This window comes from Oreochromis aureus, linkage group 14 (assembly GCF_013358895.1).
Source record: "Oreochromis aureus strain Israel breed Guangdong linkage group 14, ZZ_aureus, whole genome shotgun sequence".
NCBI classification, from domain to species: domain Eukaryota; kingdom Metazoa; phylum Chordata; class Actinopteri; order Cichliformes; family Cichlidae; genus Oreochromis; species Oreochromis aureus.
In genome coordinates, this window is record NC_052955.1 from 32,372,836 (window position 1) to 32,444,924 (window position 72,089).

Below are 72,089 nucleotides of genomic sequence, written 5' to 3' on the forward strand. Positions count from 1 at the left end.
GTGCTGGGTCTCAACAGAGCACAGGTAGAGCAAATCAAGTGTCTTTTAAACTCTTATTTGTTTTACATCAATCATCATCAGAAAACTCGTGACTGAGTTTGCTGTGATCACATGATTTAGCAACTATCTCATTCCATGTTCTTTGGTGCAGGCTCATGACGATTTACCTTTAGCAAACCGAAAGAGTCGAGTAGAGGAGTACATCAAGGGAGGAAGGAAACTCAGTGACTGGAGTGTGTGGGTTGCCTTGGAAACATATCTGCAGGTGAGAGAATTATACAGAAATTTTGCTTGGTCCACAGTGAAGAAGATACACAATATGAATAAGACTGAAAGTCTCTAACTCCATTTGATCCAGTCACACTTAAAATCAACCAAATCACCAACATATCACTTAGGGCAGGGGTGGGCAATTCCAGGCCTCGAGGGCCGGTGCCCTGCAGGTTTTAGATCTCACCTTGGGTCAACACACCTGAATCACATGATTAGTTCATGACCAGGCCTCTGGAGAACTTGTTAAGGAGCTAATTTAGCCATTTAAATCAGCTGTGTTGGTTCAAGGACACATCTAAAACCTGCAGGGACACCAGCCCTCGAGGCCTGGAGTCGCCCACCCCTGACTTAGGGGTAGAGTTGAATTTTAGCCACATGCTAAACAAGCATAATGTCAGAAATTGCAAGATGATACCTTTCAAATGAAATCAAATCTCTTACATGCACTTTGCCTTCTATTAAAAGAGTTTGATTTGGGTGTATAGGTGACAATTCCATGTAGACTTGTACACTTATAGTGAAGCTAACATTAAATCATAACAGGTTATGATGCTTTGGTCAAGAGATTATTGCTCCTAACATAAAAGACAGCAAATAGTTTGAGTTGTTGTCATATCTACCTTCTCTGTAGCTCCAGGAAAGGTTTGGCTGGGATGCCTTTAAGGAGGTTTTTGCTGTATACCACCACATGAGCAACTTTCCTGAGGACAATGACACAAAGATGAACCTGTATGCTGAGACGTTCTCCCAGACTGTGGGGATGAACCTAACCGGCTTCTTCAAGGCCTGGGGCTGGCCCATCGAAACAGCCACTGAGGAAAAATTGTCCCAGCTGCCTCCCTGGAATGACCACCCCATGGCCCAGTACAAATGAACTGAACAGAACTGCAGAATAACAAAAATCATTTTAGTTCTCTGCAGTGAAACTTCAGTTCATTAAGTTAATCTTTTTTAAATCAGTCTTTTCATGGCAATGGGATACAAGTTGCATTGTATCCCATTTGAAAAGTGAATGTAGCAGCTTCTTTCACAGTACATGATGGAATCATTTACTTAAAATTAGTGACCTTCCAAATTAACTAGAAGATTTCTTTCTAAACAGTCTCTTCTTGTCCTTAGCGGGCGACCAGCGGCGGTGGTCTGCCGCGCAACCAGTACGCTGCTGTAGGTGCCGCAGGTTCTCTTGCTTGACCAACGATTATCTTCCATGCTTTTCGATCTAAGGCGATGGTTCTTGCCTGCTCGAGGTCAAGTCGAAGGGCCTTCAAATCATCCTGGATTTGTTTCATCCATGTCTTCTTTGGTGCATTTCGATGCACCCTCCAATCGGTGGGGCGGGTCAACCAGAGTAGGCCATGAGGGTAGCGGCTCGGGTCCATTCGACAAATGTGGCCAAACCAACGGAGTCGGTGGTGCTGGATTAGGTCGCAGATCGTCGGTTGGCTGCCACAGCTGGTGAGGATGGTGTCATTCGAATGACGGTCGCGAAGGGAAATGCCGAGAACGCATCTAAGGCAACGCATTTGGAAAACTTCGAGCTTGCTCAGGTCGTGTTTGAGCATTGTCCACGTCTCCGTGCCGTAAAGTAGAATGGACAGGATCAGGGTTCGGAAAAGGCGGATCTTTGTCTAAACAGTATTCATCATATTATTTACAAATGATCAAACCAATGATCTGTTTCCATAAATGTCAAAGTCATGTAATTATTTAGCATGCATTTGGCAGTTAAATTCAATGTGTTTTAGTGTAATCATTAATCATGTCAATCAATCATCAAGTAGGCTGTAAAATTCTGTGCATCATCCTGAAATATCCATGTAATACTTTCACTGAACTTTACGGGATTTTCTTTGTTTCATGTCTGTGTTACATGACTGTACCTGCAGCACTGGATAGAATACTCAATTTTTGCATCTTGGCTGGGAATTGGTGCATACAATAAATGACCCAAGTGTAGTAATGCAAGTAATCTTGTTTGCTGTTGTAATTAGGTTTTGTTATGCTCATGTTATTTTGGCTGCAAAGGAGAGCAAAGATATAACAATCAAAGAGCTGAAATGAAGCTGAGTGTTAAAAACAAGGAAAAGTGTCACTGCAGCCACTGTCTGTTATTTTCAAGCTTTATTTTGTGGCCTTGGATGTTTTTCCCAAACTGGTAAATCACATCAGTCTTTCTTGAATGGTGGAATCTTTTTGTTCTTTGCATTTTCAAATGCAGTGCTTGCCTCATCAAATCTAGAAATAAACATAAATTACAATGTACCGTAAAGCTTTCTGTCCTTTCAACAGTAGTGTCATAAAGCTACTTGCATCCATCCTTTACATTATTTTACATTGGTCGCAGCTAATCTCATATTCATAAGTCACTGTAGTTGTCGCTGTTTTACAGGCATGTGCCATTAACAGTGACTGGATCCTCTGGTCTTTCGCAGTAAACTAGTAGAAGAGCAGTGTGTAAGGAAAACTGCCACTGGAAAGGAAAGCTCAGCTTTCACTGGTCTAAGATCAATTACAATCTGCACTATGTGTGGATAGACAGTTAGCCAGACAGTGACCTTGGTACCAACTCACAACTCATGTGTTAGGAAGTCTAATATATCTGCTTTAATCATTATTAGTACTCCAAAAACACTTTAGGAGAAAGCTGTGTGATTTTAAATAATTTTTAGAAATGTTATTCATACACTGAAAACATTGTGGACTAATTCATATATAGTGCTTTTATACTCTACTGCAGCAATCACTTTATACAACATACCTCATTCACGCAAAAACATTTCCCTGTGATTAACTGATTTGCATTTAACACTCACACACACTCCGATGAATGCATCGGAGAGCAACATGGGTAATTGTCTTTCCTAAAGATTTAAATATTGTATTGGATCCTGAGAATGTTGTTGGGTCTGCCGTGGTCATTCACAATGAACTGAGCACGTAGGAGCAGTATGTGTCACATGCTGTGGTGTGCAAGACCTGTTGACAGTCTGGAGTTACTTCTCACTGAAAGCATTTGGAGCCTCGCTATGTGCTTCCAAACCAGCATTTAATCTCTGAGCAAGCTATCCCAGAGAAGTAAAGAAAGTGTGTAAGTTCATCTCTGAATGTTTGTAAAGTATTCCTGGTTGTTAAGCTTAACAATCGATATATGGAACTCCAACAACTGTGAGTTGTCATTCCTAACTCAGACAGTACAATGGATAGACTCAAGATTTACTCTGCAAAATGCAGTGTTGTAGGCTACACAGTTCTGTGGTTCAAAACTTGTGTTAAGTTTTGAATAGAAATTACACAAAATTCAATCTCACAGCACAACACCAGAACAACTGCAGGTGTCCACCAGTCACAATTGCAGTACTTTGGCATCAAGCTAGCCCTACTGAAGACATGCAAACATAAAGGGAGATACTTTATGCTTGCATGAACTGTTTGTGTGTTTGTTGCAGTTTGTCAAAAGCTAAAGGTCCAGCTGCTGTATTTCACAAGCAGAGAAAAGAAAGAAAGCTAACTTCCCTCAGAGCTGGAGAAAGATAAGGAAGACAAGACACACAGCACAGGACAGATAACAATAAACTGAGCAGATGAGGTTAACATTGTTAACACACTTTACAGAATAAACTATATAAACTTATAATGTACTGTTGGGCCCCTTTCTCCCTCTTTTTTTAAATCAGGGTCCTCTTCTTTATGCAGTTTGTACAGTAACTTATTTACATCCTACTCCCAGTTGTCCTCTGTACAAAAAGACTGTGTATAATAAAACAAATGTGCCCCATCTAAACACTACACTACAATCAACACACATTTATCTGAACACTCATGGCTGGATTTGGACTCATAACCACTTCACGTCATGTGAACTCTTAGCCTTACCAGAATTCGCTGAATAAGTATAAGATTTCTCAGTATTGGGGGTGTTGAATTAAGTAACAACTATACTTCCTTTTTATTTTGTACAGAAAGACGTGACCATTTGTTGCAAAGCATTAGACTGAGCAACATGTCTCTGTATGTCTCAGTCATTCAGGTCATGGTATTTAGAGGAGCTTCTTTACGTTTCTTAAAGACATTTTACCTCTCATCAGAGAAACTGTGGAGAGTCGTAGGTATTTAATCCTTAGTGGGAGTTGTTCTTTAAGAGGGCTGTTGACTGACTTTTGACCACATTTGAATGGCTTCAGTCAGGTTTCAGAGCTCATCACAGCACAGAAACACTTTAGTGAAAGTTACAGATGATCTTCTTATGGCCTCTGACAGCAGAATCATCTCTGTGCTTGTCCTGCTAGACCTCAGTGCAGTGTTTGATACTGTTAACCATAATCATATTTTATTACAGCAAATAGAGCATGCTGTAGATATTAAAGGTAGGTATTAAATGTGTTGCACTGCAGTGATTTAAATCATATTTATCCAATAGACTCCAATTTATTCATAAATGGAGAGTCCTCTTCACACTTAGGTTATTTATAGTTCCACGGGGTTCAGTGCTACGGCCTGTTTGCGTTATACGTGCTTCCCTTAGCAGGCATAGCATACATTTTCATTGCTATACAGATGATACCCAACTTTATCTATCCATGAAGCCAGATAACACACACCAATTAGTTAAACTGCAGGAATGTGATAAAGACCTGGATGATGTTTAATTTTCTGCTTCTAAATTCAGATAAAATTGAATTTAAAAGCCCTAAAATACTGAAATATGGTATCTAATCAGATGCTTACTCTTGTTGGCAATACCTTGGCCTCCAGTAACAATGTGAGAAATTTTGGAGTCATTTTTGACCAGGATATGTCCTTCAATGCACATATTAAACAAATATGTAGGACTGCTTTCTTCCATTTGCGCAATCTCTAAAATTAGAAATATCCTGTCTCAGAGTGAGGCTGAAAAACAAGTTCAATCATTTATTACTTCTAGGATGGACTACTGTAATTCGTTATTATCAGGATGTCCTAACAATGCCTTGAAAAGCCTTCAGTTGATCCAAAAGTCTGCAGCATAAGTCCTGACAGGGACTAGAAAGAGAGAGCATATTTCTCCTATGTTGGCTTCCCTTCATTGGCTCCCTGTTAATTCCGCACTTAAATTTCAAATCCTGCTCCTCACTTATAAGGTTGCGAATAATCTAAGGAGCTTGGAAAGTAAAGTGTCTGGACTTCTTTAAGTTTCCTTGAAGACGCTACTGGTGGAGAGTCCCAGATTTTAAGCCCTATGGGAGTGCCCCCAAGACACTACACAACAACCTTCCAGTCTCCTCTACCTAATCACATGCCAGGAACGTCCCTAAATTGTATGTGTGTGTTTCTGTCCTTCTGCATGTGTAGTTTTGTGTCTATTCCATTTATGTTTGAGACAACAGGAAAAATGTCAATTAAGCTTAGAACATTAACCTAGTTCAGGGGATAGTGTACCGTCTTCCATGGAAAACTGAAAAGTATATGTGTGTTTGGAAATCTGTGGTTTGACTATATGAAAACTTCAGCTAACATGAATTTCGAATGATGGTGTTTATGAGTACTTGAGCCAAGAAGTAATAGCAGAAAAGACAACTAGTAAAATTAGATTTGATTTATTTATATATTTTTTATGTTTAATTCATTAAATTCATTACTTTAGGTGGCGAATTTCCAAAATGTATCTAAATGCAGTTTGTACAATAACATATTTACATCCTGGTCCCAGCTGTCCTCTGTTCATAAATAGAAGAATTTGCATTTGCAATAAATGCCATTTAAACACATTATGAGTTTTACAAATAAATCTAAACCTAAATCTTCTCTAAGAGATGTGATTTATTGTGCAAATAATTTATTTCCAGTATCTCATTGTTTTATTCGTCATACGCTGCCGTCAACACCAACACCCATGTGAACACTCATAGCTAGAACTGGAAACCGTGGGTTGAGTTATTGGTCTGATAACTGCCTTCGTGTGACCTCTTAGTCTGACTAATATTTGCTCAATTGATGATTTTCATGTCACTTTTCTCAGCATTGTCTTTACTTATATTTTTTTTGCACAGAAAGATTTGACCTTTAGTTGTTAAACAGATGGACGACATACACATTTGTACACAGACACACACACACAGACAACAACTGTTATGTGTGTGTGTCTGATGTTGATGTTGTAACTGTGATGCTTACAGGGAAATAGTTTAAAGGGGCATTTTCAAGGCTACTCATAAATCTTCAGTAAATAACAACCTACCAGGCTGTGCAGTGAGGTAGCAGTGACAATCAGAACACCTGAGCCTGAAGAGGTAGTACTTGTTGTTTCTGTGAAAAAGCTCCAAGCCAGAAGGACTCTGTCTTAACTTGCTTTGGTTGTGTTATATTTTTTAAAAACATCTGGACTGCTGTTTTAAATGACATAAAGTACAGTCTTCCATGGAAAATTGAACAGTAGTATGTGTGTGTTTGGAAATCTGTGGTTTGACTATATGAAAACTGAAGCTAACGTGAATTTCGAATGATGATGTTTATTTGGTGAATTAAACTGTTTAACTCTTCCTCACTCTGTAGGTGATTCTCCTGAGACGATTACCAATGTTATTCGGTTCCCTCCCAGACCGTGCAATATTACCCAAGAGTACTTATTGAATATTTGTTTTCATCCCCCCATCATATGCTGCTACTCCCTTTATTCTATTGCACAATACTTTGTCACTTTCTAGAACCGCCTGCACTGATAGTTAAGTTATTTATTCACCAGGATATAGTTATATATATTACTTTGTTAGAGTTATCCAATACTATGTCTTGCACTATCTATATTACTGTACACTATTCTTATTGTATATATTGTATATCTTATATCTATTTCATCTGTTCCTCTGTCTCTCCTGCTGCTTTGAGCATGTACATGACAAAAGAATTTCCCTCGGGATAAATAAAGTTGTTCTTATTCTTATTCTTAAAGATTGTCTTTGCTCTGTGTTAAGAACTGGGAACTACCTCCATCAAAATTTTGGTGGATGTGTGTAATAAAGTTTCTGGCCACACTCTTTGCTTTCTCATCTAAAATTGGATGCTGGCCTTAAAGAAAGAAGTCAGACACAAGTTGGAATGTTCTGTCACATTCTGATTAAACATTGATTTATGGCCACATTTTGTCCCTGTGGTGATAAAACGAGCTGTCTCTTATCATTGGTCCTTCCTTAATCACATCTCCTTATATAAACAGCACCATTCTCTGCTTTTATTTTTATGCTTTCTCCTCTCCTGTCACATAGAGCGTGGTTGTCTTTAAAAATGTTGTGCTACAGAGTAATACCACAGAAGGAAAACTTCCAGGTAAAAATGCTTTGTGTTTTTAAGTTGTGTTTGGTTGTAATGAGATCAGTGGAGAACAGCATTTTATTTTTTCACCAGCTACAGTTTGACAATTTGCTGAGTCTTGACTTGTAACACACTAGTAACAGTTCAAATGTTATGTTTACTGTGTGTTTTTATTCCATCAACTCCGGATACATATGTAAGAAAAACTATTAAACCTGATGTGTTAACAACTTCTTCTTTCCGCATCGTAACCTTCACCTTCTTCATCAGTCTACAGAGTATAATTCCTCTACACTATGTCATCTAACCAATCATTCAAAAACGAAAATGAAGAGGCCTACGCCTCCTTGACGAAAGGCCTGAAGGAGCTGGACCTACAGGGACCCTATGTTCCCAGTGACCTGGTGCTGATTGGAGACCATGCCTTTCCTTTAGCGATGAACAGCCGAGGTCAGGTCCTGATGGCTGCCTCTCTGTATGGCAGTGGAAGGATTGTGGTCCTGGGTCATGAGGGCTACTTGACAGCCTTTCCTGCTCTGGTAGAAAATGCTGTGACCTGGCTGAGAGGTGATGGATCTGATAACCTCTCTGTAGGGGTGCAGAGAAATGTATGTGCAGTTGCTGATAGCCTCCAATGATCCAGCTTCCAAGTAGAAGTTGTGGGCACTTTCAGTGACAAACTGGGAGTTGGTGTTTATGTGACCGATGCCTACAGCGTGGGCTCAGACCCAACAGAGCTGGTGGCGTTTCTGAAAGCTGGAGGAGGGGTGCTGATAGCTGGGCAGGCGTGGAGCTGGGCTGCAACTCACCCCAAAGAGAACACACTGCATCAGTTTGATGGGAATAAAGTGTTGGGAGTGGCAGGGATCTACTTCACTGAGCGTTATGGTGAGGTGGAGAACCTGCCTGTCTGCCCTGAGATCCCGTCCTCCTGGAAGTCGTTAGAGTGAGTGTTTAATATAATTCGGTTTTACTGCACGTTTACAAAATTTTCCACTTTCCAAAAAAATTAAACAAATCAACTTTTAATGTGAAATATTTTTTCTCTCTTGTTTGAAACAGTATTACTGAAGTGTGTTATTGGTATTGAACCTGTTATTGAGACTATTTCTTATCTGTTAGCTATTTAAAACTTAACATAACACTTTTCATTTTAAAAATGTACACTTTAGCATTTTTGTTCTTTTTCTCCCCACTTATATTTTATTGCTATAATATCAGTGTACTATCCATTTTCTAAGCTGCTTGTCAAACCAGGGTTGATGGGAGGAGCAGATCCTAGGCCACAAGTCAATCACAGCACTTGCACATAATTATAATGATGTGATCCATTTGATCTATTACATTACATTTGTCTGTTTAACAAATGTAATGTAAATTGGACTATTATCTTTATGCAGATTTTTTTAAATGCTAATTTACAATGAATAAATCATTGTACAAGAACATATCTGTGGAATCTAAAATAGTAGCAAAAGAGTTATTTTACAAGATGACAATATATTTACAGGGTATTGATAGTAAAAATACTTTAAGATAATACAATTTACACTCAAATTTCCTAATGAAAAACAGGCATTTTATTTAAAACAACACATTTCTAGTAAAAAGAATTTCATCCCTTTATTCTGAATTTACTTCTGTACACTATATCTCTAATTTTTGATTTCTCTTTCATATTCTTCTTTCACCTTTCAATTACAGGACAGGAAAGGACTTCAAGGATGACTTGGAGTTATTACTCAAGGGGGTTTCAGAGTTCAACCTCCCGTCTGATTCTGTATTTTCTGAGGTTCTAGTCCACGGACCGCTAGCCTTTCCCATCGGGACTACAGAAGATGGATGTCCATTCCTGGCAGGAGCCTACTATGGGCGAGGACGGGTCATTGTGGTTACACATGAAAGTTCTCTAGCAGTGGAGGTAGAGTATTAATTTTTTAAAAGTTAAAATCCAGCCTTTCTGTGTGGAGTTTGCATGTCCTCCCCGTGTTTGAGTGGGCTCTCTCCAGGTACTCCGGCCTCCTCCCACAGTTCAAAGACCTACAGTTAGTGGTGTCAGTTTGATTGGTAAATTGAAATTGTCCATATGTGTGAATGTGGGTGTGAATGGTTGTCTCTCTGTATGTGTTAGCCCTTTGACAGACGGGCAACCTGTCCAGGGTGTAACCTACTTCTTACCCCTTTAACTTCCATTCAAGGATGAATGGAAGTTAAAATCAATACATAAGAATTTTCTAGTGCTGCATATTTTCAAGTTTATTTTTCCACATTACATTTGTTTCCACCAGTACAGGGAGAAAAACTTTCAGATGCCAAAAGTGACTTACTTTAATAGGGTTAGGTAGTAGACCTCTGATTTTCTTAAAATGAATTGTGTGCTGTTCTGACAAATATTTTATATATCACAAGTATACACGACTGCCTGTCTTCCTACTGTCTTTCTTTTATTTTAGAGCATGGCTCCATTTTGGAGAAACGCCATTCACTGGTTGGATGAAGGGCGCAGAGGGGTTGTTGGTGTCATGGTGAATCCTGCACTCAAAGTTCTGAGTGAGTCAGGGCTGAAGTGTGAGAAGACAAACTTCAGGAAAGACCTCAGCGTGTTTGTGTGTAAAGCGTATATCACTGAGCATTTGGAGGAAATCCAAAACTTTGTGGCAGAGGGAGGAGGCCTGCTGATTGGAGGACATGCCTGGCACTGGGCGCAGACACATGCTGGGCAAAATCCACTTACAGATTTCTCAGGTATGAAGATGCACCACAAAGGTTTTACAATAGACAGAAAAGAAGTATTGGTAGTGTTCTTATTTTCCACCTAAAAAACCAAAAGTGCACTGAATTGATAAAGAGCTCTTCTTGTCTAATCAACCACCCTAAAAACCTATTGTATTTGTTGTGCTAACAGATTCACAATGGTGTAGTATCTTATCCAAAGACACCTTGATTGAAGGGGTTGGGCATCAAATAACCAACCTCCTGATGAGTGTAAAACCAAAGTTATGACATTTCCAACAATACAACTCAGTAAATTAAGTCACACTTGTTTTAATTTCTTTCAGTGAACAAAATGCTGAACCAAATGGGATTGAGCCTTTTGGGAGCAACAATCCGTTCAGGAACATACAAAGCTCTTGTACCCAGCTGGCCGATTAAAGATACTTACCATTTCCGCCACCTTCTATACCGCTTCGTTGCCCATGTGACTACAGGTGAAGAACTTAGCAAGCATGAGGAGGGATGTCTTCAAAAGCTGGGCAGTGACTGTGATGCTTACTTGCACACAAAGGCACATGGCTCCTTCTATTACACTCAAGTGTTGGCTGCTCTCACTGACATGTTAAAGAAGTCAGACCTGGCACAGGTGAGTAGAGAAAAAATATAAACACTTTCTAACACATAGCAACACAGAGGCTGGTGCCACTGATACCACAACTATCAGCCACTGAGATGTTAGATTAATGTCTTCTTCTTTCAAGGTGAGTGACAGCTGCCCTGCAAAGACACCAAAAGACAAGCTACTCCTCAGTGTGGGATCACCTGTATACAAGTTTTGCCCAAATCCTGAGGCCCTCCTGCCCTACCTCATCAAGGATAATCCACTGATGCCAGACGTCCATAACCACAGGCTCAAGATCGATGTTAACACAGAAGGTCAGATTTCATGTTTTTGGACAAATATGTCAGCTGTGAATATATCAATATATGACTGCAACCTGCCCACAGTTTATTCACAATACTCACACACAATACTTCAATTTGGACTCAACTCAAATGTACTTTATCACAGACATCCAAAGAAAAAATGAAATACGTGCATATTTCATACATGTATATGTCACCAACTGTAACCTCTGATGCTGTATCCTGGGGTTTCACAATATACTTAGATTTTTTTTTTAATTTTGTTTGAAATTCACATAATATCATAAACAATCCAGTGAAAGTGCACTTAAGGTTACAGACTTACTTGCTATTTACAAATAGGACATATCAGTGACGTTTTTTCATAAACATAGAAAACTGATTTGTTTCTATTTTCCTCAGTGTCAACAGTTCAGTAAATGAAATCAACAAAGTTTAGGAGAATTTTGACTGATATTTGACTGTACTGTGTGTGTGTGTGTGTGTGTGTGTGTGTGTGTGTGTGTGTGTGTGTGTGTGTGTGTGTGTGTATCTGTATGTTAGATGGGAAAGAGTGGATCAGCACTGGTCTCTACCTCTCTCCTGGTATGAGTACCTACATGGTCATGCCAGCTGAGACTGTCAACAAGCACTGGAAGGTGAAGCACACAAAATCATCCACTAAGTTCACTTAGAAACACTATATCACACCTGGTTCATTTATACAAAGAAAAGAAAAATAACAATAAACACCCCTTTACATCTGCAAAGTAACTATTGAGACCAAAATGTGGTTATTTGTTATGGTTTTATCATGAGCTGTGTGAAGTGGGCAGGATTGGACGACTCAAAATGTAGAACAAAAAAAGTAGAGTCAAAAATAAAAAACTAGGAATAGGAGTCCAGAACACAAAGAGGAAACAGTTCTGGGGCCCGACCGTGGAGCCAGCATCTGCGACGTAGCAGGTCTGGCTAGAAAATTAACAATAAACATCCCTTAACACTCCATAACACATCTGCAAAGTAGCTATTGAGACCAAAACGTTGTGATTTGGTAGAAACAGTTCTGGGGCCTGAACGTGGGGTCAATGGTGGTGACAGAACAGTTCTTGAGGCCGACTGTTGAGCCAGCGCCTGCGACGGAGCAGGTCTGGAGGCTGACTGCGTAGCCAGCGGTAGCGACGAAGCAGGTCTGCTGGACGGCCGTCCGTGGCACCAGTGGCGTCAAAGACCTCTGGCTGAGCTGTAGCAGGACCAGATGCAGCGACAACCTGTAGCTGAGACAAAGCAGAATTAGATAGTGTGATGACCTCTAGCTGAGACCAGACTGTGCAATGACCTCTGGCAGGCAGTTGAGCAGGTCGCGGTGTGGAAGTCGCAGGTGGTTAAGCAGGTGCCTGAGCAGGCTCTACAGAACCCCTAGCCCACAAAGGGGGAGGCTGGATGGGCTCGTCTGAGCCCTCAGTGGAGATAGAATTTGGTTATTTGGTTATTTGGTTTGCTTATGCTCCCTGCGGAGAAAAGAGCGGCCTGGGATGGCCTGACTGAGCCCCTCCTGTGGATGCAGGGCTCGCAGCAGGCTCCACTTGTGACCGAGGACCGTGTGCTGAAACTTGGATACTCTGGTCCAGGGAGCAGGTATGGGTGCCAGGAGTGGCCAAACACCAGCTGTCCCCACCCGAGGAACAGCTAACGGTGCAGGGACAGATTTGGTCTTGGCTACCCTCCCCCTAGGAACTGGTAAGGGTGCAGCTGAGTCCTGGCTCCCCTGGGAACCAGGCTTGGCCTCAATCACCCTCACCTGTGGAACAGGTACAGGCATGGGGGAAGGCTGGGCTTTAGCTGCCCTGGGAACAGGAACACGCAGAGGAGAGAAATGCTCTCAGCTCTCAAAGAGGCAGTCACAGGAGTGGGTGGAATAGAACAAACAGTCCTTTGAGATGCAGCCTGCGGAGCAGCACAATTCGGAGGTGAAACAACACCAAAAACTGTCTGTAATGGGGCCCTGGACAGAGTAACATGCTTAGGAGGCGCTAACTGTGTTTCAACAACAGTTTTTAAACTAGGAACACAAACAGCCCCAAAATAAACAGGCCAGGGAGCAATATGGCCGACAGTCTCTAAATAAACTGGCTGGGAAGGGTTTGAAAAACACTGACGGTCTCTGGAGGGCCAGCTCAGTGGCACTCCTCACAGTCCCAATCTTAATTTTTCCCACTGACATATGTGGGGTTTGTGGTGTTTAAACAGGCAGATATAGAAATTACAGGCTGCGACGAGGCAGTGATAGTTACAGCTGAGCCGGTTTAGCTCAGTGGGATGAGCAGGGGACCATATGCTGTATGGCCTATGGGTTTGAATCCGACCCGCGGCCCTTCGTCGCATGTCTTCCCTCTGCTGTCCTGTCAGTCTTCACTATATCTATCTAATAAAGCCAGAAAAAGTTTTAAAAAATATATTTAAAAAAAACCCCTTCCAGCCCCTCTTCCCGGGGCAACAGAGGAAGAGAACTAGCAGATAGAGAGGCTGGAGAGTGATTGGCCGGCGTGAGCGAGAACCTGCCCAACGTTATCACTGAAGGAATAAGCAAAGTAACATTGGTAGCATTTGCAGTTGGGAAGCGGCACAGCCCTCATAGAGCCAAATGAGGGTATGCTGAGCATAATGTCTCACCTTCTCATTCAGGAAGGCAGATACTGCACTGGGTCCATGACTGGTTACAATCTTCTGTCATGAGCTGTGTGAAGTGGGCAGGATTGGATGACCCAAAATGCAGACTCTTGGAGACAAAACTAAACTAGAAAACCGCTTTATTGCTGGATTCTAGAAATACAAAAAAACAAACTGGAACTGAACAAGCAGGAAAAACACATAGCTGGAGAATGAGGGAGATCGTGACACAGGACAGAGGGAGACACGGACATGAAATACATGAGGGAATCAAGGTAAAAAGGGAACACTGCTGGCAACAATCTAACAGATGGCACGGGGTAAGCAAAACGGATCATGATGCACACTATACAGGAGCATATCGCAGTAAAACAGGAAGTGCAGGGAACACACACACTGAGATGCAGACTGACGGAACCCAGGGAACAGAGGGAGGAGAGAGAGGGCGAGAAAGCCAGGGATGAGAGAGCGGGGGACGAGAGAGGGCAAGAGAGCGAGGGATGAGAGAGGGTGAGAGTGCAAGGGATGAGAAAGGGCAACAGAGCAAGAGGACACACAGGGGCATGACCAAGACAAAACAGGACAGGGCACAGAGACAAGACCAGGACATAAAAAGGGACCAAATAAGAAACCAGAAACCTAAACTAGAAATACACATTACTCAACAAGGAAACAAGGTCACACAGAGAAAACGATAATGAATAAACAAGACTCAAAAAGCCATAAACACAAATGACTGAGTTAACGACCCAGGTACCCCTAACAGTTTTGGTTTGGTTGAGGTTTTATTTTTTGTACCAGTCTGTACCAGCATCCATTTTTCTTCTGAAGCATCTGTGGAGATTGACTCACAGATGGGTGCCAGCCTCCATTGGCCTCCATTGGCCAAGTCACTCCCTTGAAACCTGTCTCACTTAACTGGAGAACACTGACAGAAGAAATTCAGTCACATCTCTGAACATCTGTTTCAGCATCAGCCCTTCAGCCAATAGAAATTGTCAAACAGAACTGTGCCCTCTGTTCCCTGCCTGTATTAGTTCAACTAAATCCAATAACATGCCCCCGTCATCTATAGTAACAGTGTTAGACCTGTCCATACTTTTTAATAGCACACCACTAGAAAGAAAATTTGATCATGACATCTGTAAACTGCTTTGTAAATCATTCCTGAGTGCACAGGTGTCTCTGTCTTCAGCAATGGGGCTGTTTGCAAAGGTGACTGGTGTTGTAATATATAAAAAAAAATGAACTGATTTTCCATTTCATCTACAGATTCAGATAGGCTGTCAAACTGATGACCTACATAGAAAGGATGAGCTGAAGAGGCCACCACGTGTTTGTGAGCGATTTCCTGTCACTTCAGAGATGATGCATGTGTCCAACCTGTGGGGGGGACTTATTTACCTGGTGGCCCCACCCAACACACAAGTGAAAGGGTTGGAGATCACAGTGCAGAAAGCTGTAACTGCTCCATATTACAAGTCTGGTAAGTCTGTGGTTTATAACAAGACGTAAACACAAATCGCGGACCCGACGCATCAGACGCATTTGTGAGCTGTCGGCTTTCAGCCCCAACGGCGTGTCTGTATACGTGCCGTCGGGTGACGAAGCTGACATCTCACTGATTCTGATGCGTCAGGTCCGCGCTTTGTGTTTACGTCTTTGTGCGGAATACGTTTACTTGCTCTCATTTGCTGTTTTAGCTGTTTAGTGGTTCTTGAAATAGTTTTGTGAGCTTTAACCTGAGCGTTTCTGGCAAAATACATTTATATTTAAAAGTTGATTTAGGATTTAATGAATCGATATCACTTTATTCAAGCTACTCACCTCTCTCTACCCACCTGCACTTTCAAACGTGCATGCATAGGACTACAGGAATATTTGGACCACGGCCAGTCAGAGAGGTCCCGCCCCTTACTATCGCTGATTGGTTTAAACCACAATATGGGCATAATGTGTGTCTGTTGTTGACCACACAGAGACTTTCCGAGTTGCTAACACTTTTGTTTTGTAATCTGACAGCTGGTTGTATTGGTGCAACCAAGGATTTTTTTAGTTGCACCACTGAGAAATTAGGTCGCACATACGACCAAATTGGTCGCGCTCTAGAGCCCTGGTGCTATAATGAAATGCATATGTGGAATTGGATAAAGCAAAACTTTTTTTATTTAAATAATTTACTCATATCAGGTGCATCTGAAGTTTTTTATCCATCTGTGCTACACGCCCTTTAAAAATTATGGAAATGCCAGATCCCTTACTTTGTAATCCAATATATATATACAGTTAAGCCCAAAATTATTCATAACCCTGGCAAATTTTGACTTAAAGTTACTTTTATTCAACTAGCAAGTTATTTTTTGACTGGAAATGACACAGGCGTCTCACAAAAGATAATAAGATGATGTACAAGACGCATCATTGTGGAAAAAAAATATTTCTCAGCTTTTATTTACATTTGAGCAAAAAGTATCATGTCCAGAATTATTCATACCCTTTACAAACTGTCACAGTCTCTGGGAAAATCCAAAGTTCCATACCATTCCAAATAGTCAAAGCTGTTCTAAAGCATCCTAATTACCCTGATTAATTGGAAATAGCTGTTTTAATCAACTCAACAGGTGAAAAACAGCAGCTCTCTGCAGGTGGTCTGTGGACATTCATGGCTAAGACAAAGGAACTCAGTGAGGACCTGCAGCTGTGCATTGTGGCTGCTCACAAGTGAGGAATGGGCTACAAGGCCATATCCAAATGTTTTCAAGTTCCAGTGGCCACAGTGCAAAGTATTATTAAAAATACAAGATGTTCCGCACTGTGGAAAATCTCAGAGGACGTTGTCGGAAGCCAAAAGTGACACCTGTGCTGGCCAGGAGAATAGTGAGAGAGGTGAAAAAGAATCCAGGATCACCACCAAGGCCATTCTGGTGAATCTGGGCTCTGCTGGTGGCAATGTCTCAAGCCAGACAGTCCAATGGACACTGTTGGGTTCCACGGATGCAGACCAAGGAAAACACCACTTCTCCAGTCACTTCTAAGGCATGCAAAAGCTCATTTGGCCTTTGCAAATGCTCATCTGGACAAAGAAGAAGGTTTCTGGTCTTCAGTGTTATGGTCAGATGAAACAAAAATTGAATTATTTGGTCACAATGATGTTGGCATCATTGTGATCATTTGGCACATAAAATGGAGAAGCCTTCAACCCAAAGAACACCATCCCCACTGTCAAACATGGTGGTGGGAACCTAATGCTTTGGGGGTGTTTTTAGCCAATGGACCAGGGAACCTAATCACAGTAAACAGCACCATGAAAAAGAGCAATACATGAAGATTCTCAACAACAACATCAGGCAGTCTGCAGAAAAACTTGGCCTTGGGAACCAGTGGACATTTTAGCATGACAATAACCCAAAACATACAGCAAACATGGTGAAGAAATGGTTAGCAGACAACACCAGTAACGTTTTGCAGTGGCCTAGCCAGAGTCCTGACTTGAATCAATTGAGAATCTGTGGAGGGAGCTAAAGATCAGGGTGATGGCAAGAAGACCCTCCAACCTGAAAGATTTGGAGCTCATTGCTAAAGATGAATGGGCAAAAATGCCTGTGGAGACATGCAAAAAGCTGGTCTGCAATTATAGGAAGCGTTTGATTGCTGTAATAGCCAATAAAGGCTTTTTTCTATTGATTATTGAGAAGGGTATGAATAATTCTGGACATGATACTTTTGCTAAAATATAAATAAAACCTGAGAAATATTTTTTTCCACAATGATGCCTCTTGTACATCGTCTTATTATCTTTGGGGAGACACCTGTGTCATTTCTGCTCAAAAAAGAACTTGCATATTGAACAAAAGTAACTTTAAGTCAATATTTGGCAGGGGTATGAATAATTATGGGCTTAACTGTATATGTATATATATACACCCTGTGAGATGTTTTTTTAGTTGATTATATATGTATATATATATATATATATATATATATATATGTGTATATATATATATATATATGTGTATATATATATATATATATATATATATATATATATATGTATATATGTATATATATAAGCAGGGCCAGAGGCCCACATTTCACTAAGATCAGTGTCATCATCTCACTACAATCAACTAAAAAAACATCTCACAGGGTGTCAAAGGGTTTTCAGAAGTGATTGAAAAACAGGCAGAGAAGAGGCCTGTCTAATCTCTAAAGGCAGATTGTTCCACAGTTTTGTTTAAGAACAAGCTGGATTTTTCTTGGAACTGTCACACAAGTTTGTACTTTGCCTAGAACATTTTATATATGTTTTTAATATGCAATGATTCAAAGCATTTTAATAGATCCACTCCTCTCTTTGTTCTTTTCAGGTGTAACAACTGCAGCTGAGTGGTCATTGCTGCGCACGGCTCCTGGGCCCTGGGCAGAGTTGGAGTTTGAAAACATCGTCCTCACCGTACCATCAGATGCTGTTCGGGGTCTGGAGCACCCAGACAAGGTGGCCGCTCTCTGGGATGAAATCATGAGGGCCATTGCAGATCTGGCTGCCAAACCACACAAATTTCCTCGCAAGGAGCGCTTTGTGACAGATGTGCAGATTTCTGCTGGTAAGTGCACTTTACACCAGTTAGCCATCACCAATAAGCAGAACAAGAAGGCTGTCGTGATAGACCAAACTATACCAAATGAATGCAACATCAGGAAGAAGGAACACAAGAAGCTCAAGAAAATACCAAGGGCTGAGAGAGGAGCTGGAGAAGATATGGTGGGTGAAGGCAACAGTGGTCCCTGTGCTAATCGTAATGTAATGTAGTGTAGTAAGCTCCAGGGCCTCTGGGACATATATATATATATATATATATACATACATATATATATATATATATATGTATATATATATATGTATGTATATACGTATATATATATATATATATGTATGTATGTATATATATATATATATTTATATATATATATATATATATATATATATATATATATATATATATATATATATATATATATATATATATATATATATATATATATATATACATATATTCTCTCCTTCACACTTTGCAACTTTTCTCTCATAAAGTATTCTCAATATAATCTTGAAACAATTATTAATATACTTTTCTTCTTTTAAGGCTGGATGCATTCAGGTTATCCCATCATGGCACACCATGCTTCAGCTGCTGAAGTTGTTGATGTTAAAAAAGGTAAACAAATGTGGGGGCCCATCCATGAACTGGGACACAACCAACAGAGAAGCTGCTGGGAGTTCCGACCACACACCACAGACGCTACATGCAACCTGTGGTCAGTGTTTGTGAATGAAGAGGTGCTGGGTCTCAACAGAGCACAGGTAGAGTAAAGCAAGTGTCTTTTCAACTCTTATTTGTTATACGTCAATCATCATCATCATCATCATCATGACTGAGTTTTCTGTGATCACATGATTTAGCAACTATCTCATTCCATGTTTTTTGGTGCAGGCTCATGGTTTTTTGACTTCAGCTAGACGAAAGACTCGAGTAGAGGAGTACATCAAGGGAGGCAAGAAACTCAGTGACTGGAGTGTGTGGGTTGCCCTGGAAACATATCTGCAGGTGAGAAATTATAGACAAATTTTGCTTTGTCCACAGTGAAGAAAACACATGATATGAATAAGACTGAAAGACTCTAACTCCCTTTGATCCAGTCACACTTAAAATCGACCAATTGACCAACAAATCACTTAGGGGTAGAGTTAGGTTCAAGTTGTATTTTAGCCACATGCTAAACAAGGATAGTGTCAGAAACTACAAGATGATACCTTTCAAATCAAATCTCTTACCTGCACTTTGCCTTCTATTAAAAGAGTTTGATTTGGGTGTGCCATATAGGTGACAATTCCATGTAGACTTGTGGGCTTATAGTGAAGCTAACATTAAATCATAACAGGTTATGATGCTTTGGTCAAGAGATTATTGCTCCTAACATAAAAGACAGCAAATAGTTTGAGTTGTTGTCATATCTACCTTCTCTGTAGCTCCAGGAAAAGTTTGGCTGGGATGCCTTTAAGAAGGTGTTTGCTGCGTACCACCACATGAGCAACTTTCCCAATGACAATGACTCAAAGATGAACCTGTATGCTGAGACTTTCTCCCAGACTGTGGGGATGAACCTGACTGGCTTCTTCAAGGCCTGGGGCTGGCCCATCGAAACAGCCACTGAGGAAAAGTTGTCCCAGCTGCCTCCCTGGAATGATCACCCCATGACCCAGTACAAATGAACTAAACACAACTGCAGAATAAAGAAAAGTAACCAGTGAAACTTTAGTTCATTAAACGTTTTATATGAATCTTTTTATAACATTTATTGCATGCAGAGGAACGTTGCAGCTTTTTTCACAGTATTTGCACTGATCATTTGCTCCAAATTAGTATCCCTCCAATTTAACTAGATTTCTTTGAGTCAACTTGAACAGTAACATGTCCTCTGTGCTAATTTTTATATCTGTGATTGTAAGAGAGGAGGTGAAGAACTGTAAGTTGGGTTGCAGTATAGAGGAGCTAAATATTATTATTGCTGTTCCTCAAAGTGAAGATCTGTTGCCATAATGTCAAAACGGCTTAGCTCTGTGAATTATAAGAAGGTAATTATTTAGCAAACACACAGATGGCAGCTGGATTGTGAGTTGTGATTATGCTGTTGCTTTTTGGTTTAATCAATAATCATGTTTTTAATGCAGCAAGTAGCATTTCAGTAAGTCTTTGAAATTCTGTAACCCATAATTATCACTCTGTAATAACCATGTAATACTTTCACTGAACTTTGAACTATCGCTATGGGACAAAACTGGACTCATTTTTTTGCCTCTTAGTTGAGAACTGATGCACACAATAAACAATAGTTGTATAATTAAGTCTGTTGTTTTTTTTACTATATACACCTTCCTGCAACACAGGCTGTTTGTTTTCCTTTTCAGACATAATTATGATGAAGAAGCCATCATTCACAGCCTTGCTCCCAGCACTTACTACTTTATATGCATTTATTTCCTTCCACGCCCACATCAACATACTCTTGCCTTCCTTTGACATCGCTAGCTTGTGGATATGATAGAGTCACAACATATGCTCATTGATCAACTATCTAAATTGCCATACTCTTTTCTTAGCAGGATCAATTTATTTGCAAAACTAGTCACTGGTGCCCAATGCTCAACCTCTACAGCAGCAATAAATTTTAAATGAAACAACTGCAGTGCAGATTTTCAGTATGTTAATTAAGTGGGGTGAACAAAAAGATTGCATAACAAACACAATCCCTTCATTTCAGGGGGTGAAAAGTAATTGGACAAATAAAATGTCCATTTCTAATACTTGGTTGAAAATGCTTTGCTGGCAATAACAGCCTGAAGTCTTGAACTCATGGACATCACCAGATGCTGGGTTTCATCCTTTTTAATGCTCTGTAAGGCCTTTACTGCAGTGGCCTTGATTTATTAAACTCCTGACTTCCTTTGAATGCATGTTTTTGTCATTGTCCATCTATATAGTAAAACAGCACCCAATCAATTTGACTGCATTTAGCTGAGCAGACATATGTCTCTGGACACCTCAGACTTCATTCGGCTGCTTCAGTCCTGTGTCACATCATCAATAAACACTAGTGTCCCAGTCCCACTGGCAGCCAGTCATGACCGAGCCATCACACTGCCTCTGCCATCCTTCTGGTAGATGATAATCTTGATTTCATCCGTCCAAAGAATCTTTTTCCTAAACTGTGCTGGCTTTTCTTTGCAACTTAAGGATGGCTTGTTTTTTCTGCATGGAGAGCTCCTTTGACCGCATGTTGTCTGTTCACAGTAAACTCTTCCAAATGCAAGCACCACACTTAAAATCAGCGACAGGCCTTTTGTCTGCTTCACTGATAATGACATAATGAAGGAACTGCCCACACCTGCATTTGAGTCAATTGTTCAACTTTTGTTCCCTTCAAAAATAGGGTGGCACATGTTAAGGAGCTAAAACTCTTAAACCCTTCATCCAATCTGAATGTGGACACTGAGAGTCTACATATCATGTCCATGACCATTATATAACTATAATTGGCATATGTTTCAGTAAACAGGTAATAAAACAAAACTTGTGTCAGTGTCCAAAAATATATGTAATTAACAGTATGTATATGAAGAGGTGCTGAGCCTCAGCTGGGCTCAGGCAGTTTAAATCATTCATAAGTCTGTGATTATATCATTATTTCCTCTTCTTTTTTTGTCATAGTTTTTTCTTTTTTTAAATGAGTGCAATCTCCAAAACAGAGGGTCATCCCTGACCTGACTGAAACTGGAAACTCAGTATTGGAACATGTGGGTGGTCCTAAAGCCACATGAAGCTCAGTGAGCTGGGACTCGTGGATCCTCCAGGCATTCTGGTTCAGCTTGGGATTCTGAGGAACCACATTGGTGAGGGTGAAAGTGGTGTTGCGACTAGGGACTGCAGGAGAGAAGGAAAAGAAGGACAAGCTTAAAGTTTCTCAGTCCAAAGAAAAGATGGGAGCCTCGATGAGTCAAAAAGTGGGTTAGTCATTTTCATTCAGCAATTAAAATATTCTAGAAAATTATCAATTGTGGGCACGTTTAGCAGAAAACATTGAAACATAAGGCTGGAGATGCTGTTCATTAGTTAAGTCTATCTATCCTCAGCTGTTGCAGCCAAGAACAGCTCCCCAGTCCTGTACTGCCATCTACTGTCTACCCTCCTGAAAAACACACAATCTGTCCTCGACTACCTGCATGGTGTCCGTTGGGGTTGAGGTGACCACGGTCAAAGCCTGAATTTGTGTAGTCCTCATTCAGAGCTTGTCTCTCTCCCAGGTAGACATCAGGGTTATCCTGCCCCAGCCAGTATCCATCTTTCATCTCTCCCTGCCAAGACCGATCTACCGGCTAAGATGGATGGAAACAAGACAAAAAAATATTAATTCCTTACAATCTAAAATTGTCTAAACGAACAATTAATGTAAATTTTATGACTCTGTATTCTCCGTACTTTCTCTCTGCCATGAATAGATGCAAAATAAGCTCGTGTGGGACAAACCTGTGGCTCTACAAACCACCTGTTCTCCCTGCTGCCTCTATTACTGAGCTGGAATTGATAGACAAAGCCATGTGCAGAGGATGCCCAGCATTGTCCATAATGTCCAGCAGTTTCTTTAGTGTCCTTTTCTCTGCCACTGTCACCAGTGTCCAGCTTCATGCCGACCACAGAGCCAGCCTTCCTGATCAGTTTTTCCAGCAAGGATAAGTCCTTCTTTGCTGTGCTGCTCCCCCAGCACACCACAGCATAGAACAGTACTCCAGCAACCACCGACTGGTAAAACATCCTCAGGAGCTTCTTGCAGATGTTAAAAGACCTCAGCCTCCTGAGGAAATACAGTCTGATTTGGCCTTTTTTATACAGGTGCAGAGTGTTGCATGACCAGTTCAGTTTGTTGTCCACCCACAGCCCAAGGTACTTGTAGTATGTGTTGACCATCTCCACCTCCTCTCCCTCTATCTGAACTGGCAGTGTACCTGCTCTGGACCTCCCGAAGTCCAAAACCAGTTCCTTGGTCTTTGAGGTGTTGAGTTGCAGGTGGTTTGTGTGACTCCATGTGACAAAGTTCCTCACCAGACTCCTGTACTCCTCTTCCTGATCATCCAAGATACACCCCATGATGGCCGTGTCATCGGCAAACTTCTGAATTCAATTTTATTTTATTTATATAGCGCCAAATCACAACAAAAGTCGCCTCAAGGCGCTTTATATTGTACAGTATATCCTATAATAATAGATACAGAGAAAAACCCAACAATCATATGACCCCCTATGAGCAAGCACTTTGGCGACAGTGGGAAGGAAAAACTCCCTTTTAACAGGAAGAAACCTCCGGCAGAACCAGGCTCAGGGAGGGGCGGGGCCATCTGCTGCGACCGGTTGGGGTGAGAAAAGGAAGACAGGATAAAGACATGCTGTGGAAGAGAGACAGAGATTAATAACAGATATGATTCAATGCAGAGAGGTCTATTAACACATAGTGAGTGAGAAAGGTGACTGGAAAGGAAAAACTCAATGCATCATGGGAATCCTCCAGCAGTGTACACCTTTTGCAGCATAACTAAGGGAGGATTCAGGGTCACCTGGTCCAGCCCTAACTATATGCTTTAGCAAAAAGGAAAGTTTTAAGCCTAATCTTGAAAGTAGAGATAGTGTCTGTCTCCCGAATCCAAACTGGAAGCTGGTTCCACAGAAGAGTGGCCTGAAAACTGAAGGCTCTCCCTCCCATTCTACTTTTAAATACTCTAGGAACAGCAAGTAGGCCTGCAGAGCGAGAGCGAAGTGCTCTAATAGGGTGATATGGTACTACAAGGTCATTAAGATAAGATGGGGCCTGATTATTTAAGACCTTGTATGTGAGGAGCAGGATTTTGAATTTAATTCTGGATTTAACAGGAAGCCAATGAAGGTGGATTAACTGAAGGCTTTTCAGGGAGTTTTTAGGACATCCTGATAATAATGAATTACAGTAGTCCAGCCTGGAAGTAATAAATGCATGAACTAGTTTCACAGCATCACTCTGAGACAGGATATTTCTAATTTTAGAGATGTTAAATAAATGGTAAATGGCCTGTATTTATATAGCGCCTTTCTAGTCCCTAAGGACCCCAAAGCGCTTTACATATCCAGTCATTCACCCATTCACATTTGTTGCGCAAATGGAAGAAAGCAGTCTTACATATTTGTTTAATATGTGCATTGAAGGACACGTCTTGGTCAAAAATGACTCCAAGGTTCCTCACAGTGCTACTGGAGGCCAAGGTAATGCCATCCAGAGTAAGAATCTGGTTAGATACCACCACTAAAGGAGTTCATTAGGCGTAAAGAAGCAGAAAGTTAGCGACCATCCAGGTCTTTATGTCTTCAAGACATTCCTGCAGTTTAACTAAATGGTGTGTGATACCTGGCTTCATGGATAGATAGAGCTGCATGTAATCTGCATAGCAGTGAAAATGTCTTCTAATGATACTGCCTAGGGGAAGCATGTATAATGTAAACAGTATTGGTCCTAGCACTGAGCCCTGTGGAACACCATAATTGACCTTGGTGTGTGAAGACGACTCTCCATTTACATGTACAAATTGGAGTCTATTAGATAGATATGATACAAACCACTGCAGCACAGTACCTGTAATACCTACAGCATGTTCTAATCGCTCTAATAGTATATTATGGTTAACAGTATCGAACGCTGCACTAAGGTCTAGCAGGACAAGCACAGAGATGAGTCCACTGTCAGAGGCCATAAGAAGATCATTTGTAACCTTCACTAAAGCTGTTTCTGTGCTGTGATGAGCTCTGAAACCTGACTGAAACTCTTCAAATAAGCCATTCCTCTGCAGATGATCTTGTTAGCTGTTTGACAACTACTCTTTCAAGGATTTTTGATATGAAAGCAAAGCAAGGTTGGAAATTTAGCCTATAATTAGCTAAGACTGCTGGGTCTAGAGATGGCTTTTTAAGTAAAGGTTTAACTACAGCCAGCTTGAAGGCCTGTGGTACATAGCCGTGGGGTCCCATCCATGAGCTGGGACCCAACCAACAGAGAAGATGCTGGGAGTTCCCAACACACACCACAGAGTGTACATGCAACCTGTGGTCAGTGTATGTGCATGAAGAAGTGCTGGGTCTCAACAGAGCACAGGTAGAGTAAATCAAGTGTTTTTGACAGTCTCATTTGTTTTATGTTAGTCAACATCAACAAAACTCTTTTTGTATCCTATCACAGCACATCACATACCTTTTTCGCTCTGATCACAAGATTTTATAAATATCTCATTCCATGTTGTTTGATGCAGGCTCATGGTGATTTGCCTTTAGCAAAGTGAAAGAGTCAAGTAGAGGAGTACATCAAGGGAGGAAGGAAACTCAGTGACTGGAGTATGTGTATATATATATATATATATATATATATATATATATATATATATATATATATATATATATATATATATATATGCCCAGAGACAATCCAGCACATAACAGCAGGGTGCAAGATGCTAGCAGGCAAGGCATACATGGAACGCCATAACCAAGTTGCCGGCATAGTGTACAGGAACATCTGTCCCAAGTATAACCTGGAATGACCGAGCTAAGATCCTGTGGGACTTCCAGATACAGACAGACAAAATGCTGGTGGCTAACCAACCGGACATAGTGGTGGTAGACAAACAGAAGAAGACGGCCGTAGTGATCGATGTAGCGGTTCCGAATGACAGCAATATCAGGAAGAAGGAACACGAGAAGCTGGAGAAATGCCAAGGGCTCAGAGAAGAGCTCGAGAGGATGTGGAGGGTGAAGGTAACCGTGGTCCCCGTGGTAATCGGAGCACTAGGTGCGGTGACTCCCAAGCTAGGCGAGTGGCTCCAGCAGATCCCAGGAACAACATCGGACATCTCTGTCCAGAAGAGCCCAGTCCTGGGAACAGCTAAGATACTGCGCAGGACCCTCAAGCTCCCAGGCCTCTGGTAGAGGACCCGAGCTTGAAGGATACACCACCCGCAGGGGCGTGCTGGGTGGTTTTTTTTATATATATATATGTATATATACATATATATGAGCAGGGCCAGGGCCCACATCTCACTAAGATCAATATCATCATCTTACTAATCACTACAATCAACTAAAAAAAAAAACATCTCACAGGGTGTCAAAGGGTTTTCAGAAGTGATTGAAAAACAGGCAGAGAAGAGGCCTATCTAATCTCTAAAGGCAGATTGTTCCACAGTTTTGTTTAAGAACAAGCTGGATTTTTCTTGGAACTGTGACACAAGTTTGTACTTTGCCTAGAACATTTTAAATATGTTTTTAATATGCAATGATTCAAAGCATTTTAATAGATCCACTCCTCTCTTTATTCTTTTCAGGTGTAACAACTGCAGCTGAGTGGTCATTGCTGCGCACGGCTCCTGGGCCCTGGGCAGAGTTGGAGTTTGAAAACATCGTCCTCACCGTACCATCAGATGCTGTTCGGGGTCTGGAGCGCCCAGACAAGGTGGCCGCTCTCTGGGATGAAATCATGAGGGCCATTGCAGATCTGGCTGCCAAACCACACAAATTTCCCGCAAGGAGCGCTTTGTGACAGATGTGCAGATTTCTGCTGGTAAGTGCACTTTACACCAGTTAACCATCACCAATAAGCAGAGCAAGAAGGCTGTCGTGATAGACCAATCTATACCAAATGAATGCAACATCAGGAAGAAGGAACACAAGAAGCTCAAGAAAATACCAAGGGCTGAGAGAGGAGCTGGAGAAGATGTGGTGGGTGAAGGCAACAGTGGTCCCTGTGCTAATCGTAATGTAATGTAGTGTAGTAAGCTCCAGGGCCTCTGGAACAGCTTGAAGCATTAAGACCGCCGACATGCCGAATAGGGAATCTAGTTTTTAATATATATATATATACAGGCTGGATGAACTGAACATGGAAGACTGAACTAAGCTGGACTGAATTATTGAACCCGCTCACCAGAACTAAAGAGTTCAGGTGGGCGGCCTTTAACCTCTTCAAAATAGTTCAGGAGGGTGGCCAGTGGTGTTGCCCCTTCTTTTGTTAATAACTGACTTGTAGGAATTTAGAACAACATGTGGTAATATAAGGCTTTTGTTTAAATCATTCTGGTTCATTTCTCTCCTTCACACTTTACAGCTTTCCTCTCATAAAGTATTTGCAATATAATTTTGAAACAATTATTAATATACTGCAACGTTACATTTACTTTTCTTCTGTTAAGGCTGGATGCATTCAGGTTATCCTATCATGGCACACCATGACTCAGCTGCTGAAGTAGTTGGTGTCAAAAAAGGTGAACAACTGTGGGGTCCCATCCATGAACTGGGACACAACCAACAGAGAAGCTGCTGGGCAATGTTCCCTCTAATTTTTCATGTGTCTGAGCGAACACACAAACTCCCTGAGCGATCACTTGGACCACTGTGAGCGACGTCAGACGTGTGCACTGTGGTTACGCCAGCATCGAATCCATCCAAGTTACATGGTTTATTAAAATAATCAAATTACAGCATTTACATTTATGTTAGACTACTTTTAATTAACTTCTTTAGCCCACTTACAATGAAAATTTAAAAAAAATCTTGTTCTTGACCTGTGTAGTATGTTAACACTATTGGAAGTTAAAAATAACTTGAACTCCAATTTTGAAAACACAATTTTATTTATTTATTTTTTATAAAGCTCTGACTTGTATTATGAGTATGAGTCTGTGGTCTGGGAGAGTCCTGTAACTCCCTGTCTGCAAAATACAGTATATAATGACCAATACAATTAATTAATTATATAGTTACTTTTTCAAAAAAGTTACTGAGTTTTGCAAACAACAAAGTTTTTTGCAGCTGTTTACCTAAAAATGCTGCCAAGGCGTTTTTTAAACAAACATTTCAAACTATTTACAGAACAGTCAGCTGTTCTGCATCAAATCTGATGCCACACAAATTATTTGTGTCACTCCAAAAAATAATTTCTGTCCAATATGAGATAAAGGAGAACAACAGCCTGATACCTGCAGGCCTGACAACAGGAGATGTATCACTCCTGTAACACCTGTAACATTCAGCAGTCGCCTCATTGTTCTGACACACACAACAAAACTACTGACTACACTACACACTAACTACACAAGATTTGCGCTAAACGTCGCAAATTTCTCACATCTCAAAATCGCCGTCACTCCTAAAACTTCCTCCCGTGTCTTAACAACTAAATGCCATGTTTTGATTGGTCGACATTTTTCGACCAATGGGAAAGGGTGGGGGGTGTTTTGGTTTTGTCTTTGCTCACAGGTGGAGAGTGCTTTCGAGCGTTTTCCTTATAAAACGCCGTTTTTACCGTTTCTTCCCGCAGTAAATATAAACAGCGATAGTATTCAGGAAGAAAACCAAACATTGCATATATTTTTATCATAACTCTGGTTTTACGTGGCCTATCAACACAATTTAAAAACTGGTATAAAGTCCACACTTTTTCCGTCAATTGTTCCGTCTGTCCTGCTCACATCTCCAATGGTTGTACACGTTGTCATTAACGTGGCTTCACTCTACGTCAGCCACGCCGCTTTGCTAACTAAAACTCCGGTGTCGGCACATAAGGACGCTGTCATAGCCTGTCAACGACGTTGATTAGCTGCGTATATACGAATGTGAATCACGTGATTGGCTGGACTATGGGATAAGGTGGCATCATTCTAATCCCATACTGGAGCAGCCAGTCGCTTACTGACTAACACTGCAAAACAGAATTGTTAACGTATTTACTTTAATTTCAATTCAGGTTAGATTTTTTTTTTTTTTGTGCGCAACGCAGATTTTTTCTGCGCAGAGACCGTGCCATCAGTGCGCAATTGCGCACGCGCGCAGCTTAGAGGGAACATTGCTGCTGGGAGTTCCCCCCACACACCAGAGAGTGTACGTGCAACCTGTGGGTCAGTGTATGTGCATGAAGAGGTGCTGGGTCTCAACAGAGCACAGGTAGAGTAAATCAAGTGTCTTTAAAACTCATTTTAAAACTTATTTGTTTCACGTCAATCATCATCAGAAACCCCATGACTGAGTTTTCTGTGATCACATGATTTAGCAACTATCTCATTTCATGTTCTTTGGTGCAGGCTCATGGTGATTTGACTTTAGCAAACCGAAAGACCCGAGTAGAGTGTTACAGGCATGGCCCTTTAAGGGTGAAGCCTGATGGGAAATGTATTCGGGATGTGTGTAGCAGGACTGCCCTGTGTGTGAGTGAGTGAAGAGTGAGAGAGGAGAAGGGAAAAGTAACGGTTAGCAACAGAAGAGACGGAAAGAAAATTAGTAAAAGGAACATAATAACTCCCTCGGCAGCCAGAGTTGTGTCGGCGATGCTCGCTGTGAGTAAATTGTTTCAGCTCACTGTACACGGTGTTCGTGCCTTGGAGAAGAAATAAAGTTCGGTGAAGCAGTTTTCCTACGCCTCCTCCGATTTTTCTACTAGCGGAGTTGAAATTCAAGTAACTGCCAGAGGTTTCCTTACTACGGTTCGGGGCCGCGGATCTGGCGCGGTAACAGGAGTACATCAAGGGAGGAAGGAAACTCAGTGACTGGAGTGTGTGGTTTGCCCTGGAAACATATCTGCAGGTGAGAAATTATAGAGAAATTTTGCTTGGTCCACAGTGAAGAAAACGCATGATATGAATGAGACTGAAAGTCCTACCAAGAGCACGATGGCTTCATCATATTTCCTTTTTGGCTTATTATCGGACCTTGCCTCGTTTGTCTCAGATGCAACGCATGTTTTTCTATTCGTAGCTGATCTCACCACAAATATCTCACCATTTTGACAACCATCCAAACCTGTGACAGAAGCGAGTTATTAACTGCTGCGAATTTCTTTTTTCCGCCGTATGTGAAAAGCGATTCTGATGTTTAACATTAAGTCCGCATGACTTTTCGGCCAGGTACTTGCGCCGCCCACACACTTTGAGAATTACTGCACTAATGTATTAGTACATAGGTACATAGGAGCCAGAAAAATAAATAAAATAAAATACTGTTAGTATTTAAAAATACAATACATTGTGACTGACCGGGTGACATATGCTTTTCTGGGAGTTCGTTTCTCAATGTACAAAATATGGAGGGGGTGGATGGGGTAAATCAAACCGATTGACTCGATACTAAATGAACTGAGCGTTTTAGAAAATAGCGCACCTGTATAGCGCACCTGTAGACGCCGCTGGCATGGCAAGCTGCTACGCTGACGGGAGGAAAAGAGAAATGCTAAGTGTCTATCCAGTACATCCACACTTGTACTTGCAGCAGGTTGCTGCCCCCCGGCTGTCGCATTTGACAGAGTTCTCATGGTCTCTAATATATTGATAAGTAATGCGCCTGCTTCACTTAGGCTATTAGCAGGTTGCTAAGAGTCCTAGCATGTTTGGCGCCCCGGGCGAACACTCCCTCTGGCGCCCCCCCTCCACCACTACCACCACTACCACCACACACGTAAAACATATTAAAGATTACACATTAACATAAAACTGTTGTGGGAACCATACTGAATTTCGCCATAGAAACACACAGACACACATATGAAGAGAGAGAGAGTATGCATAGTATGCAAACGGCTACCAAACAGCCATCATAATTCGTCATACAATGAGAACAGGACAAATCAACAACTGACAATGACTAATTAATATTAAAATCTGTAACATAATGTATTGTTTGGAGTTTAGTCGGTTACTGTTACTATTTTTACTATTTCTTTTTGGAGCAACTGTAATCCACATTATTTCCTTAGGGATTAATAAAGTATTCTGAATATGATTCTGATTGTTTCAGGATGACCTGCCATTATCCAATGACACATCTGCTTACCTGTATCTTTTGCTCGTTTCTCCTCCTCTTCTTTTCTATTTTTTCTAAACTGAGCACCTGATGGCTTTGAACTTTTCTTGTCCATCTTCCATTAGTTTTAATTTTGCACTCCAGTATGAACATAAGTCCCCCAACTCGCGGATCGCCACGACATAACCTAATAGATCTGCACCTTAGTTCACAGATTCACTTTGTCTAAGGTGCATTTCTGGGATTTCACACAACCCAGGATTCAAATCATGAATACATAATAGGCTTGGATTTACAACATTATGAATGAAATGTGCTCTATTTGGAAGCAGCCGGCCCCCCTCCCCTTTCGACGGGTTGTGTGTGAGACTTTAAATCATCAAACTGTAAATTATAAATTTTAAATTGTTATTGATCCCTTTACACCGAGTCCTAAAGTGTATATTTATTTTCTTACTCTTCTTATATTTATTGTTTGTTTACTTGCACTGCTGTAACTGGAGCCTCGTCGTCTCGGAGATGACAATAAAGTTTACTTTGACTTCAGCAGCGAGCAGGCGCGCCGAGGGCTCTCGCGCTCACTTTTCGCGTATAGAATTTCGAAAAAACATCAGTGCAAATTATAAGTCTGTATCATGATGTCTGCTGTTTTCGTGTTTGTTGTTTTGTTTTTATTTTGTTTTATTTTGCGAGTTGGTTATTAGATGACGCTCCAGCCAGCCAGAGAATCCCCCGCTGTCCCACCCTCTCCTCCCTGTGCAGCAAGCAGCAGGCGCACCTCGCAAACGGAGGGCGCCCTTACTCCCAGCAAATGGGCGATAGAAAACCGATCGGTGCCTATGCCATTCCCAGTATGCGCTGGCTGATGTCGGGGCAGCATGAGTACCAGCAATTTTTTATTTTTATTTTTTTGCCGATGCCCGTGATGCCTCCCCCCACCACGATGCCGCCCCGGGCAACCGCCCATGTCGCCCGTATATAAAACCGCTACTGTTGAAATGTACTAGTTTTCCTTCTTCAGTGTCCTGTTCAACTGAAATGCATGGGTTTTAAGGCTACGTCCAGACGTACACGGGTAGTTTTGAAAACGGAGACTTTCCGTTTCCGTTTTTAAAAAACATCCCGTCCACACCTGCAGTTTTGAAAAAATAGCTCCGTCTACATGTAAACTCTAAAAACGAAATGTTGGCCAATCAGAAGTCTAGAAACCTGGGAGGGAAAGAGTAAACAGGGCTTTGTGCCCTGGGAGGTCTTTTGCAGCCATTCCCCAACTCTCTGTGAATGGTACTCATGGCCATTGATCAGTGGTCTTTGATCAGTGGGTTTTGGTCAGTGATTGTTGATCAATGGTCATGAGAATTTGCATAATTATGATTAAGGAACTGACCTCCCAGCCCATTATTCCTTCAGTGGGCTGGTTTCAGTCATTATGCAAATGTACTGTTTATAAGATTTTGGGAAACCTGCAGTCAGCTGAGACTGAAGAAGTCACTTGGATGAGTGACGAAACGTTTCTCCCACAAAACGCTACGTCCAGATGAACAGAATCAACTTTTGGAGAGCAGCTAATTTTGTGTTACTTTTCAAGTGCCTTCATCATTTCAAATGTTAATAACTAAAGACAGTATTCTGACTGTTGTTTAGACTCACAACTTAGGAATGAACAAAATGCATAGAGCATACATTTTCCTCCTGTGGTCATATAAGAGCTATCTCTCATCAGTGGTCCCTCCCCTTGCTTGTTCCGAACTAACCACATTTCCTTATATAAGCAGCACCTTTCTCTGCTTTCATTTTCATTCTTTCTCCTGTGCTGTCACGTAGAGTGTGTTTCTGTTAAAAATCGTTGTGTTATCGTCTGACACAGAAAGAAAACTTTCAGGTAAAAAAAAATTATTTGTGTTTTTAAGTCATGTTTGTTTTTAATGAGCTCAGTAGTGGAGAACAGCTTTTTATTTTTTTCACCAGCTGCAGTTTGACAATTTGCTGAATCTTGACTTGTAACACACTAGTATGGAAGCCCGTTTCAGCCACAAGAAGGGAAAAAATAAAAAAGTATCCATAACTAGAAATTTCGAATTATCTTTCTCGAAATTTTGACTCATTAACTAACAATTTCGCCTGACTTTCTCAAAATTTCTAGTTATTAACTTGAAATTTTTACTTATTAATTCGAAATTTTGGTAAAAGTAACTCAAAATTTCGAATTTCCTCTGCCAATCAGAAATCTACATGGAATGCGCACTCAAAACCGGATCACAGCAAATTGGCGATTTCGAGAGTACGTTTCCTGATTGTAAGACCGTGTGATTCAGTAAATAACACAAGGATTTCATCATTTGTGAAGCCATGCTGAAAATAATCAGCAATTTGTGACTGGCTGTAATACTGGTAGCTTAGCTGTAGCATTTGTAGCTGAGGGCTTCAGCTTCCGGGTAACAAGGAAATGACATCATTCACGTAGATTACTGATTGGCAGAGCTAACTTGAAATTTCGAGTTATTAACTCAAAATTTTGAGAAAAGTATGTCAAAATTTTGAGCTACTTTCCTCGAAATTTTAATTTATGGATACTTTTTTTTTCTTCCGTACACTAGTAGCAGTTCAAATGTTATATTTACTTGGCGGTTTTATTCCATCAACTCAACTTTGCATAGGTATGTAAGAAAAACTAGTAAACCAGATGCGTTGACAACTTCCTCTTTCTGCATCCTAACCTTCATCTTATTCATCATTCTACAGAGTATAAATCCTGTACAATATGTCATCTAACCAATCATTCAAAAGCCAACATGAAGAGGCCTACGCCTCCCTGATGAGGGGCCTGAAGGAGCTGGACCTACAGGGACCCTATGTTCCCTGTGACCTGGTCCTGATTGGAGACCATGCCTTTCCTTTAGCAATGAACAGCCGAGGTCAGGTGCTGATGGCTGCCTCTCTGTATGGCAGTGGAAGGATTGTGGTCCTGGGTCATGAGGGCTACTTGACAACCTTTCCTGCTCTGGTAGAAAATGCTCTGACCTGGCTGGGAGGTGATGGATCTGATAACCTCTGTGTAGGGGTGGACAGAAATGTCAGTGCAGTTGGTAATAACCTACAAAAATCCAACTTCCAAGTAGAAGTCGTGGGAGCTTTCAGTGACAAACTGGGAGTTGGTGTTTATGTGACCGATGCCTACAGCGTGGGCTCAGACCCAACAGACCTGGTGGCGTTTCTGAAAGCTGGAGGAGGGGTGCTGATAGCTGGGCAGGCGTGGAGCTGGGCTGCAGATCACCCCAAAGAGAACACACTGCATCAGTTTGATGGGAATAAAGTGTCGGGAGTGGCAGGGATCTACTTCACTGAGCGTTATGGTGAGGTGGAGAACCTGCCTGTCTACCCTCAGATCCCGTCCTCCTGGATGTCGTTAGCGTGAGTGTTTAATATAGTTCTGTTTTACTGCACGTTTACAAAAGTTCAATTTTCCATATAATAACTTTCACTTTCCAATTTCACTTTATTTCTAAAGCACTTTAAAAGAACATAACAGCTGACCAAAGGTTGTACAAAATAATAAACAAATCAAACCAACTTTTAAAGTGAAAATATTTTTTCTCTCGTTTGAAACAGTGTTACTAAAGTCAAACCTGTTATTAAAGCTATTTCTTATTTGTTAGCTGTTTTAAACTTAAGATAACATTTTTCTTTTCATTTAAAAATGTACACTTTAGCATTTTTGTTCTTTTTCTCCTCACTTTTATTTCATTGCTATAATATTAGTCTACTATCCATTTTCTAAGCTGCTTGTCAGACCAGGGTTGATGGGAAGAGCGGATCCTAGGCCACAAGTCAATCACAGCACTTGCACAAAATTATAATGATGTGATCCATTTGATCTATTACGTTTATGACTTTTACATGTAATGTAAATTGGACTATTTGTCAGATTTTTTTAAATGCTATTTTACAACTAATAAATCATTTTACAAGAACATATTTGTGAAAAGTAAAATAGTAGTCAAAGAGTTATTTTACAACATGACTATATATTTACAGGGTATTGATAGTAAAAACACATTAAGATAATACAATTTACACTCAAATTTCATAGTGACAAACGGGCATTTTAATTAAAACAACACATTTTTAGTGAAAAGAAATTCATCCAGTTATTCTTCATTTACTTCTGTACACTGTATCTCTAATTTTTTATTTCTTTTTATTTTGATTCTCTTTCATATTCCTATTCCACCTTTCAATTACAGGACAGGAAAGGACTTCAAGGATGACTTGGAGTTCTTACTCCAGGGGGTTTCAGAGTTCAACCTCCCAGCTGATTGTGTATTTTCTGAGGTTCTAGTCCACAGCCCACTAGCCTTTCCCATCGGCACTACAGAAGATGGACAACCATTCCTGGCAGGAGCCTACTATGGGCGAGGACGGGTCATTGTGGTTACACATGAAGGATATCTAGCAGTCGAGGTAGAGTATTAAAAAAAAATTTAAAGTTAAAATCCAGGCTTTCTATATGGAGTTTTCATGTTCTCCCCGTGTTTGCATGGGTTCTCTCCAGGAACTCCGGCCTCCTCCCACAGTCCACAGTTAGTGGGGTCAGGTTAATTGGTGAATCAAAATTGCCCATAGGTGTGAATGTGAGTGTGAATCTGAGTGCAAATCGTTGTCTCTCTCTGTGTGTTAGCCCTCTGACAGACTGGCGACCTGTCCAGGGTGTACCCTGCTTTTTTCCCTATGGTAGCTGGGATAGGGTGAAGTACGTGCTGTTCTGACAAATATTTTAAATTTCACAAGTAGACATGACTGTCTGTCTTCCTACTGTCCTTCTTTTATTTTAGAGCATGACTCCATTTTGGAGAAACGCCATTCACTGGTTGGATGAAGGGCGCAGAGGGGTTGTTGGTGTCATGGTGGATCCTGCACTCAAAGTTCTCAGCAAGTCAGGGCTGAAGTGCAAGAAGACAAACTTCAGGAAAGACCTCAGCGTGTTTGTGTGTACAGCGTATATCACTGAGCATTTGGAAGAAATCCAAAACTTTGTGGCAGAGGGAGGAGGCCTGCTGATTGGAGGACATGCCTGGTGGTGGGCTTATACACATGCTGGGCAAAATCCATTTACAGATTTCTCAGGTATGAAAATGCACCACAAGGGTTTCACAATATACAGAGCAGAAATACTGGTAGTGTTCTTATTTTCCACCTAAAAAACCATAAAACCATAAATGCACTGCATCAATATAGAGCTCGCTTTGTCTAATCAACCATACTAAATGCTTAAAACCTGTTGTATTTATTGTGCTAACAGATTCACAATGGTGTAGTATCTTGTCCAAAGACACTTCGATTGAAGGATTTAGGGATCAAATATCCAACCTCCTGATGAGTGTAAAACCAAAGTCACGACATTTTCACAAATACAACTCAGTAAATTAAGTCAGACTTGCTTTAATTTCTTTCAGGGAACAAGATCCTGAACCAAATGGGATTGAGCCTTTTGGGAGCAACAATCAGTGCAGGAACATACAAAGCTCTTGTACCCAGCTGGCCGATTAAAGATACTTACCACTTCCGCCACCTTCTACACCGCTTCGCTGCCCATGTGACTACAGGTGACGAACTTAGCAAGCACGAGGAAAAATATCTTAAAAAGCTGGGCAGTGACTGTGATTGTTACTTGCACACAAAGGCACATGGCTGCTTCTATTACACTCAAGTGTTGGCTGCACTCACTGACATGTTAAAGAAGTCAGACCTGCCACAGGTGAGTAGAGAAAATAATATAAACACTTCCTAACACATAGCAACACAGAGGCTGGTGCCACTGATACCACAACTATCATCCACTGAGATGATTAATGCCTTCTTCTTTCAAGGTGAGTGACAGCTGCCCTGTAAAGACACCAAAAGACCATCTACTCCTCAGTGTGGAATCACCTGTATACGAGCTTTGCCCAAATCCTGAGGCCCTCCTGCCCTACCTCATCAAGGATAATTCACTGATGCCAGACGTCCATAACCACAGGCTCAAGATCGATGTTAACACAGAAGGTCAGATTTCATGTTTGTGGACAAATATGTCAGCTGTGAATATATCAATATATGACTGCACCCTGCTCACAGTTGTTTCACAATACTCATTGTTTCATTAACATATTCAATTTGGACTCAATATGATATAGAAATACGTGCTGATTTCATACATGTATATGTCACCAACTGCAACCTCTGATGTTGTATCCTGGGGTGTCACAGTATACTTTGATTTTTTTTAAATAAAAAATTTGTATTGTATTTAAAATGTACAAATAATATCATAAACAATCCAGTGAAAGTGCAGTTAAGGTTACAGACTTACTTTGCTATTTGCAAATAGGACATATCAGTGACATTTTTTTTTTATAAACATACAAAACTGATTTGTTTCTATTTTCCACAGTGTCAACAGTTCAGTAAATGAAATCAACAAAGTTAAGGAGAATTTTGACTGATATTTGACTGCATTTTGTGTGTGTGTGTGTGTGTGTGTGTGTGTGTGTGTGTGCGTGCGTGCGTGTGTGTTAGATGGGGAAGAGTGGATCAGCACTGGTCTCTACCTCTCTCCTGGTATGAGTACCTACATGGTCATGCCAGCTGAGACTGTCAACAAGGACTGGAAGGTGAAGCACACAGAATTATTAGCTAATAGTATTAAGTTGACTTAGAAAAAGTGCATCACACCTGGTTCATTTATACAAAGAAAAGAAAAATAACAATAAACATCCCTTTACATTTGCAAATTGGCTATTGAGACCAAAATGTGGTTATTTGTTATGGTTTTATCATGAGCTGTGTGAAGTGGGCAGGATTGGACGACTCAAAATCCAGAACAAAAAAGCAGAGTCCAAAATAAAAAAAACTAGGAATAGGAGTCCAAAACACAAAGAGGAAACAGTTCTGGGGCCTGACCGTGGAGCCAGCATCTGCGACGTAGCAGGTCTGGCGGACACCTGCGTCACCAGTGGCGGCAATGACCTCTAGCTGAGATAAAGCAAGACCAGGCGTCGGACAGGTTTGCTTAAGCCTCCAGAGGAGACAGGAGGGGCCTGGGACGGCTTGAATGAGCCCCCAACAGATGCAGGACTCGCAGCAAGCTCCACTTGTGAATGATGCTAGTGCTGAAGCTTGGTTACTCTCCTTCAGATAGCAGGCCGAACACCAGCTGTTCCTGATGGGTCTGTCTGTCACAGACCCACCGCTGGAACGAGACAATTCTTCTACAACAGCAAAAGCATTAAACACCAAGCAGAGCTCTTTGATCTCGTGCACGAGGGAAAGAACTATGACAAGCGCCGTTCCTTCGCTTGACCCCAGTCGCTCTCGTCTGCTCCCTCGTAACACTGCTCTTTATTGAGGTTACATGAATATGCATAAGTTCATTAACATATGACGTCTTACATAGATATACATATCAACAAAGAATACCTTGTCTGTGTGTACGTATAGGCGTGTGTTTGTGTGTGTGTGTGTGTGTGTGTGTGTGTGTGTGTGTGTGTAGTGGGTCAAGATGTGACCCTGTGAAGACTCCCCAAAGATGGTGCCAGGAGTCTAGCGGTCCATCTAAACAAAGGGCTCTTATACTTAACCAGACACAGAGTAGGTGTCTTCCTATACCATAAATCAGTAAGAGAAGGTATGACCTCTCTCATGACCCCAACTGCTAAGGATCAAACCTCTATCATTATGCAATCGATTATAAAACTAAGCATATATGAGTAAATATTTCTAAGCATAAATGACAATCAAAAATATAAACCTAACAGTTCCCACCTGAGGAACAGGTACGGGTGCAGGGACGGACTCAATCTTGGCTACCCTCCCCATAGGAACTGGTGTGGGTGCAGGCATTGGCTGGATTCCAACCGCAACCACCAGAGGAAGTAGTACAGGTGCAGGAGTCAACAGGGTTACAGCTGCCCTCACCCAGGGAACCGGTATAGGTCCAGGAACAGGTACAGGTGTAGGAGTTGGGTGGATCGGAACCAGTGACGGGTGGACTCTAGTTGTCCCCACCCAGGGAACTGCTTACAGGTGCAGGGAGCAGCTGAGCCCTGGCCCCCCTGGAAACTAGGACAGGGACCGGCTTGGCCTCAGCCCCCCTCACCTGGGGAACAGGTACAGGCACAGGGGAAGGCTGGGCCTGAGCCCCCCTGGGAGCAGGAACAGGCAGAGGAAAATAAAGCTCTCAGCTCTCAAAGAGGCAGTCACAGGAGTGGGTGGAATAGAACTAACAGTCCTTTAAGGTGCAGCCTGCAGAGCATCACAGTTCGGAGGTGAAACAACACGAAAAACTGTCTGTGCTGGAGCCCCGGACAGAGTAACTGTGTTAGGAGACTGTTATTGAACTGTTATTGAACACAAACAGTCTCAAAACAAACAGGCTGGGTAGCAATATGGCTGACAGCAGTCTTGGATAAGTTAAATTAGTAACTTAGTTACATTACTAGTTACTTCTATCAAAAGTAACTCAGTTACTTCAAGTTACTCATTACTTTCAAAGTAACTAGTTACTTGGGAAGGTAACTTTGGTTTTACTAAGAATTCTCTTGTTAATGTGTTAAGAAATCCCACGCCTGGACCGTCGTCGACTGCCGCCATGATTCTAGCCTACGTCACAGTGTCACGTGCGCTTTTTACATCCAACAAGAAAACTACAGTTGTGGTGCTTTCGATTGTAAAGAAGAAAGAAAAGTATTTCTTTGTGCTCCCTTTTCCCTGTTAATGCCCTACCTGGCCCCCCTGGCAAAACTTCCCTTCAACTCATTCATGTCACCTAAAAGGTAAACCTGTGGCTCCAGCAAACACCTGCTGATACTAGAAGGTAATATTAAATAAATTCTAACAACAGCTGATCAAGCTTAAAAGTGCTGGTGTTGTTTAACGCGACCTCCATTGGGTTCTTTATGGCGCAAAGTGAGCGATAAACAAACAAGAGAGACGGGACTTGCAACAGAAAAGCCGATCAGTTCAATTCAATTCAATTCAATTCAATTTTATTTATATAGCGCCAAATCACAACAGAAGTCGCCTCAAGGCGCTTTATATTGTACAGTAGATTGCACAATAATACATACAGAGAAAAACCCAACAATCATATGACCCCCTATGAGCAAGCACTTTGGCGACAGTGGGAAGGAAAAACTCCCTTTTAACAGGAAGTAACCTTCGGCAGAACCAGGCTCAGGGAGGGGCGGCCATCGGCTGCGACCAGTTGGGATGAGAGAAGGAAAACAGGATAAAGACATGCTGTGGAAGAGAGACAGAGATTAATAACAGATATGATTCGATGCAGAGAGGTCTATTAACACATAGTGAGTGAGAAAGGTGACTGGAAAGGAAAAACTCAATGCATCATGGGAATCCCCGGCAGCCTACGTCTATTGCAGCATAACTAAGGGAGGATTCAGGGTCACCTGGTCCAGCCCTAACTATATGCTTTAGCAAAAAGGAAAGTTTTAAGCCTAATCTTGAAAGTAGCGATAGTGTCTGTCTCCTGAATCCAAACTGGAAGCTGGTTCCACAGAAGAGGGGCCTGAAAACTGAAGGCTCTCCCTCCCATTCTACTTTTAAATACTCTAGGAACAGCAAGTAGGCCTGCAGAGCGAGAGCGAAGTGCTCTAATAGGGTGATATGGTACTTCAAGGTCATTAAGATAAGATGGGGCCTGATTATTTAAGACCTTGTATGTGAGGAGCAGGATTTTGAATTCAATTCTGGATTTAACAGGAAGCCAATGAAGGGAAGCCAAAACAGGAGAAATCTGCTCTCTCTTTCTAGTCCCTGTCAGTACTCTTGCTGCAGCATTTTGGATTAACTGAAGGCTTTTCAGGGAGTTTTTAGGACATCCTGATAATAATGAATTACAGTAGTCCAGCCTGGAAGTAATAAATGCATGAACTAGTTTTTCAGCGTCACTCTGAGACAGGATATTTCTAATTTTAGAGATGTTGTGCAAATGGAAGAAAGCAGTCTTACATATTTGTTTAATATGTGCATTGAAGGACATGTCCTGGTCAAAAATGACTCCAAGGTTCCTCACAGCATTACTGGAGGCCAAGGTAATGCCATCCAGAGTAAGAATCTGCTTAGATACCATATTTCTAAGATTTGCAGGGCCGAGTACAATAACCTCAGTTTGATCTGAATTAAGAAGCAGAAAGTTAGCGGCCATCCAGGTCTTTATGTCTTTAAGATATTCCTGCAGTTTAACTAATTGGTGTGTGTTACCTGGCTTCATGGATAGATAGAGCTGCGTGTCATCTGCATAGCAGTGAAAATTTATGCTCTGTCTTCTAATGATGCTGCCTAAGGGAAGCATGTATAATGTAAATAGAATTGGTCCTAGCACTGAACCCTGTGGAACACCATAATTGACCTTAGTGGGTGAAGACGACTCTCCATTTACATGTACAAATTGGAGTCTATTAGATAGATATGATACAAACCACTGCAGTGCAGTACTTGTAATACCTACAGCGTAGGATATTATGGTCAACAGTATCGAACGCAGCACTGAGGTCTAGCAGGACAAGCACAGAGATGAGTCCACTGTCAGAGGCCATAAGAAGATCATTTGTAACCTTCACTAAAGCTGTGTCTGTGCTGTGATGAGCTCTGAAACCTGACTGAAACTCTTCAAATAAGCCATTCCTCTGCAGATGATCTGTTAGCTGTTTGACAACTACTCTTTCAAGGATTTTTGATATGAAAGGAAGGTTGGAAATTTGGCCTATAATTAGCTAAGACAGCTGGGTCTAGAGATGGCTTTTTAAGTAAAGGTTTAACTACAGCCACCTTGAAGGCCTGTGGTACATAGCCGATTATTAGAGATAGGTTGATCATATTTAAGATTGAAGCATTAATTAATGGCAGGACTTCTTTGAGCAGTTTTGTAGGAATGGGGTCTAAAAGACACGTTGATGGTTTGGAGGAATTAATTATTGAAGTTAACTCAGAAAGATCAATTGGAGAAAAAGAGTCTAACTTAACATCGATGGTACTAAAAGTAGCTGTAGATAATATTACATCTGTGGGATGATTATTGGTAATTTTTTCTCTAATAATAAAGCTGATCATTGATCAGTTTCATGATTGAAGTAGCAACAGGAGAGGGAGGGGAAGAGAACGCGAGAAGAAGAGACAGCTGTGCAGCATAAAGACACAGAATAACTCCAGCTTTGTGTCTTTTTTTCATTGTAGCTGAAGTACGGGACAAATCGCGTTCCTTTTCAGCTCAATACGAAACAGTGAAATTGACTTAAATTCGGTGCCAGCCTCCATTTGCTTTTCAAGGAGCTCCTGAGATTGCAGTTTGTTGTAATCTAATGGATCGGCCCCAACTTAATTTTTCATTCAGTGTACGTTGTTGTCCCTATACTATAGAGTTACAGCCCAGTCACTCCCTTGAAACCTGTCTCATGGTACTGACAGAAGAAATTCAGTCACATCTCTGAACATCTGTTTCAGCATCAGCCCTTCAGACAATAGAAAGTCTCACAGAGAACTCTCCCCTCTGTTCCCTGCCTGTATCAGTTCAACTCAGTCCAATAACATGCCCCCGTCATCTATAGGAAGTGTTAGACCTGTCTATGCTTTTTAATAGCACACTACAAGAAAGAAAATTTGATCATGACATCTATAAACTGCTTTGTAAATCATTCCTGAATGCACAGGTGTCTCTGTGTTCAGAAATGGGGCTGTTTGCAAAGGCCACTGGTGTTGTAATTTGACGCTATATTTAAAAAAAATGAACTGAAATGTATCTGTTTTGTCAAAACACTGATATTCAATATATTTTCCATTTTATCTACAGATTCAGATAGGCTGTCAAACTGATGACCTACATGACAAGGATGAGCTGAAGAGAGCACCACGTGTTCATGAGCAGTTTCCTGTTACTTCAGACATGATGCATGTGTCCAACCTGTGGGGCGGACTCATCTATCTGGTGGCTCCACCCAACACACAAGTGAAAGGGTTGGAGATCACAGTGCAGAAAGCTGTAACTGCTCCATATTACAAGTCTGGTGAGTCTGTGGTTTATAACAGTGCTGTGTACTTTGTGTCAGTGGAGGTAATGGAAGATATCTGGTGAGTCTTAGTCTCACTTGGATCACCTTCATTCTGATTGAACATACAGTGTTTTCATTGGACAACACATGTGAATTAACTTGAGCTCAATATATTTTCAGTAAAGTAAAACCCTCTCCTAAAAGACTGCACAAAATTTGCTTAATTATTCAGAGGCCTTGTGTGCACTATCAGCGTTTTACACCAAAGGCTGTTTAAGGATGCTCCGCTGTAATGAAATGCATATGTGGCATGGGATAAAGCAACATTTGTTTATTTAAATAATTTACTCATATCAGGTGCATCTGGAGTGTTTTTTTTTCACCTGTGCTACAAACCCTTAAGAAATTATGGAATTACCAGATTCTTTACTTTGTAATCCAATCTAACTTTATTTATAAACCACTTTAAAACAGCCAGCACAGGGCCAAAGGACTGTACAGTAATTAAGTTAAGAACAATAGATAAAACAAAACCGCAAAAAAATAAAATAAAATAAAATAAAATAAAACACATAATACATAAAAATTTAAACAGTCCTATATTTAAAAAAATATATGAGCACGTCTCACTAAAATCAACAACAAAAAAAAAAACATCCCACAGGGTGTCAAAGGCCAGGGCGGAGAGATGCGTTTTCAGAAGTGATTTAAAAACAGGCAGAGAAGAGGCCTGTCTAATCTCTAAAGGCAGATTTTTCCACAGTTTTATTTAAGATCAAGCTGAATTCTTCTTGGAACTGTGACACCAGGTTGTACTTTGCCTTTATATATGTTTTTATATATGTTTTTAATATGCAATGATTCAAAGCATTTTAATAGATCCACTCCTCTCTTTATTCTTTTTAGGTGTAACAACTGCAGCTGAGTGGTCATTGCTACGCACGGCTCCTGGGCCCTGGGCAGAGTTGGAGTTTGAAAACATCGTCCTCACCGTACCATCAGATGCTGTTCGGGGTCTGGAGCGCCCAGACAAGGTGGCCGCTCTCTGGGATAAAATCACGAGGGCCATTGCAGATCTGGCTGCCAAACCACATAAATTTCCTCGCAAGGAGCGCTTTGTGACAGATGTGCAGATTTCTGCTGGTAAGTGCACTTTACACCAGTTAGCCATCACCAATAAGCAGAGCAAGAAGGCTGTCATGATAGACCAAGCTATACCAAATGAATGCAACATCAGGAAGAAGGAACACAAGAAGCTCAAGAAAATACCAAGGGCTGAGAGAGGAGCTGGAGAAGATATGGTGGGTGAAGGCAACAGAGGTCCCTGTGCTAATCGTAATGTAATGTAGTGTAGTAAGCTCCACGGCCTCTGGAACAGCTTGAAGCATTAACACCGCCGACAGGGCAAATAGGGAATTTAGTTTTTAAAAAATATATATATACAGGCTTTACTTGCTGTCCTGTGGAGACTTCCAAGGACATTAAACCTGTCCCAACTCATTGTGGGTGACAGACACTTTCAATTAAACAGCATATCAATGCTAACTGTTTAAAAGGTACCTTTTAAATTTGTCTTACACACACACACACACACACACACACACACACGATTGATGAGGAACAACAAATATGCTACAACAATGGGGGTTCCAGCCCCAAGAAGATTTGATTCATTGTAAGGCTGCAACGATGTGTCACCATAATCGATGAAGTCGACTATGAAAGTTTGTCCAGGCTGAATTTTATTGCCGACGCATCATATTCTAAAACCACGTATGTCTTTTTGTAACTATAATACAATATGCGTTGATACCTTCCATCCATCCATCTTCTTCCACTAATCTGGAGCCGGGTTGCGGGGGCAGCAGCCGAAGCAGAGAAGCCCAGACCTCCTTCTCCCTAGCCACCTCCTCCAGCGTGTCTGGGGAAACACCAAGCGTTTCCAGGCCAGCCGAGAGATATAATCTCTCCAGCATGTCCTGGGTCTGCTCTGGGGACTCCTCCTGGTGGGACATGCCTGGAACACCTTGCCCATCCTTATCAGATCCCCGAACCACATAAACTGGCTCCTTTGGTCCCTGTGGTAATCGTAATGTAAAAAGCTCCCAGGTCTCTGGAACAGCTTGAAGCATGAAGACCACAGACAGGACGAATAGGACGGAACTTAGTTTTTAAAATAGATAAACTGGAAAAACAAACGCATATAACACACATACATATATATATGTATGTAAAAAAAAACACCCAGCATGCCCCTGCGGGCGGTTTATCCTTCAAGCTCGGGTCCTCTACCAGAGGCCTGGGAGCTTGAGGGTCCTGCGCAGTATCTTAGCTGTTCCCAGGACTGGGCTCTTCTGGACAGAGATGTCCGATGTTGTTCCTGGGATCTGCTGGAGCCACTCGCCTAGCTTGGGAGTCACCGCACCTAGTGCTCCGATTACCACGGGGACCACGGTTACCTTCACCCTCCACATCCTCTCGAGCTCTTCTCTGAGCCCTTGGCATTTCTCCAGCTTCTCGTGTTCCTTCTTCCTGATATTGCTGTCATTCGGAACCGCTACATCGATCACTACGGCCGTCTTCTTCTGTTTGTCTACCACCACTATGTCCGGTTGGTTAGCCACCAGCATTTTGTCTGTCTGTATCTGGAAGTCCCACAGGATCTTAGCTCGGTCATTCTCCACCACCCTTGGGGGCGTCTCCCATTTTGACCTCGGAACTTCCAGGCCATATTCGGCACAGATGTTCCTGTACACTATGCCGGCCACTTGGTTATGGCGTTCCATGTATGCCCTGCCTGCTAGCATCTTGCACTCTGCTGTTATGTGCTGGATTGTCTCAGGGGCATCTTTACACAGCCTGCACCTGGGGTCTTGCCTGGTGTGATAGACCCCAGCCTCTATGGATCTTGTGCTCAGAACTTGTTCCTGTGCTGCCATGATTAGTGCCTCTGTGCTGTCTTTCAGTCCAGCTTTGTCCAGCCACTGGTAGGATTTCTGGATATCAGCCACCTCCTCTATCTGCCGGTGGTACATACCGTGCAGGGGCCTGTCCTTCCATGATGGTTCCTCGTCTCCCTCCTCTTTCTTAGGTTTCTGCTGCCTGAGGTATTCACTGAGCACGCTGTCAGTTGGGGCCATCTTCGTGATGTATTCGTGGATGTTTCTTGTCTCATCCTGGACTGTGGTGCTGACACTCACCAGTCCCCGGCCCCCTTCCTTCCGCTTAGTGTACAGCCTCAGGGTGCTGGACTTGGGGTGAAACCCTCCATGCATGGTAAGGAGCTTTCTTGTCTTTATGTTAGTGGCTTCTATCTCCTCCCTTGGCCAGCCTTTTACCCCAGCAGGGTACCTGATCACGGGCAGGGCGTAGGTGTTGATGGCCCGGATCTTGTTCTTACCATTCAGCTGACTCCTCAGGACTTGCCTGACCCTCTGCAGGTACTTGGTGGTTGCAGCTTTCCTAGCAAGGCAAGGCAAGGCAAGGCAAGTTTATTTATATAGCACAATTCAACAACAAGGTGATTCAAAGTGCTTTACAGAGACATTAAAAACAAAATAGATAAAAAGCATGATTTAAAATTGATTAAGACAAGCAAACAAACAAACAAACAAACAAACAAACAAACAAAACAGTATATAAAATCAAAAATCAAAACAGTATATAAAATCAAAAATCAAAACAGTAGATAAAATCAGAACAGTAGATAAAATCAGAACAGTAGATAAAATCAGTAGTTAAAATGTAAGTTTTGGAATTTAAGCTTAAAAGTGTGGATTTGGTGCTTTATTCAAAAGCAGCTGAGAACAGGTGAGTCTTCAACCTGGATTTAAATAAACTGAGTGTTTCAGCTGATCTGAGGCTTTCTGGGAGTTTGTTCCAGATATAAGGAGCATAAAAGCTGAATGCAGCTTCTCCGTGTCTGGTTCTGACTCTGGGAACTGATAAAAGACCGGATCCAGATGACCTGAGAGATCTGGAAGGTTCATACTGGGTCAGGAGGTCACTGATGTATTTTGGTCCTAAACCATTCAGAGCTTTATAGACTAGCATCAGAACTTTAAAGTCTATCCTCTGACGGACAGGCAGCCAGTGTAAAGACCTCAGAGCTGGACTGATGTGGTCCACTTTTTGGTCTTAGTGAGGACTCTAGCAGCAGAGTTCTGAATGAGCTGTAGTGACTGATTTTTAGGTAGACCTGTAAAGATGCTGTTACAGTAATCAAGCCTACTAAAGATGAATGCATGGACTAGTTTTTCCAGGTCCTGTTGAGACATCAGATCTTTTATCCTTGAAATATTCTTGAGGTGATAGTAAGCTGATTTTGTTATTGTCTTAAATGTGTTTTTCTAAGTTTAGATCTGCATCCATCACTACACCCAAATTTCTTGCCTGGTTTGTGGTTTTAGGTGTATAGATTGAAGTTCTCTGGTGACCTGTAATCATTTTCTTTGGCTCCAAAGACTATTACTTCAGTTTTGTTTTTGTTTAGCTGGAGAAAATTGTGGCACAGCCAGTCATTAATTTCCTCAATGCATTTACCAAGAGCCTGTACAGGGCCTCGGTCTCCTGGTGACATTGTGATATATTTGTGTGTCATCTGCATAGCTATGATAGTTTATTTTGTTGTTCTTTATAATCTGTGCCAGTGGGAGCATGTAAATGTTGAACAGAAGGGGTCCCAAGATGGAACCTTGGGGAACTCCACATGTGATACTTGTCTGCTCAGATGTGAAGTTACCTATTGATACAAAGTATTTCCTGTTTTCTAAGTATGCTTTGAACCAGTTTAGTACAGTTCCTGAAAGACCTGCCCAGTTCTCCAGTCGTTTGAGTAATATGTTGTGGTCAACTGTATCAAATGCTGCACTGAGATCCAGTAAAACTAAGACTGACATTGTTCCACTGTCTGTGTTCAGACATATGTCATTAAACACTTTGGTCAGAGCGGTTTCAGTGCTGTGGTTCTGTCTAAAACCTGACTGGAAGGCATCATAGCAGTTATTCTGTGTTAAGAAGTAATTGAGCTGTTGAGAAACTGCTTTTTCAATGATCTTACTTAAAAATGGGAGATTTGAGATCGGCCTGTAGTTATTCATTTGTGTCTTGTCAAGATTGTCCTTTTTCAGTATAGGTTTTATTACAGCAGTTTTTAGTGATTCTGGAAACACACCTGATATTAAAGAAAAGTTTACGATCTGTAACAGGTCTGACTCCAAAGTCTTTGAGACCTTTTTGAAAAAACTTGTTGGCAGGACATCTAAACAGCAAGAGGAGGAGTTCAGTTGACCTAAGATGTCCTCCAGGTCTTTGCTGTTAATAGGGTGAAACTGTTTGATGGTCTTTAAACAGTTTTTCGGTGGACACAGTACATATCCTGGATCTGCTGTTGATGTACCAATTGCTTGTCTAATCTTTTGGATTTTTTCTGTGAAGAATTTGGCAAAGTCATTGCAGGCCGTGGTCGAATGAAGTTCAGCTGCCACTGACACAGGAGGGTTTGTTAGCCTGTCAACTGTAGGAAATAAGACCCGAGCATTATGACTGTTTTTGGTGATGATGTCAGAGAAGTAGGACCTCCTTGCACTCCTCAGTTGTAAATTATAATTGTGAAGTTTCTCTTTATAGATGTCATAATGAACCTGGAGGTTTGTTTTTCTCCATCTGCGCTCAGCTTTCCTACACTCTCTTTTTTCATTTTTCACCAGTGTGGAGTTTCTCCATGGAGACTTCTTCCTTCCAGAGATAACCTTCACCTTAATGGGAGCAATAGTGTCCATTACATTTGACATTTTAGCATTGAAGCTGGTGACGAGCTCATTGACTGAACCTCTGAACAGGTCAGGTGTTAATGGGAAGACCTGGTTAAAGATCTCACTACTGTGTTCAGTTATACACCGTTTTGTGATCACTGCTGTTGATATATTTGTGTGGGCTGAGATTTTACTTTCAAAGAAAACACAGTAATGATCAGACAGGCCCACATCAGACACAGTAACCTTTGAAATGCTCAGGCCCTTGGAGATCAGTAGGTCAAGAGTGTGTCCTCTATTATGTGTGGCCTCTGTTACATGCTGAGTCAGCCCAAAGTTGCCCAGGGTGTTACTCAGGTCTTTAGTCCCTTTGTCCTGAGGGTTGTCCACATGGATGTTAAAATCCCCAACAATAATTACACAGTCGAAATCAACACAGATCACAGACAGTAGTTCACTGAGATCATTAAAAAAGTCTGTGCAGTATTTGGGAGGCCTGTAAACATTAAGAAACACAACTTTGGATGGGGCCTTCAGCTGTAAAGCCACATATTCAAAAGACTGAAAACTACCAGGAGATAGCTGCTTACATTGAAATGATTCATTAAATAAGACAGCCACCCCTCCTCCTCTCCTGCTCACCCTGGCCTCACTGATAAAACTGTAGTTAGGAGGGGTCGACTCGATGAGAACAGCTCCACTGTTACTTTGGTCCAACCAAGTTTCAGTTAAAAACATAAAATCAAGGCTGTGCTCGGTGATTAAATCATTAATTAAAAATGTTTTCCCAGCTAAAGATCTAATGTTTAATAAAGCCAACTTAAGTGTTTTAGAGGTATTATTTGCCCCCTCGTGTTTGGGAACAGTCTGTGGCACACAAGGTATGTTTACTATATTTAAAGATCTTTTAGAGTGCAGCTCTCTGTGTTTTGACCAGGCCACATGTCTCCTTTTGTCACCTAAAAGTACAGAAATTTTAAAACCTTCTAGTAAACAGGGTCCCAGCTTCTCCTGGGAAAAGTCACCACTGCCATAATCCTCACAGCCTAGACTCTCCACACATCACACATCAGACTGCGGAGACAAAGCATGAAGGTGGTAAGGAGGAACTAAGGGGGGCGAGGCTGGGCAATGTAACTTCGATTGCTCTGTTGAGGGCGGGGCTCAATGGCGAACCTTTGGCTGCTCTGGTGGGGGGTTTATGGGGGACAAAAAGGGATTGGGCCGGGGGGTAGATCTGAGCCCAGCATTGACCCGCTCCATCATCTCCTCAGTGAATTTCAGGTGTGGGGAGGAGGGAGAAAGGGAGGGGGAGGAGGGTGAATGCCTGTCAGGGGTTTGGGGGACTGGGGAAGGTTGTGGTCCCTGGTCCTGGTCGTTGGTGTTGTTGAGAGAGTTGGAGGCAAGTAGGGACCCCTCTTCTTGCCTCAGACATCTCTCGTTTCTGAGGCTCTTCCCGGGTGGGGGCAGATGGAGCTCCTCTTCAAGGTTTCTGCTGGGCTTTGTCAGTTCTTGGAGTACTGTTTGTTCCTCTTTATGAGATAACTCCTCGTTTATCTCAGCCTTGGCACCAAGCACAGATGGATGACATATGGAATAAAACAAGTTGGAGGTAAACAGTTCACCCCTGACTTGTTAAAATTAAATCCATTTGCTTTAAACAGATGCCTGCGTTCCCAAAAAATATTAAAATTGTTGATAAAATGCACTGAGTGGTCAGTACATGCTGATATAAGCCATTTATTCAGTGCAAACAACCTGCTGAATCTCTCGTCTCCTCCTCTGACGGGCGGTACAGGTCCACTGATGAATACAGCTGCATTCAGAGAGTTTACAGTATTTAATAATCCAGTAAAGTCCCGTTTCAGAACCTCCGACTGTTGTTTGGACACATCGTTTGACCCTGTATGCAGAACAATGTTTGTCACAGTTGGATATTCATCTGCAATCTGAAGAATTCTCTCCTTCAGGTTGTTGACCATATCCTTAGGAAAGCAGAGGACTTTAGTGTTCTTATCGCACATCCTTTGTACATCCTTTACGGCAGAGTCACCCACAATCAGAGTTTCAGGCCTAGCCTTTAGCTTTCCCTGTGGCCTTTTACTTTTCAACAGATTTTCAGACCTTACTTCGCTACTTTTAGGTGGATGGTTGTCCGATATAGATCCAGGGTCCTTTGATAGTGGAGCAAATCTGTTCTGCAGTTTCACATTCAGTTGTTTTGGAGGTTTGTTGTTAACCTTCCTATTCACAGTTGTCCAGTCCTGTTTCCTCCCGTATACAGGGGTAGAAGAGCTTCTCTGCCTCGTAGGAAGTGAAGGCCAGTCGGTTTCAGAGATTTCAGCTCGCTGTGCTCTGCCTGTGATACGTCCTCCCCTTCCAGGAGACATGATTTATGTCTTGGTTTTGCGCCAAGACAGTCCAAGGGGATTATCGCTTGAGGATTTATAATAATGCACAGAGTCTACTTTCTTGGTCATGTTATCTGTGCTCCTTAGCTGTGTATTAGCTTGCTCATCGCCATTGCTTTGAATCAAAGGCAAGGTTGTTTCATTTCCACACAGTCCATTTATCTCCACGTTTACTTCTAAGCGATGAATTTTTGTCTCCAGTACTGCAATCTTCTGCAGGAGGCTGTGGTAGTCATCTGTGGAGAGGGAAGGCATCTTGTTGCTAGTTAGCCTAGCGGTTAGCACCTTTCCAGGCTATTGAGGCTGTTCGGTGTCCAGACGCTGTAATCAGGCTTCAGCTGTGTCTAGGCCACAGACACACAGAGCGCTGAGGATAAGGTAACTAGAAATGTTGCTGTTTCTGTAAAGAACACTTTAGTCTTAATGATCTATAAGTGTCCAGAAGCTCTCGCAGGTAAGCTCATACAGAAAAAAGGGAAAAAATCAGCATAAAAATCAATAAAAGAAGCAAAGCATTTGAAGAGCAAAGAGAGGAAGCGTCCACACTCACAAGACAGACCTCTTCATGGTTACAATTCGCTTGCGGGATCCCCAGGTACTTGTAACTGTCCTCTATATCTGCAATGTTGCCTTCTGGTAGTTCAATCCCCTCAGTTCTGACTACCTTCCCTCTCTTTGTTACCATCCGACTACACTTCTCCAGTCCGAACGACATTCCAATGTCATTGCTGTATATCCTGGTAGTGTGTATCAGTGAATTGATGTCTCGTTCACTCTTGGCATACAGCTTGATGTCATCCATGTACAGGAGGTGGCTGACAACCGCTCCGTTCCGTAGTCGGTATCCGTAGCCAGTCTTGTCAATGATCTCACTGAGGGGGTTCAGGCCTATGCACAACAGCAGTGGGGACAGAGCATCTCCTTGGTAGATCCCGCACTTGATGGTGACTTGTGCTATGGGCTTGGAGTTGGCCTCTAGTGTTGTACGCCACGTCCCCATTGAATTCCTGATGAAGGCTCTTAGGGTCCTGTTGATCTTGTACAGTTCTAGGCATTCCAGTATCCAGCTGTGGGACATTGAGTCATAGGCCTTCTTGTAATCAATCCAGGCTGTGCACAGGTTGGTCAGTCTGGTCTTGCAGTCTCGGCTGACTATTCTGTCTACCAGTAGCTGGTGTTTTGCGCCTCTGGTATTCTTGCCAATCCCTTTCTGTGCCCCGCTCATGTATTGACCCATGTGCCTGTTCATCTTAGCCGATGTATATGATATATATATATATATATATATATATATATATATATATATATATATATATATATATATATATATATATATATATATATATATATATATATATATATATATATATATATATATATATATATATATATATATATATATATATATATGAATTTTTGAACCCGTGGCCAGTGGTGTTGCCCTTCTGTTTTTTAAATACTATATTGTAGGAATTTATAACAACATTTGATAATATAAGGTTTTTCTTTAAATGATTCTGGTTCATTTCTCTACTTCACACTTTACAGCTTTTCTCTCATAAAGTATTTGCATTATAATTTTGAAACAAGATTACATATACTTTTCTTCTTTTAAGGGTGGATGCATGCAGGTTATCCCATCATGGCACACCATGCCTCGGCTGCTGAAGTTGTTGGTGTTAAAAAAGGTAAAGAACTTTGGGGTCCCATCCATGAACTGGGACACAACCAACAGAGAAGCTGCTGGGAGTTCCCCCCCCACACCACAGAGTGTACATGCAACCTGTGGTCAGTGTATGTGCATGAAGAGGTGCTGGGTCTCAACAGAGCACAGGTAGAGTAAATCAAGTGTATTTTAAACTCTTATTTATTCTACATCAATCATTATCAAAAAACTCGTGACTGAGTTTGCTATGATCACATGATTTAGCAACTATCTCATTCCATGTTGTTTGATGCAGGCTCATGATGAGCTACCTTTAGCAAAGCGAAAGAGGCGAGTAGAGGAGTACATCAAGGGAGGAAGGAAACTCAGTGACTGGAGTGTGTGGATTGCCCTGGAAACATATCTGCAGGTGAGAGAATTATAGAGAAATGTTGCTCTCCAAAATGAAGATACACAATATGAATAAGACTGAAAGTCTCTAACTCCATTTGATCCAGTCACACTTAAAATCGACCAAGTGACCAACAAATCACTTAGGGGTAGAGTTTGGTTCAAGTTGTATTTTAGCCACATGCTAAACAAGCATAGTGTCAGAAACTACAACCCACGTAGCAATGAGGTCTGGCCCGGATCTGGTATCAAGCCGGCACTGCTGGCTGACTTCTGGCATGATAAGACTAATGTCAACCAGATATGGGCCAGGCCTTGGATAGATGGCACGGTCTATGCGATGGCATCCCATATCTGGCTCTATTGTGGTTTGGCTTTTGTGTGTTCCAGGCTCATAGAAAACAGGTCTGGTCTGGATCTGGCATAAAGCTGGCACGTCTTACTGACTGGTGTCATGGCAGGGTGTATGTCAACCAGATGTGGGCCAGGTCTGGCAATGATGCACTATTTATGTTCCTATTTTCCTATTTCAGTTAGAAGACCCAAATGCCATGTTGCAATACTATACTGCTATGGTAGCCAATGTTTCAAATGCAGGTTTGACAGGTTTGTGAGTGTACACAAAACCTAGTGACAGTATACTCATCTTTGCCAGTGGGTAGCTGTAGCTCAGGAAGTAGAACAGGGCACCTACTGATCTGAAGGTTAGTGGTTCGATTCCTGGCTCCTCCATTCTGCATGTCAAGCGTGTGAATGTGTAGGAATGCACTTCGGAAGCACTCAGTTTAAAGAAAGTCTGTGTAATGGGGCGAATGTGGCATGTTATATAGAGCACTTTGAGTAATCTGGGAGACTTGAAAAGCACTATATAAGAGTAACTCCATTCACTTTCTGAACAAATTTTTGTCATGTTACTTTTGCACTGTTTTGCATGTTCTGGCACATGTCTTTATTACATGGCTTGATTAAGGTACACATTAGGCTCACATCTGAGGCTAGAGCTGAAACTGTTCTGGGCCAGCAGTGTGTCTACAACTGGCCCGTGGCTGCACAAAACTTACACATGACCCACATACCGCAAAGAGTGACGGCCCTTTTGTGGCCCTGATCTGCTTTGCCAGATGTGGCCCACACATGGGCCAGCACAGGACCACCAGTGTGTCTGCAACTGGCCTTGTGCTGGTCCATGTGTGGGCCACATCTGGCAAACCAGATCTGGGCCACAAAAGGGCCGTCATTCTTTGCGATATGTGGGCCATGTGTAAGCACATTGTCTAGGCCAGATCCGGGCCATACCAATTTTGCTATGTGGGAAGATGATACCTTTCAAATCAAATCTCTGACATGCACTTTGCCTTCTATTAAAAGAGTTAGAATTCCATGTAGACTTGTGGACTTAAGCTAACATTAAATCGTAACAGGTTATGATGCTTTGGTCAAGAGATTATTGCTCCCAACATAAAAGACAGCAAACAGTTTGAGTTGTTGTCATATCTACCTTCGCTGTAGCTCCAGGAAAAGTTTGGCTGGGATGCCTTTAAGAAGGTGTTTGCTGCATACCACCACATGAGCAACTTTCCTGATGACAACGGCACAAAGATGAACCTGTATGCTGAGACTTTCTCCCAGACTGTGGGGATGAACCTGACTGACTTCTTCAAGGCCTGGGGCTGGCCCATCGAAACAGCCACTGAGAAGAAACTGTCCAAGCTGCCTTATTGGAATGATCACCCCATGGCCCAGTACAAATGAACTAAACATGACTGCAGAATAAAGAAAAGTAACCAGTGAAACTTTAGTTCATTAAATGTTTCATATGAATCTTTTGTATAACATTTATTGCAATACTGCATTGTATTCTGGTTGAAAAGTGAATATTTGCTGCTTTTTTTCACAGTATTTGCACTGATCATTTACTCCTAATTAGTATCCCTCCAATTTAACTAGATGTCCTTGAGTAAATTTGTGCTTCCTCTGTGCTTCTTTATATCTGGGACTGTAAGAGAGGGGAGTGAAGAACTATAAGTTGGTTTGCAGTATAGATGAGCTAAATATTGTCATTGTATCATCAGTAATCATGTTTTTAATGCAGCAAGTAGCATTTCAATAAGTCAGTAAGTAAAATTCTGTAACCCATAATTATCACTCTGTAATATCCATGTAATACTTTCACTGAACTTTGAACTTGTCAATCGCTATGGGACAAAACTGGACTAATTTTTTTTGCCTCTTAATTGAGAACTGATGCACACAATAAACAATAGTTGTATAATTAAGTCTGTTGTTTTTGGGGTGGTTTTTTTTACTATATACACCTTCCTGCAACACAGGCTGTTTGTTTTCCTTTTCAGACATAATTATGATGAAGAAGCCATCATTCACAGCCTTGCTCCCAGCACTTACTACTTGGAATACATTTATTTCCTTCCATGCCCACATCAACGTACTCTTGCCTTCTTTTGACATCACTACATTGTGCATATGATACAGTCACAACATATGCTCACTGATCAACTATCTAAATCGCCACACTCTTGTCTTAGCAGGATCAATTTCTTTGCAAAACTACTCACTGGTACCCCATGTTCAACCTCTATAGCAGCAATAAATTTAAAATGAAAGAACTCAGATGCAGTTGAAGTGCAGATTTTCAATATGTTAATTAAGTGGGTTGAACAAAAAGATTGCATAAAAAACACAACCCCTTCATTTCAGGGGCTCAAAAGTAATTGGACAAATTAAAGAACTGAAAATAAAATGTTCATTTGTAATACTTGGTTGAAAATGCTTTGCTGGCAATGACAGCCTGAAGTCTTGAACTCATGGACATCACCAGATGCTGGGTTTCCTCCTTTTTGATGCTCTGTCAGGCCTTTGCTTAAAACTCCGGAGTTGCTTTGACTGTATGTTTTTGGTTATTGTCCATCTGTATAGTAAAACGGTATCAACTCAAGTTGACTGCATTTAGCTGGATTTTTTGGGGGGGGGGGGTTGGGTTTTGCCTGTCCCGTTTGGCTCTTTTGCCATCAGAATTATTGTCTAAAGGTGAAGAAAGATGCCCAACGGATTTACTTTACCAAATAGACCATCCCGGCCTTGCCATAATGGTCTATTTGATTCACCTTTTATTGTTTATTTTATTTTATTTTCACTTGCTAAATACGGGACAGACTTGACTGGGGAAAAGAAAGGGAGAAAGAAAGAGGGAAAGAAAACAGCGGGGAAGAAGAGGGACGGGAAAAAGGGCAAAAAACAAAAACCAACAGAATAAGCAGACAAAAAATACATATATCAATCACCTGGATCACCTATTGAGAAAGAAAAAAGAGAAAACAAGCAGAAGAAAAAAAAAAGCAACATAATAAACAACATCACAATGATCTATGGGAATATAACAGTAAATACTAAATATTAAACATTATTGTGCAGCACGTAAGATCGACAGCGCACAGTGTGCTTTGAGGTAGGAGCCAAAAAGGGTGTAGTTTGTGTGTGTGAGCACCCGTGTGCACACCTGTGAGCATGGACGCGCTTGTATTTAAAAGGTTCCTTCATGTAATGATCTGCTAGAGGGTGTGGGGAGCCACAGCTCCTTCCTCCAGGGCATGAAGCAGGTATGGAGGAGATCAAGACTCCAGACATCCAGAGACCCTCAGAACACAAGAGACCAAGGAAGACCAACAGGGGCAGCCGTGCCACTATCCCAGAAAGAGCTGAGGAGAGCCCCAGATGAGGGGTCACTCAGCAGCCGCGGAGCAGAAGCCAGGGGGGGTTGCAGTGACGTGCCCGTGAGCTCCGCTGGCAGCCAGCTGTGCCTGAGTGACCGAGCCCCAGGCCGAGAGGCCAAGGGCACCCCACCCCCGAAGTAGCTGGATTTGAGCAGACATGTCTCTGAACACCTCAGACTTCATTGGGCTGCTTCAGTCCTGTGTCACATCATCAATAACCACTAGTGTCCCAGTCCCACTGGCAGCCAATCATGACCAAGCAATCACACTGCCTCTTCCATCATTTTGGTAGATGATAATTTTTCATTTCATCTGTCCAAAGTGTCATGGTCCTGAGTCTGATAACTCAGCATTTTGTGTTTATTAATATTATCTTATGCTTTAGTTTATTCTGGTTATGTCTTTTGCTATGAAGTATTTGTATCTTTGTATATGCTAAAGCTGAAGAAGCATTTAAATAATAATAATAAATAAATAATAATAATAATGTCTTTAAATAAAAAATGTTAAGCTATCCCTGGCCTTTCTCATAATGGTAGTCAATCTAAACTTTACTTTGTGAGTCTAAGCTGTAGGTTTATGTATAACATTTTATCGTGTCATCTTAAAGTGTAGCTAATATAAAACCTCTGTCATCTGAGAGTCGGTTTAATCATCAATTTCCAGGTTATTCATTGCATGAAAGCATTTACAGTTTAATTACAGGTTTAAGACTGCTGTTGTTGCTCTGTCTTTACCACAGGCCTTGATAGGGCTGAGTGTGTACAATGATTACAGTACTGGGCTGTCCTGCGCAGACCAACTGTGTGGGGTGATGGAGCACATCTTCAACCTGAGCCTGAGGCTGGGGAGAGTCCCACAGCTCTGGAAAACCTCCTGTGTTGTACCAGTGCCAAAGACCTCACGTCCCAAGGACCTCAACAGCTACAGGCCGGTGGCTCTGACATCCCACCTAATGAAGACCCTGGAGCAGCTGGTCCTGGCTCAGCTTTGGCCCCTGGTGAGCTCATCACTGGACCCACTTCAGTTTGCGTATCAGCCTGGCATTGGAGTGGATGATGACCTCATTCATCTCCTACATCATTCCCTCTCTCACCTGGAGACCGCTGGGAGCACTGTGAGAATCATGTTCTTTGATTTCTCCAGTGCCTTCAACATCATTCTTCCCACAGTCAGAAGCTGGAGGACGCAGGTGTGGACCATCACCTTCCTACATTGATATTGGACTACTTCACTGACTCCCGTTGTCTTAGTAGGGCCAGAAACATTTTAAAGGACACTACCCACCCCGGCTACCATCTTTTCAACCTAATGCCCTCTGGCAGGCGCTACAGATCCATAAGGGCCAGAACAAACAGACTCAGGGATAGATTCTTCCCTAAAGCCATCACCATACTCAACTCAAACTTGTACAAAAGTAATCTGCACCGAAATATCATCAATTCTCTGCCTGTCTGTCTCTGTGTCAGCACTGTACTGTGTATTTATATTTATAGTAGTGTATAGTTTTATTATTGTACAGTGTATAGTTATATTAATGTATAGTGTGTAGTTATATTATTATATAGTTTTATAATGTGTTATAAGCACGTGTGCACTTTTATAGAGCTGTTTCCAATTTCGTTATACTATTTATGACAATAAAGGCTTTCAATTCAATTCAATTCAGTATGTGAGGACTCAGGGCTGTGTGTCGGACAGGGTCATCTGCAGTACGGGGGCCCCACAGGGAACAGTTCTGGCTCCGTTCCTCTTCACCATCTACACTGCAGACTTCTCCCACAACTCCGCCCAGTGCTTCCTGCAAAAGTTCTCTGATAACTCTGCAATAGTCTGCCTCATCACTGATGGGGACGACAGGGAGTACAGAGAACTTACCCATGGTTTTGTGGATACCACCAGAACTACCTCCAGATCAACACTAGCAAAACCAAAGAGCTGGTGGTAGACTTCTGCAGGCACAAACATCCTCCACTGCAACCACTAAACATTCAAGGCATGGACATTGAGGCTGTGGATAGCTACAGGCATCTTGAAGTTCATCTGAACAATAAACTGGACTGGACTCATAATTCAGATGCCCTCTACAGAAAAGGGGGGTTGGCATCTCCTGAGCTGCCGCCACGTCAAATAGCATGGCTCTGAAATCCGACGTGAACTCGCCGTGCCTCATTCATGCCACATATGTCAACTGTGAATATAACCGGTGTGCAAGCCACACTCAAACTCAGAACTCAGTGGGTAAGATTCAGTGAGTTTCTTTACAGTCCAAGTGATGCGATAACTACTTACAAAATCTTCAAGCATGAGAAAATCCACCACAGCAAAATCTCCAGTGTTAAATTAACACTACAGAGTGTCTATATGTGTCCACACTGTTGAGTGTTAAATGAACACTTTTGACAGTGTTGTATTTTTAAAAGTAACCTAGTCAGTTTTCAAGATTTACAATGAATAAAACTGAGCAGTGCTGATTTTCTGAACACTGGAAAATAACTCAAAATGTTAGAAATATTCCAGTGTTAGAAAATCAGCACTGCTCTGTGTTAGTCATTGTAAATCTTGAAAACTGACTAGGTTACTTTTAAAAATACAACACTGTCAAAAGTGTTCATTTAACACTCAACAGTGTTATATTTAACACTCAACAGTGTGGACACATATAGACACTCTGTAGTGTTAATTTAACACTGGAGATTTTGCTGTACTAAGTCTGTTGGAACAGGTAGTGTCCACTAGTGAAATCCTGAGCTTCCTATCACTGGCTGGAGCAGCATCAAATAACCAGCTCGCAAAATAAAGCAAAAGAAAAACAAACCAACAAACTAGGGCTGTCAACTTTAACGCCGTCATCACGATTAAAAATTTTAACGCAATTAATCCATTTGGAGCACAGAATGACTCAAAATCCCTGAAATGTCTCTGTCAACGGATTTCTGACAGTTTGTCCATTTGTCCATTCTGCGCTCCAGATGGTTTGATTACGTTAAAAATTTGAATCACGTTAATCATGATGACAGCATTAACGTGTTAACCTTGAGAGCCCTACGACAAACGCAAAAACTGAAGACATTATGATATAGACTTATAATTTGCACCAATGTGTTTCTAAGTTCTATCACACACATATATGAGAAAAGTGAGCGCGAGTGCCCTCAGTGCTTGCTGCTGCTGCAGTGCTGAAGTCTCACACAAAACCTGTCGAAAGGGGAGGGGGCAGGCTGCTTCCAAATAGTGCACATTTCATTCATAATATTGTCAATACAAGCCCATTATGTATTAATTATTTTTCCTGGGTTGTGTGAAATCCCAGAAAAAAACCATACTGACAACATACTGTTGTCAGTATGGTTCTGACAACAGTTTTCACAATAACATATGATAATGTACAATCCTTAATATGTTTTGTGTGTGAGAGAGAGAGAGCAACAAATTTAAATGTGCATATGGCATTTAGGTGAGTTTTATGTTAGTAACTTTTATGTTAGTAATATTTCCATTATGACTTTATCTTTTTTATTCCATTATCTAGTGTTTTACCCTTCCCTTATTTTATTAAAGTCAGCATGGTCCTATCATTGTCTCCACTTCAGCTGGTCTAAGCAGGACTGCTTCAGGTGTTTCTTCAGTTTGTTGTTTTCTTGACTAAGTAAATTTCAAGCTATCTTTTAGCTTTGTGTTTTTGAGTACAGCACATATTAGTGACATTTTTTTCATATTTGTGTGTGTGTGTGTGTGTGTGTGTGTGTGTGTGTTAAATGTGGAAGAGTGGATCAGCACTGGTCTCTACCTCTCTCCTGGTAAGAGTGCCTACATGGTGATGCCAACTGAGATTATCAACAAGGAGTGGAAGGTGAAACCTACAAAATTGTATAATTTGAAGTTCTTTCTCCTTCTGATGACACTACATGTTCATGAAAACCTCAAGTGAAGTTTGCATGAATCCTTTTTACCCCTTATTAAACCCCGATTCTTTTGTCCCCATGATAGAACAGAGAAAACCCGACTCATAGTGGTCAAAACCAGAGGTGGGACCAAGTCATTGTTTTGCAAGTCTCAAGTAAGTCCCAAGTCTTTATCCTCAAGTCACAAGTCAAGTCTCAAGTAAAGTCAAGCAAGTCAGAGTCAAAGTCAAAAGTCAAAGTCAAAGTCAGTTTTATTTGTCAATTTCTTCAGATGTACTTGCCATACAAAGGAATTGAAATTATGTTTCACACTGTCCCATGCGTAGACATAGACAACAATAAAGTGCAGATGCACAACATTTAGGTAACATACAGGATATAACAAGACACGACCTACACATAACATATAATAAAGTGTTCCACAGTGCGCCCTGGAAAGTAGTGTACTAGTCTACTTGACGTAGTCCCAGGTTGTGGTTGGTAAGTGTTTTTGTTTTAATGCAGCATAAGACTGTAGCAGCAGTAATAGTAATATAAATAATATAAATAGTGCTAAAGAAAATACTAAAAATACTAAAAATATATAGCAGCAGGTGTGTGCAATTGTAATGCAGAGGTATTCAAGTCCCAAGTCAAGACAGACAACTTTCAAGTCAAGTCCCAAGTCCGAAACTTTGAATTTCAAGTCCTTTCAAGTCTTTTTTTTAACCCTCTGGGGTCCCGGGTATAATTGGCCGTTCTTGACTACTTTTGATTTTACTTCTGTATTTCACTTTTAAAATATGTTTTTCTTGCCTTGTTTGGTATCATTATTTACAGCACAACCTCAAATATCTGAAATTTGAGTTATTTTTTCATTTTGGTATACTATATTAGCACAGTTGATCTAAATTCAGACAAAAATTCAGAATCCGAGTAGAAAAAAGTTATATTTTTTACATGTTTAACGAATCATTTTCATAACTTGAAATGCAAATAGAAATTGTACATTTCTAAAAATTATGCACAAGTTTTGCAAACAACAAAGTTATATGGTACTATTTACCTAAAAATGCAGCCAAGGCCTCAGGCGTTTTTATATAACCATTTAAATCTATTTACAGAACAATCAGGTGTGCTGCATCAAATAAGAAGGCACACAAATTATTTGTGCCAGTCCAAAAAATGTAGTTTGTGTTCAGTATAAGACAGAGGAGAACACCACAGGCCTAAACCCTGCAGGTCTGACAACTGGAGGTGCAACAGTCCAGTTTTCTATGTGGGAACAGCGTTTACACTGGAATCTGCCTTTGACAGCTTTTTTAGATCAAATATGAAATTCAGCAGTATAACTGACACACAATACAAAACAATAACTACACAACAAACTAACTACAGCCTCCAAACACGCTAAACGTCACTAATGTCTCACATATGAAAACTCTCTCTCTCTTTCTTTCGCTCGCCCGCTTTCCGTCATGGGTGTCACTCCTAAAACTTCCCCTTCTCCCTAAACAACCAAGTGTCACATGTTGCCTTATCATTTTTTTGATTGGCTGACATGGTAAACTCTAACACCAATAGGGAAGGGGTGTTTTTCTTTTTTCACTCGCAAGTGGAGCGCGTATGCTAGGCTGTCTGTAGAAAACGCCGTTTTTGTCTAGCATCCCTGTTGAGAATAACCTTTGCAAATAAACAACAGCTAATAATATAAGATCAAAGTATTTTATTTGATGTATTGACATAAATGACAGAAGAAAAAGGCCATGTATAGCAGGACTACTCAATTACACACTAAGGTGGGCCAGATTTTCTAACCAAAAAAAAAAAATTTTCCCTGGCTCAGACATGCAAAAGTTAAACACGACCATACACTAATTGCAAATTAAACACAGTGAATTTGAATTGTGATGTGATGGTAAAATAAATATTTGTCAGTCTAAACTGGGTTAAATCTACGGGGTTAATGATGGGGAGGAGACGGAGAGAGACTGAGTACAGCTACAGAACCCACTTTCTGAAACGGACCCTGCTCACCATTCACCGACAATTCTGAGCTAACAAGTTGCATGTTATTCTTGGATGCGCTTGCAGGACCGGATTTAAAATAGCATGACAAACATATCATACCTGTTAAAGCCAAACAGTATCATCAACGTAGCCCGGAGAACATTTGCTAATAAGATGAAGTTAGCTAAGTCAGCTATTTCATCGTAGCAAAAAAAAAAAAAAGCACCACCTACCGTTCTTTATGCAACTTCAAATGTCGGACAAAGTTGGAAGTTGTTCCATCTCCGTCTGTGATTCTCTTCTTGCATGTTTTGCATATTGCATTTCGTTTTTTGTTGACTACTTCGTAGTTTATGTACCCGAAAGAAATTACTCTTGGGAGCATTTTTGGCTGGAGCATTTTTGTTCTTGTTTTTTTCAAATCTGGTTAATTTGATTGGCTGTGCTACAGCCCACGCTCACATACATACGGAGTGTGGTGAGTAGTGATGGTAAATTTGATTCTTTTTACTGAATCGAGTTTTAATGAGTCACTCACCAAAGTGAATCGGGTTTTTTGAGTCATTTGAGTCACTGAGTCAGTTGACCAGAGAGTGCAAAAAATGTACATTTTCACTCAAACTTAATTTGTTTCTCTTTTAATGTAAATCCTACTACTAAGATGAGTGATTCTTAAAGAAAACAACTATTTTATATAGCAAAAAAGAGCAAAAGAATTTCTAAATGGAACATTTCTTTTGTTTATTTTTATTTTATTAGTCTTTTCCTTACATGTGTCAAATATATATTTTCTCATCTAAATGTCCACTGAGCTGTGAGCCAGGGGGCGGTAGTGCACCTTAACATTGGTTGCCAACCAAGAAGAAGAAGAAGTAGCTGCGATCCAGGAGGGAGGGGGTGAGTGAGTGAGTGATTCGTTCGCTCTATGATTCAGCACAGGAGGGAGGGGGTTAGCGAGTCATGAGTGATTCGCTCGCTCTATGATTCAGCACAGGAGGGAGGGGGTTAGCGAGTCACGAGTGATTCGCTCGCTCTATGATTCAGCACAGGAGGGAGGGGGTTAGCAAGTCATGAGTGATTCGCTCGCTCTATGATTCAGCACAGGAGGGAGGGGGTTAGTGTGTCCTGAGTGATTTGCTTACGCTATGATTCAGCACAGGAGGGAGGGGGTTAGTGAGTCATGAGTGATTCGCTCGCTCGGATGACAAACAATTTAACTAAAACATCATGTCCATGCTAACTCTGGGTTTAGGATCCCCCAAAAAGCTTCAGACTGCTCAGTTTGATACATTTTTATATTTGTTTTTGACTCTGTGTGATGACAAAGAGAAGGGAAATCTTAACTATCATAATTACAGACTATCAGCAGAGGAACCACCTATGCACCTTCTGTTCAAACTCTGTTGATGAGGGGATACCAGAATTTCTAGGAAACAAAAAACAGAAACAAAGAAATGATGAGGAATATCAACTAAAGTGGAGACTACTGGAACAATCGCCTACAACAAGATCAAGATGGTCTGGCAGAGGGCGGGCTTCGGGAACTGACATGTGACATGTGTCAATTCCAGTAGGTGAAACAGGCAGGAAACTAAAATGTCATGTGTGTTATGTACTTTTCTTCTGTTAAGGCTGGATGCATGCAGGTTATCCCATCATGGCACACCATGACTCTGCCGCTAAACTAATTGATATTACAAAAGGATAACAACTGTGGGCCCATCCATGAGTTGGGACACAACCAACAGAGAAGCTGCTGGGAGTTCCCCACACACACCACGGAGTGTACATGCAACCTACGTTGGCGATCGTGGCTCAAGAGTTGGGAGTTCATCTTGTAATCGGAAGGTTGCCGGTTTGAGCCCCGGCTTGGACAGTCTTGGTCGTTGTGTCCTTGGGCAAGACACTTCACCCGTTGCTTACTGGTGGCGCCAGCCTCGCCTCTGTCAGTGCGCCCCAGGGTGGCTGTGGCTACAACGTAGCTTGCCATCACCTCTGTGTGAATGGGTGGATGACTGGATGTGTAAAGCGCTTTGGGGTCCTTAGGGACTAGTAAAGCGCTATATAAATACAGACCATTTACCTGTGGTCAGTGTATGTGCATGAAGAGGTGCTGGGTCTCAACAGAGCACAGGTAGAGTCTTTTTAGCAACTATCTCATTCCATGTTCTTTGGTGCAGGTACATGGTGATTTGACTTTAGCAAACCGACAGACTCAAGTAGAGGAGTACATCAAGGGAGGAAGGAAACTCAGTGACTGGACTGTGTGGGTTGTCCTGGAAACATATCTGCAGGTGAGAAATTATAGAGAAATTTTGCTTGGTCCACAGTAAAGAAAACACATGATATGAAAAAGACTGAAAGTCTCTAACTCCATTTGATCCAGTCACACTTAAAATCGACCAAGTGACCAATAAATCACTTAGGGGTAGAGTTAGGTTCAAGTTGTATTTTAGTCACATACCAAACAAGCATAATGTCAGAAATTACAAGATGATATCTTTCAAATCAAATCTCTTACATGCACTTTGCCTTCTATTAACAGAGTTTGATTTGGGTGTGCCATATAGGTGACAATTCCATATAGACTTAAGCTAACATTAAACGGTAAGAGGTTATGATGCTTTGGTCAAGAGATTATTACTCCCAACATAAAAGATAGCAAACAGTTTGAGTTGTTGTCATATCTACCTTCTCTGTAGCTCCAGAAAAAGTTTGGTTGGGATTCCTTTAAGAAGGCTTTTGCTGCGTACCACCACATGAGCAACTATCCTGATGACAATGACACAAAAATGAATCTGTATACTGAGACTTTCTCCCAGACTGTGGGGATGAACCTAACTGGCTTCTTCAAGGCCTGGCCCATCGAAACAGCCACTGAGGCAAAGTTGTCCCAGCTGCCTTCTTGGAATGACCACCCCATGACCCAGTACAAATGAACTGAATGGAACTGCAGACTAAAAAAGTCATTTTAGCTCTCCGCAGTGAAACTTCAGTTCATTAAATCAATCTTTTCATGACATTTATTTCAATGTTGCATTGAAATAAATGGGGGGGGTGGTGGTGGTAGCATTAGCTCGGGAGGTAGAGCAGGTCAGCTGCTGATCAGAAGGTTGGTGGTTCAATCCCTGTCTCCCCCAGTTTGCATGCCAAATATCCTTGGGCAAGATACTAACCCCGACTTGTTCTCCGATGTGTCCATCGGAGTATGAATGATAGTTAGAAAGCACTCACTGTATAGATAATAGTGTTTGTGTGAATGGGTATGTATGGGGTGAATGCGGCATGTTGGCTAGAGCGCTTTGAGTACTCCAGGAGAGTAGAAAAGTACTATATAAGAACCAGTCCATCCATATCCCATTTGAAAAGCGAATGTAGCGGCTTCTTTCACACTACATGCCAGAATCATTTACTCCAAATTGTTGACCTTCCAAATTAACTAGAAGATTTCTTAAATTTTAATTAGTGCTGTCTGTGTTAATCTCGTTAAAATGACATTAACGCCATAACCACATTAACGCTTAAAATCTCCGTCAGTAAGTTAACATAGATCGCCCCCATGCGTGGGGCTGCACAGTGCCAACGCATTGATGAGCTAACTGCGCAAATGCTGGATGATTAACGCGATCCGTGTTAATCATCCTGAAATAACCATGTAATACTTTCACTTTACTTTATGGTATTTTCTTGATGACTGTACCTGCAGCATTGGATAGAATACCCACTTTTTGCATCTTGACTGAGAATTAGTGCATACATGAAATGACAGAAGTGTAGTAATGCAAGTAATCTTGTTTGCTGCTGTAATTAGGTTTTGTTATGCTCATGTTATTTTGGCTGCAAGGAGAGCAAGGTAACAACAAAGAGCTGAAGTGTTAAAACACAATGAAACGTGTCACTGCAGCCACTGTCTGTTATTTTCAAACTTTGTTTTGTGACCTTGGATGTTTTTCCCAAGCTGTGCTGCAACATCCCCTTGTTTCTTAACTGAGTTCTTGGTAAGACCCAGTGGATGTTTTTCTTTGTTAATTAATTTTCATTTTTTGTATAGCCAATAAAGCTGCTTGTAACCATCGCTTGAACTGGAAATCTTCGACTGCAGTGTTTATCTTAACTTTAAAAAGGTGGCCACCTCTCTTCTTATCTCTTGTTATCGCTTATCTCATGGTCATAAGAAACTGTAGCTGTCTCCATTTTATGGGCAGGCACCATTGCCAGTTACTGAAGACTTTCACAGTAAACTAATAGTAGAGCAGTGTGCAAGACAAGCTGCCACTGGCTCAACTTTCACTGCTCTAAGATCAGTTACAATCTGCACTATGTGTGCATAGAGAGTTAGCAATAGCAATAGCAATTAATTTTGTATATATATATATATATATATATATATATATATATATAGCTGGATAGCGTAGTGCTTAGACTACACGCCTTTGGAGCAGAGGATCATAAGTTCGATTCCTGCCTGGGCGTCTGTATCCAGTAAGGGTCCTAAGGCTAGACCCCCTATGCTAAGCGAGCCTACCGCAGACATGAGCGAGACAGATAAATATGAAGGCATGCCGGCTCGGACGTCGCCCGGATCAACAAGGTCCGCGTCAGGTGTTGAGGAACCAGGGCACCCTGACGACAAGTGGGCTACTGGAACAAGAAGGCATCGGTGGGCAAGAGATGAAAACAGGGCGTTGTTGGAATGCTACTATGCAAGTAACCCTGGCGGAAGGGGTTACATGAATAGGATGAGGGGCCTATGGATTCTTCGATACCCAACATCCACAATGACGGCGAAACAACTAGTAGCTCAGTCAAAGGAGTTTGCAAAGAAAAGCGTCTGGACTTCTTTGAGTTGCTTGAAGACGTTTCACCTCTCATCCGAGAAGCTTCTTCAGTTCTAAGGTCAAAAGTCCCAGATTTAAACCCAGTGGGAGTATCCCCCCAAAGAGGGACAAAGGACCCCCTGGTGATCCTCTAATCACATGAGCCAAGGTGTGAAAGCGGGTGTGGTACTTAATCAGCCAGGGTTTCGGGTGAGCTCATTGTGAAACCTGGCCCCACCCTATCATGTGAATTCCTGAGGTCAGATGGCCCAGAATGTGAGTGGGCGTTAAGGCGTCTGGGGAGGGATCTCAAAACTGGATTATAGATGGCAGACAGTTGGTGTTGTAAACCACCGCCTCTGTTCAAAGATGGTCGCTCACAGTGGACATAGATGGCCTCTTTCACTCCTCTTTCAAACCATCTGTCCTCTCTGTCCAAAATGTGAACATTGGCATCCTCGAAAGAGTGACCTTTATCCTTAAGATGCAGATGGACTGCTGAGTCTTGTCCTGTGGAGGTAGCTCTTCTATGTTGTGCCATGCGCTTGTGAAGTGGCTGTTTGGTCTCTCCAATGTAGAGGTCTGGGCATTCCTCGCTGCACTGTACAGCATACACCACGTTGTTAAGTCTGTGTTTTGGAGTTTTGTCTTTCGGGTGAACCAGTTTCTGTCTGAGTGTGTTGCTGGGTCTGAAGTACACTGGGTTTCACAATGAGCTCACCCGAAACCCTGGCTGATTAGGTACCACACCCGCTTTCACACCTTGGCTCATGTGATTAGAGGATCACCAGGGGGTCCTTTGTCCCTCTTTGGGGGGATACTCCCACTGGGTTTAAATCTGGGACTCTCGGCCATTTGACCTTAGAACTGAAGAAGCTTCTCGGATGAGAGGTGAAACGTCTTCAAGCAACTCAAAGAAGTCCAGACGCTTTTCTTTGCAAACTCCTTTGACTACGATGACCTGGATGACTGAGAACCTTCACAGACAACTAGTAGCTCAGTGTTCCAACATTCGAAAGAAGGGACTGCTATCACAGCTAGAGATTGACGAGGTACAACATAAATGCTACGGCAAGGAGGAGTCAGGGCGCCAGGTCAGGGGGAGATATCATCACCCCCACCGAGATTGGGTACATAGCCCCAAGTGCGATAGGAGAAGGATCGTTGAGTGCGAGAGGAACTGACCTGAAAGATAGGATCATGGCCAAGCTTGAAACCTGGATCCCCGTGGCGGTTACCAAGATTACGTGAAGTACCCTCAGAAGGTCTGCTGGATGATGTTAATGCAGCACTACGGATGATACCTACAACCACGATTACCGACACTAACAAGCTGATCTACACTACGGCAGCAGTGATCAGTGAGATGCTTGGCTACAAGTTGAACAGCCACAAGGGGCAGTACCCTCCATGGAGAAGGAGGCTAGAGGGCAAGATCAAAGTAGCATGGAGGAGGTTAGCCAACTAACGGAGTTGCAGAAAGGCGCGACAAAGAAGGTGCATAAGAAATACAGCAAGCTGTCCATACCTGAGGCCCTGAAACTGCCAAGCAAAGACTCACAGCCTTGGCCAGCCGCTTGAGGAGGTACACCAGAGAGATAGAAGGCAGGAGAATAAACCAGCTGTTCTCCACAGAACCAGCAAAGGTGTACTCTCAGTGGCAAGGAACAATAACAGAACAGCACCACCAAGGCTGGAGACGGAGCAATACTGGAAGAGCATATGGGAGAAGGACGCAACCCATAACGGCAATGCTCAGTGGCTAGTGGATCTGAGGGCAGACCACAGCAACCTCCTGAACAGGGTCCAGTAACCATCACAGTGGCAGATATCCAAGAAAGGGTCTCCAGTATGAAGAGTTGGACAGCACCAGGGCCCGACATGGTTCACGCCTACTGGCTGAAGAAGCTGACTGCACTCCACGGCGTCTGGCAGCACAAATGAACCAGCTGCTAGTTAACGAGAGACACCCGGAATGGCTAACTGAAGGTCGGACGGTCCTGATCCCCAAGGACCCCAAGAAGGACCGGTCCCATCCAACTACCGACCAATAACCTGCCTCAGTACTACATGGAAGCTCCTGTCAGGCATCATATCGGCTAAGATGAGCGGGCACATGGGTCAATACATGAGCGGGGCACAGAAAGGGATTGGCAAGAATACCAGAGGCGCAAAACACCAGCTACTGGTGGACAGAACAGTCAGCCGAGACTGCAAGACCAGACTGACCAACCTGTGCACAGCCTGGATTGATTACAAGAAGGCATAGCACAAGTCACCATCAAGTGCGGGATCTACCAAGGAGATGCCCTGTCCCCACTGCTGTTCTGCATAGGCCTGAACCCCCTCAGTGAGATCATTAACAAGACTGGCTACGGATACCGACTACTTAAACGGAGCGGTTGTCAGCCACCTCCTGTACATGGATGACATCAAGCTGTATGCCAAGAGTGAGCGAGACATCGATTCACTGATCCACACTACCAGGCTATACAGCAATGACATCGGGATGTCATTCGGGCTGGAGAAGTGTAGTCGGATGGTAACAAAGAGAGGAAAGGTAGTCAGAACTGAGGGGATCGAACTACCAGAAGGCAACATTGCAGACATAGAGGACAGTTACAAGTACCTGGGGATCCGCAGAGGCGAATGGGAACCATGAAGAGGCCGCTAGAAAAGCTGCAACCACCAAGTACCTGCAGAGGGTCAGGCAAGTCCTGAGGAGTCAGCTGAGCGGTAAGAACAAGATCCGGGCTATCAACACCCACGCCCTGCCCATGATCAGGTACCCAGCTGGGGTAATAGGCTGGCCAAAGGAGGAGATAGAAGCCACTGACATAAAGACAAGAAAGCTCCTTACCATGCATGGAGGGTTTCACCCCAAGTCCAGCACCCTGAGGCTGTACGCTAAGCGGAAGGAAGGGGCCGAGGACTGGTGAGTGTCAGCACCACAGTCCAGGATGAGACAACGAACATCCAAGAATACATTGGGAAGATGGCCCCAACTGACCGAGTGCTCAGTGAATACCTCAGGCAGCAGAAACCCAAGAAAGAGGAGGAGACGAGGAACCATCATGGAAGGACAGGCCCCTGCACGGTATGTACCACCGGCAGATAGAGGAGGTGGCTGATATCCAGAAATCCTACCAGTGGCTGGACAAAGCTGGACTGAAAGACAGCACAGAGGCACTAATCATGGCAGCACAAGAACAAGCTCTGAGTACAAGATCCATAGAGGCTGGGGTCTATCACACCAGGCAAGACCCCAGGTGCAGGCTGTGTAAAGATGCCCCTGAGACAATCCAGCACATAACAGCAGGGTGCAAGATGCTAGCAGGCAAGGCATACATGGAGCGCCATAACCAAGTGGCCGGCATAGTGTACAGGAACATCTGTGCGAGTATAACCTGGAAGTCCCGAGGTCAAAATGGGAGATGCCCCAAGGGTGATGGAGAATGACCGAGCTAAGATCCTGTGGGACTTCCAGATACAGACGGACAAAATGGTGGTGGCTAACCAACCGGACATAGTGGTGGTAGACAAACAGGAGAAGACGGCCGTAGTGATCGATGTAGCGGTTCGAATGACAGCAATATCAGGAAGAAGGAACACGAGAAGCTGGAGAAATACCAAGGGCTCAGAGAAGAGCTCGAGAGGATGTGGAGGGTGAAGGTAACGGTGGTCCCCGTGGTAATCGGAGCACTAGGTGCGGTGACTCCCAAGCTAGGCGAGTGGCTCCAGCAGATCCCGGGAACAACATCGGAGATCTCTGTCCAGAAGAGCGCAGTCCTGGGAACAGCTAAGATACTGCGCAGGACCCTCAAGCTCCCAGGCCTCTGGTAGAGGACCCGAGCTTGAAGGATAAACCGCGTGCTGGGTGTTTTTTTTTTTTTTATATATATATATATATACATACACACACACACACACACACATATATATATATATACATATATGTATATATATATATACCGTGGCTCCTTAATAGGGCCGAGTCTGTGCATTGATTACAGAAGACTACACATACAAAAACAAAAACTGAAACTGTAATAAAATCTGATAATTCTTTGAGGGTCAATTTCTGTGAGAGTGGTCAATGTTTCCGATGGAGATTTTTCTCTTGTAGGATT

The 72,089-nt window shown here is 42.0% G+C and overlaps 1 protein-coding gene and 1 pseudogene across 3 annotated transcripts; both read left to right on the top strand.

Annotated features, from left to right (window-relative positions):
* Positions 1–7,853: 7,853 nt before the first annotated feature.
* On the top strand, positions 7,854–20,119 carry LOC116335235 (annotated as a pseudogene).
* A 5,432-nt stretch (positions 20,120–25,551) lies between these two features.
* On the top strand, positions 25,552–55,796 carry LOC116335262 (TRPM8 channel-associated factor homolog). 3 transcript variants are annotated; one of them, XM_039597952.1, is made up of 12 exons: positions 25,552–25,575; positions 34,002–34,670; positions 35,504–35,720; positions 36,092–36,383; positions 36,713–37,014; positions 37,127–37,301; positions 37,815–37,909; positions 43,102–43,315; positions 44,207–44,443; positions 53,081–53,298; positions 53,426–53,539; positions 55,030–55,796. In XM_039597952.1, exons 2-12 carry the CDS (start codon positions 34,021–34,023, stop codon positions 55,270–55,272), a joined length of 2,757 nt encoding a protein of 918 aa, XP_039453886.1. In that variant the 5' UTR covers positions 25,552–25,575; positions 34,002–34,020; the 3' UTR covers positions 55,273–55,796. The 3 variants fall into 3 exon arrangements, with proteins under 3 accessions (XP_039453886.1, XP_039453885.1, XP_031614769.2); XM_039597951.1 differs by lacking the exon at positions 25,552–25,575 and adding an exon at positions 29,313–29,411; XM_031758909.2 differs by lacking the exon at positions 25,552–25,575 and adding an exon at positions 29,640–30,047.
* Positions 55,797–72,089: the final 16,293 nt, after the last annotated feature.

Bases quoted from the DNA above. Each gene is read 5' to 3' on its own strand.
- LOC116335262 (XM_039597952.1), top strand. From the start codon at position 34,021: ATGTCATCTAACCAATCATTCAAAAGCCAACATGAAGAGGCCTACGCC. The intron at 44,444-53,080 runs GTAAGTGCACTT...TCTTCTTTTAAG, and splicing joins AGATGTGCAGATTTCTGCTG to GGTGGATGCATGCAGGTTAT. The intron at 53,299-53,425 runs GTAGAGTAAATC...TGTTTGATGCAG, and splicing joins TGGGTCTCAACAGAGCACAG to GCTCATGATGAGCTACCTTT.